Source organism: Octopus sinensis, linkage group LG2, assembly GCF_006345805.1.
Source record: "Octopus sinensis linkage group LG2, ASM634580v1, whole genome shotgun sequence".
NCBI lineage: Eukaryota > Metazoa > Mollusca > Cephalopoda > Octopoda > Octopodidae > Octopus > Octopus sinensis.
In genome coordinates this window covers 79,463,166-79,528,542 of record NC_042998.1, presented here as the reverse complement: position 1 = coordinate 79,528,542, position 65,377 = coordinate 79,463,166, and the positions used below count along the sequence as shown (strand labels likewise).

Below are 65,377 nucleotides of genomic sequence, written 5' to 3'. Positions count from 1 at the left end.
CCTTCCGTCGTTATCCTCATTGACTCGTAATTACTTTCTCTCTCTATCTATCTCTCTATATATACAGATATGTGTGTATATGTATGTGTATGTATATATATATGTGTGTATATATATATGTATGTGATCACCGTGACCGACCAGGCTATCAGATGTTGCTACACATCGCTTCGCATTGTTTTAGCCTTCAAATGACGCCGCCCCGCTTAGCCATTTTCAAAGAGGTATTTATATCTGTAGGGCAGCTGACCTTTATGATGGTACACACGTTTGTCCCTCTGTCCCAAACAACAATATCCGGTCTGTTATGCTTACATTTGACAGAAGTTTTGATGGGAATATTCCACCAGTATTCCTTGAGTTGGCTTTTATGAATGTATTCCATAACAGGGATTTTCTAAATTTATTTCAGGACAGTCTTTTTTGCGGATGGCATTGTAAATTGTTTTAGTAACAACATCGTGCCGCATAGGGAGGTAGTACCATGACGACATTTTAGGACAGCTGCTAATCACATGCGTAATGTCTTCCACAGAAACATGACGTAGCTTACTTGTATGTATGTATGTATGTATGTGTGTATGTGTGTGTGTGTGTGTGCGTGCGTGCGTGCGTGCGTGCGTGCGTGCGTGCGTGCGTGCGAGCGTGCGTGCGTGCGTATGTATGTATGTATGTAGTTGGTATGTATGTATGTACGTACGTACGTACGTACATACATACATACCAACTACCAGCGAGCGACCAACACATTGTCATTGTCAATTATTTATCTGTCTTACTAACCACTGCCGGCAAATAGATCTACGAATATTATTCTTTTCTCTTCGGTGTTGCTCTTATGCTGTTTCACCCCCCTTTCGACTCTCAGCATGTAGCGACTAGATGCGGAACCAGAATCGCCATTTGTACGTCAAGTAACTTCTCATCTGTACGATACGTTTGGTACCTCCGACGTGAGAACCTTACATTCGTACGTTACATAAACAATCGACATTTTCGCTTGCATCTTGGGGTCCATGGGTTTCACTATCTCTTATTTTGTAGCAATCTCCTGCTCTTGGATTGTAAGCACATAGCCTGCAAAGTGTGATGTAGCGGTCATATGTTCAAGAAAGTCTACACTTCATGCCGATATTACTATTATCTTCAAGTCTTCGGGAAACATGTATGTATGTCAGAGAGAGAGCATTCGTATAAAGATTTACAGGTTGAAATCAAAAATCCAAAATCTTTTCTGCAGAACAGAGGTTGGTTCTAATAGAGTAAAGGAGTTATATGGCTTATGTCATAGTTCGGTAGATACAAAGCTTTACAGTCAAATACCAGATATACTCGTGTAAAAGTTGACCTCAAGTAAATATCGACTCTCTAATTCTGACCCTCAAATTAGGAATTTTCCTTATATTTCCTGTGAAATCGACCCTGTTTCGTGACAGGTAAACGATCTGCTAATTGTGATGGCTAGGAAGAAAAGAACATGTGTTAATATTTATAAAAGCTAAGCGTCCTTAACATATTTTGATGCATAAAACTGATATTATTATAGTACTTCATTCTACTCTCTTTTATTTATTATTATTACTAGCAGTATCGCCCGGCGTTGCTCGGGTTTGTAAGGGAAATAACTATATAAGCATTTTTAGAGAGTTATAGCCAAAATATAGCAAAAAAATGCAATAAAAATGGGAAAAAAATGATGGTAAATTTTTTTTTAAATCGTTGACTCATCGTAGACATTTTTAGAGAGTTACTTCCCTTATATAATAGCGAAAAATGGAAAAAAATGATGGTAAATTTTTTTTTTTAATCGTAGACTCATCGTAGACGCGCACTAATACCCAGAAGGGTATGAACACGACTAAGGGTATGAATCGATATGAATCACGACTATAAGATAACCGGTTTTGGTTAAACTGCACCACAAAATGAGGGAGTAGTTAGGAATCTAAATCGTAGGAGACAGACACACAACTTCACTTTTATATATAAAGATTATTATTATTATTATTATTATTATTTTGCCAGAGATCATTTGGGTTTCTGCTCATGATACGGCATTTTGGAGTCTAATGTGAATTTCAGCTCCTGAATAGTAGCATCCATGTAATAGTCGAGCCTCTTACAAAAAAAAAAAAAAAAAAAAAGTAATATTTTGACTTTTACATGAATGCCTACTGTTGGAAAAAAATGTATCCTAGGAAACCCGGCCTACAGTAGAAGGCATTTATGCAAAGTGCTGCGTCAGGGGATTGAACTCTAAACCATGTAGTTGCAAAGTGAACTCTTTAATAACATAGCCGTGCCTGTGTTCAGAAACCTGCTTGAATTTGACGCTGGTCTTTGATTGGCTAAGGAGATTGTTATCTCGCTGTGTTTATGTATTTCATATACTTGGCTGAATGTGCTAAATGATAGAGACTGTAGGTAGGGGCTGGACTTGGTTCGTGTTAAAAAAGGGTATAAGAAAAAGAAATACAAAATCTCGAAGAATATTGTGATGGAAGACTCCATAAGAAGAAATGAGCTGGCTAGTGGATTTTTTTGGGGGTGGGTGGAATCCTATGGCGCGTTCATTATATTGATATTGGATAGTAAAATAGCAAATAGAAAGATGAATGCTGATAAATATCTTGGGAAAATTTACTTGTAGTTCAAGGGGGATAACTCTTCGTGTAATATTTGCGTGAATCCTCTTTCTCATGCACACGCACAAACTAACACACACACGTACACCAGCATACACCTATTCGTGCTCGAGTGCACGCACAGTCACAATATATACTAATAAACCAATAATTTTGTACGTTTCCCTTTCGCACCCATACGCTAATGGGAGATTCACAAACACAAACACACACACACACACCCAAAAAAGGAACATAAAATAAGACTCGCATGCACGTGTGTAATTGCTGTCGATGTAGACACAGGTATAACGCTTTCGTGTGTGCATATATATATATATATATATATATATATATATATATATATATATATATATATATATATATATATATACATACATATATCCATAAATTTATATCCTCCATATTCATACATGGATATGCATACTCGATCAGACTTGCATGCATGTACGTTCGTACTTAAGCAGACTCGTACGTTTTACACGGACACTCGGACACGCTTAAACGTGCCAAGTAGTGCAGGCATGCATTTTAAAGATCGATTCCTATGTATTCTTATTGTTGAGGAAAAGTAAGATAAATCAAGTGAATTAATTAACATTAAACGAATCAAATAATTAATTTCGGATGAGTACTTTATCAATAACTTAGTGAGTGGGATTGCGAATCTGTAACGGTTAGTTCTTCGTTGCAGTGGAGTATCACCAATTTGCAACGGTTGTTGTTAAGGTGTTGGTTACCAGTATGCAAGACAGAAGAAGAAATATGATTGAGGTTGTAAAGGGATATTTATTTACCGTTACTTTGTAATATATCCAAAACCACGACGGGCTGGTATGTATAATTACTAAATGGAAAAGCATGCGAGGAAAAAGGGTTAATTTCGGTCTGTATGTGTGTACACGATCTCATAGTAGTATAGAGAGAGGGATATGTTAATGTTCCAGAGAAAAGAAAGTTAGTAAAAGTGAGAGTGGTGGAATGAGCTTCTATGTTTGCTAATTCCATAGTTGTCACTTTGTTAATCTACCTCAGTCGAGACAGCATTTCGCTTGAGCCGGTCAGCCGCCTCTCTGTCAGTCACTCTCACTAACCAACTTTGGCTTACGGAGTCCTTGTTTTTATAACTATCCAAAACCAGCCTGAAGGATAGACATATTGTTTAAGAGCAATAGATTTCGTTGGAGGTCTGTTGTCTCTATTCTAGCTTTTGGTCGCCTAGAAGAGGTTAGAAGAGTCAAGTTGCAAAGACAGTATTCTGCTTACCGAAGGCATCTGGCAACGCCATGCCTGCATGAAGCCACTACATCACTTCCTCTCCAGAGAGGTTCTGAGAAAAGGAAACGAACGATTGCGCAAGAGAAAGAAATGCATGGCTGAAGAAAAATTTTGCATATCCGGAGAGAGGACCGTTGAAGTGTATACGAGACAGATATTTATTCAAGTGAGTCTGAATAGCGGTGTCGCTTTACATGCCAAAATGTGCAGTCAGTGACTGGGCAGTACGGAAAATGAGCTAGTACATGCGTGCATATGCACGAGTGCAGGTGCACGAATCAAAGTTCACTGTAAGTTAAGCTCAGGTGAGCGAGTGAGTGTATTCTCAATCCATGATATCAAAGATCTTCATGCAGGATTGCAGCGTATGAAATGCCTTGAAGGTTTTTCAGAAGTGAAATGTGTCTGGTATTGTTGTTGGTAATTGATGAGGTTAGCAAGAACGATAGTGTAGCATGCTGGGGTGATGTATGTGACAGGTAATTTTCTCCATTTATTACGCAACCAAACAGGTCTAACAGAGGGAAATTACGTCTAACATGAGCGCAGAGCATGTGAACATCCAGCGTGCATAAGGTTGAGAAAGGGCTGAGTTGGCACAGACGTATTGAAAAACAAGGCAGGAGGGGCACGTGTGTGTGCGTGCGTGCGCAAGGCTGAGGTAGTTAGTTAGTTAGTTAGTTAATTTGGCTCAAAAGCAAATAGCAAGGCCATGCAGGGGGACATGGAGTTAAGTACAGGGTGGTGTTCATGCAAAGAGTTCAGGCCACTTGAGGTCAAGGGAGGCTTTGAACAAAGCGGTCGTCGGCATCTTCACCATCCCGCCTGGCAGCCCGTTCCACGGATCCGCAACCCGGACGGAGAAAGCTCCTCTCCTTCGATTGAGATGAAATCGTCGCAGGTAGAGCTTTTCGGAATGACCCCGCAGCCGACGCTCTGGAGCAGGAGTGAAGAACAGCTCTTTCGAGAGGTTACACCCTCCGCCTATGATGCTGTGGGCGAGAACGAGGTAGTAATGCTAGTGCATTAATTACAAATACAATGTACAGTGTTTAATATGCCAGCTGATGTATGAGGTATTAAATGCCTTGACCGTGCAGGAGTAAAAAGCAAGCTTACGCGTTGTAAGGGACAAACGACTTTCTCTATGTATACGTGACCAACCTAGGATCTTACAGAGGCGAGTTGTGTCTACAAGGGCGCTGGGAGCATGAAAAACAAGCGGGGAAGGCATATGTGGTGCATGAATGTGACCGTGTTAGCATGTATGCGTGTATGAACAATGTGTGCACAAGGCCAGGTGCTGAGGAAAGGAGTATGTGTGTGTGTATATAACAATACAAACATTTTCAAAGTGAACGAAAAAAGTACATGCAAAATATGAATAATAATAAAAAACATTCAAAAGATATGCACAGGAATTTAGTTGTTTTAGTGAAACGAGTTGTCATGGAATTTGTGCATCATAGCAAGTCGAATGAGGGTGCATCAGTAGATAGTGGTTCTCTGTAGAAGGGTTCACCAAATGTATGTGACAACTGTTCATGCAAAGGTGAAGACTGCAATTCTTTAACTCGGGGTCACCAATGTAATGGCAAAGATTTATTGCAACAGTATGTTGTAAGATGTGACACATGAACAGTGATTGAAGTTGTAAAGGGATATTTATTTACTGTTACTTTGTATATATCCAAAACCACGACAGGTTGGTATGCGTAATTAGTAAATGGAAAAGCATGCGAGGAAAAAAGAGTTAATTTCGGCCTGTATATGTGTGTACACGATCGCATAGTAGTATAGAGAGATCTGGGATAAATGTAGAGAATACCCCTGTTATTGAACACATGCATGAACATCAGCACGAGGAATATTGGTGGGAGCATTCCCATCAAAATTTCTACCAAGTGCAAAGGTAATAGGCTGGATATTGCTCTTTGGGACAAACAAACAAACAATTTGTACTGTCATAGAGGTTAGCTGCTCTTCAAATGTGAATATTTCTTCGACAATCAAAGAGAAAAAGGACAACTACAGATAACTGCTTTGAAACCTGCAGCTTCTATATTCAGATCATAAATTTTCATTTACACCAATAACTAGAGCACTTGGGGTTAGGTTTAGGGTAAGAGTGGGAAGGGGAAGGTGCAAGGAGTAGGGGAGGGGGACTATGTGGTATCTATACAATCTGCTTCTTCCTCCTGTCTTAACTTCCCCCTCCAATAAAACCACATTCTCACTTGATCTGAATGCAATATATAGGTGGGCTGATGAAAATAACATGCAGTTCAATGCCGAGAAGTTTGATGCACTTTACAATTGGCCCACAAACAGATTACAATCTGATTACACAGAACCAGTGGGTAGTGCAATCTCAAAGTCAGAGTTGGTGTGTGACCTGGGAATCTACATGAGTAATAATGCAAGCATTCCATGTTGCATATTATGAAGATGGCATCACTGTGCAGGCAAGTAGCTGGATAGATTCTGAGATAATTTAGATCCAGGAAAAGGATTCCATGTTACTCATATAGAGAACCTTCGTTTTCAGTCGACTGGTTACTACTCCCAGCTGTGGTCACTACAGAATGTCAAATTGATGGCGGAACTTGATGCAATCTAGTGCCCTACACTAAGAAGGTTGATCCGATGCAACAGATGAGCTATTGGAAGAGGCTAAAAGAACTGAAGCTCTACTCGATTGAGAGAATATGTGAAAGATATGCAGTTATATAATTATGGTAGATTCTGGAAGGTCTGTCTTCCACATTTGGAATTGAAATCTATACCAGTCACCAAATTTGGGTTTCAAGAGTCCACAATTATTCAACATTCTGATAATCAACCTGTGTATATGTTGAGGTCTTCAAAGAGAGTCGGGATACATTTTTATCTGAGATGAACCCGCTTCACAGCAGGTAGTACAAAGAAGAGCTCCTTCATCCAGCTCACTACTTCACTAGAGACAACGCAGAAAAACAAAAAACAAAAAAGAAAGAGACAACTATATTGAAAGATAATGCAGCAGTACAGCCTCAACTTCTGGCTGAAACGAGTGAAACAATAAATATATACATGCATGCATATATATGTATGCATATTTATTTATGTGTGTGTTTGTGTGTGTGTGTGTTCTTTTATATACTTCAGCCCTAAGGCTGAAGCTTATAATATTCACACATAATATTCAACCACCAGTGTTGAATATAATGTGTGGGGTACAGTTGAGCGAGAGACCAACAAAACTGCTTGTAATACCAAATATGAACTAAAGGCAAGGATTGTGATAGCATTCACCAACTTAAACAAGGAGACCGCCTAGAAGAGTTGCAGAAGATTCTGAAGTTGTGGAGGCCATGGTTGAAGCTAAAGGTGATTTTATTGAATAAATTTATTCTTCGGTATTTCAAAATATTTGTATGTTAAAATGAGATGTCAGTGTTATTTTCATTTTTGCATAATTTAGATGATGGTTTATTCACCGCACCATCCATCCATCCATCCATAGACAGATAGGTTAGGCACAAAGTTGTGATTGATCTGTTGGCAGATAACTGATGAGGAATTGGTGACCATCCATATCTGATTCCTGTTTGTTTGTGCATTTATTACGTTTTATGTATACACCAATACATACGTACATATGTATGTATGTATGTAGTGTGTATATGTGTCTGTCTCCTCACCACTGCTTGACATCTGGTGTTGGTTTGTTTATGTTCCCCTAACATAGAGGTTCAGGTCTTAAGAGGCTGATAGAATAAGTATCAGGCTTAAAAGACAAGTACTGGGGTTGATTCGTTCAACTAAAAAAAGAAAATTCTTTAAGGCAGTGCCCCAGGATGGCATACAGAAATTTGAAGAATTATGCACAAATGCATGCGTTTTAATAGTTACATATATATATATGTGTGTGTGTGTGTGTGTGTGTGTTTGTAGGTGCAGGCATGGCTGTGTTCACATGGCTCTGAGTTCAGTTCCACTGCGTGGCACCTTGGGCAAGTATTTTCTACTATAGCCTCAAGCTGACCAAAACCTTGTGAATGGATGTGGTAGACAGAAACTGTAAGAAGCTTGTTGTATATATATATATATATATATAGTACACTATACACCAGTATAGTGTACTAAATGCTACACTATAGTGTAACATTTAGTACACTGTATATTACTCTACATTCTTGTTAATCGCCAAAGCAAATTGACTTTTAAAATGTGAATAAAACAAACCTGTTTTTGTAATCCACATTTTCCATCCCATGTAAGCACAGGAATCAAACATTGGATTGAAAGAATGGAATAGTGGTATAAATATCAACACAGTTATTTCTTCTTCCTCTTTTTCTTCTTTCTTCCCTTCTCCAACGACACCCCTTCCAGATTCACAAGCACTCCCCCCCCACACACACAGAGTTCTACACATATGTTCTGGTTTTTGAAAATACAACATTGAACAAATGATACTCTAATATTTGAATGAAACCATTTTACTTTAATTTGTGGAATCACTTGCTTCTGTATGATAAAACTTAATTCTCTTTTTCAAGTATGGACCTTATGAAATTTTGCTCATCATACATTGAAGGACAAATCTTTCAATTTATAATTTAACAAACATAGTGTAGCATTTAGTACACTGTACATTGCACTACATTCTTGTTAATCACCAAAGCAAATTGACTTTTAAAGTGTGAATAAAACAGACCTGTTTTTGTAATCAAACATTGGATTGAAGGAACTGAGTGGTGGTATAAATATCAACACAATTGTTTCTTCTTCCTCTTTTTCTTCTTTCTTCCCTTCTCCAATGACACTCCTGCCAGACTCACAGGCACCCCGCACACACACCCTCACAAAACAATAATAAAAAGAAATCCAGACAATTCTTTTTTGAAATGGCCAATTTCTAAAGACCAAAAACCATTTACAGTTGCAAAAAAATAAAAACAAAAGTGGCACTGATTACTCTTAACAACTTGACCAGTCCTCCTTTGTATCTTTCAGATACTAAGACACAAACACACGCACCACACATAAACACACACATACACACTCTCTCACAAGACAATGATGAAAAGGAATATAATTTATGGTCTTCTTTCTGTCCCTTTTCTTCCTTCCCTTCCTTTTCTCTAACACTACTTTCAGATACAAAATAACACACACACACACACACACATGCTCTCTCTCACTTTCTCCCCATTCTTCACCCTCTTGTACTATCTTATATCCCTCCCAACCACTACACACTCAATGACACTATAAAATGGTCAAACTTTTTCCCCAAGATCTTAGACCCCTCTTGGAGTAACCATCCTTACCAACGACAAAAGAAACCAGCAAAACAATTTTTTCTTCTTCCTCTCTCCCTTTTCTTCCTTCCCTTCTTTTTCTCTAACACTATTTTCAGATATAAAATAACACACACACACACACACATGCTCTCTCTCACTTTCTCCCCATTCATCACCCTCTTGTTCTATCTTATATCCCTCCCAACCACTACACACTCAATGACACTATAAAATGGTCAAACTTTTTCCACAGGAACTTGGTTCCATTTCAAAAATCCACCAGAATGGACGAAAGCGCTAATATATGATGTATAAAAACATATAATATATAAATAAATATCTGTAAATATGAACCATCCGAATTTCTGAGTACCTCATTTCTTCTAATATAAAATACCTGTGCATCATCTCCAAAGTTTCTAATATATATATATATATTTGTGTGTGTTTGTGTGTATATATATGTATAAGTGTATATATATTATATATATATATATGTACATACATATTATATATATGTAAATATTTATATAAGTATATGTGTGTATATATATATATATATATATATATTATATATATATACACATATATATATTATATATATGTAAATATTTATAATAATAATAATTGTGTACAGTGCTCAGGTGCACTACAACTCATCTAAAGTGTATATATAATCAGGTGTAGTTTCGGCGGATTTCGGAAAGCATGAGGGCCTTAAAGGATGCAGTGTCATGGCAGTCAACAACTGACGCAGGCAGTTTATTCCATGCTTCAGCAACTCTGAGCGTGAAAAAATGTTTCCGAAAGTCATGGGAGCTGTGTTGTTATATATGTATATATGTATGTATATGTATGTTGGCATCCTTTTTGTCTTGGGAGACAATGGAGTTGCGCATAAAGTAGTCTAGTTCGGCTTTTACATTTCATGTCCTGATACATTTCCTATATATTTATATATATATGTATATATATATATTATATATAAATGTAAATATTTATATATGTATATATCTATATTATATATGTATATATTTATATATATATACATTTATATATATTTATATATATGTAAATATTCATATATATATATATATAAATATATATATGTATATATTTATATAAATATACATTTATATATATTTATATATATGTAAATATTCATATATATATATATAAATATATATATGTATATATTTATATAAATATATATGTATACATATAGGCACAGGAGTGGCTGTGTGGTAAGTAGCTTGTTTACCAACCACATGGTTCCGGGTTCAGTCCCACTGCGTGGCATCTTGGGCAAGTGTCTTCTACTATAGCCTCGGGCCGACCAAAGCCTTGTGAGTGGATTTGGTAGATGGAAACTGAAAGAAGCCTGTCGTATATATGTATATATATATGTATGTGTATGTGTGTTTGTGTGTCTGTGTTTGTCCCCCTAGTATTGCTTGACAACCGATGCTGGTGTGTTTATGTCCCCGTCACCTAGCGGTTCGGCAAAAGAGACCGATAGAATAAGTACTGGGCTTACAAAGAATAAGTCCCGGGGTCGAGTTGCTCGATTAAAGGCGGTGCTCCAGCATGGCCGCAGTCAAATAACTGAAACAACTAAAGGAGTACAGGAGTATATAATATATATTATATATTATTTATATATATATATATGTATACATATAGGCACAGGAGTGGCTGTGTGGTAAGTAGCTTGTTTACCAACCACATGGTTCCGGGTTCAGTCCCACTGCGTGGCATCTTGGGCAAGTGTCTTCTACTATAGCCTCGGGCCGACCAAAGCCTTGTGAGTGGATTTGGTAGATGGAAACTGAAAGAAGCCTGTCGTATATATGTATATATATATATATGTATGTGTATGTGTGTTTGTGTGTCTGTGTTTGTCCCCCTAGCATTGCTTGACAACCGATGCTGGTGTGTTTATGTCCCCGTCACCTAGCGGTTCGGCAAAAGAGACCGATAGAATAAGTACTGGGCTTACAAAGAATAAGTCCCGGGGTCGAGTTGCTCGATTAAAGGCGGTGCTCCAGCATGGCCGCAGTCAAATAACTGAAACAACTAAAGGAGTACAGGAGTATATAATATATATTATATATTATTTATATATAATATATATTATACATTAATTTATATATTATATACATGTAAATATTTATATATGTATATAAATATATATATATATGTATATATTTATATATACCGGAGTAAACACATAAATGTGAAACAAGGTGGAAAAAAGAGTTCTCAAATACCAGTGGTAGAGTAATATGCTTTATTTTAAGCAGCAGAAAATTCAACAAAATCTGTTACTCTGAGTTCTCGTTGCCGTTCATCAGACAGTTTTCTAGCAAAAACTGTCTGATGAACAGCAATGAGAAACTCAGAGTAACAGATTTTGTTGAATTTTCTGCTGCTTAAAATAAAGTATATTTATATATATATATTTTATAATATATGTGTATAAATATATATTATATGTAAGTATTTTATATATATGTGTGTATATATATTATATGTAAATATTATATATATATATATAATATATATATGTATATATTTATATAAATATACATTTATATATATTTATATATATGTAAATATTCATATATATATATATAAATATATATATGTATATATTTATATAAATATATATGTATACATATAGGCACAGGAGTGGCTGTGTGGTAAGTAGCTTGTTTACCAACCACATGGTTCCGGGTTCAGTCCCACTGCGTGGCATCTTGGGCAAGTGTCTTCTACTATAGCCTCGGGCCGACCAAAGCCTTGTGAGTGGATTTGGTAGATGGAAACTGAAAGAAGCCTGTCGTATATATGTATATATATATGTATGTGTATGTGTGTTTGTGTGTCTGTGTTTGTCCCCCTAGTATTGCTTGACAACCGATGCTGGTGTGTTTATGTCCCCGTCACCTAGCGGTTCGGCAAAAGAGACCGATAGAATAAGTACTGGGCTTACAAAGAATAAGTCCCGGGGTCGAGTTGCTCGATTAAAGGCGGTGCTCCAGCATGGCCGCAGTCAAATAACTGAAACAACTAAAGGAGTACAGGAGTATATAATATATATTATATATTATTTATATATATATATATTATACATTAATTTATATATTATATACATGTAAATATTTATATATGTATATAAATATATATTATATCTGTATATATTTATATATACCGGAGTAAACACATAAATGTGAAACAAGGTGGAAAAAAGAGTTCTCAAATACCAGTGGTAGAGTAATATGCTTTATTTTAAGCAGCAGAAAATTCAACAAAATCTGTTACTCTGAGTTTCTCGTTGCCGTTCATCAGACAGTTTTCTAGCAAAAACTGTCTGATGAACAGCAATGAGAAACTCAGAGTAACAGATTTTGTTGAATTTTCTGCTGCTTAAAATAAAGTATATTTATATATATATATTTTATAATATATGTGTATAAATATATATATATGTAAGTATTTTATATATATGTGTGTATATATATTATATATTATTTATATATATATATATATATATATATCATATGTGTATATATACATTATATATATCATATGTGTATATATATTATATATATGCATATATATTAAATATATATATATATGTATATAGTACAAAGTAAGATAGGGGTTATGAATGTAACCCACTATAGGATATCAATTATCCAATATACTGTTGATTATATATATATATGTATATGTAAATATGTATATATATATATATGTATATATTTATATAAATATACATTTATATATATTTATATATATATATATATAAATATATATATATAATATATATATATATATATGTATATATATATATATATATATGTATACATATAGGCACAGGAGTGGCTGTGTGGTAAGTAGCTTGTTTACCAACCACATGGTTCCGGGTTCAGTCCCACTGCGTGGCATCTTGGGCAAGTGTCTTCTACTATAGCCTCGGGCCGACCAAAGCCTTGTGAGTGGATTTGGTAGATGGAAACTGAAAGAAGCCTGTCGTATATATGTATATATATATGTATGTGTATGTGTGTTTGTGTGTCTGTGTTTGTCCCCCTAGTATTGCTTGACAACCGATGCTGGTGTGTTTATGTCCCCGTCACCTAGCGGTTCGGCAAAAGAGACCGATAGAATAAGTACTGGGCTTACAAAGAATAAGTCCCGGGGTCGAGTTGCTCGATTAAAGGCGGTGCTCCAGCATGGCCGCAGTCAAATAACTGAAACAACTAAAGGAGTACAGGAGTATATAATATATATTATATATTATTTATATATAATATATATTATACATTAATTTATATATTATATACATGTAAATATTTATATATGTATATAAATATATATTATATCTGTATATATTTATATATACCGGAGTAAACACATAAATGTGAAACAAGGTGGAAAAAAGAGTTCTCAAATACCAGTGGTAGAGTAATATGCTTTATTTTAAGCAGCAGAAAATTCAACAAAATCTGTTACTCTGAGTTTCTCGTTGCCGTTCATCAGACAGTTTTCTAGCAAAAACTGTCTGATGAACAGCAATGAGAAACTCAGAGTAACAGATTTTGTTGAATTTTCTGCTGCTTAAAATAAAGTATATTTATATATATATATTTTATAATATATGTGTATAAATATATATTATATGTAAGTATTTTATATATATGTGTGTATATATATTATATGTAAATATTATATATATATATATATATATATATATCATATGTGTATATATACATTATATATATCATATGTGTATATATATTATATATATATATGCATATATATTAAATATATATATATATGTATATAGTACAAAGTAAGATAGGGGTTATGAATGTAACCCACTATAGGATATCAATTATCCAATATACTGTTGATTATATATATATATTATATGTAAATATTATATATATATATGTATATAATATATATATGTATATATATATGTGTGTGTATATATATATGTCTATATATGTGTATATATATATATATACATATATATATATATGTATGTATATATGTGTGTATGTATATATTCATATATGTCTGTGCATATATCTATATATATATATACATACATAAACATACAAATATATATATATAAACTATCCGACGAACGGGAACGCGAAACTGAGTAACAGTTTCTGCGATATTTCTGCTGCTTTTAAATAAAGTATATATATACACACACGTATATACGCATATATGTATTGTGTCGCTCTAGTGTGTGAGTACCAATAAAGAGAAGGTAATAGAGATCGAGGTAACAGTGAGGGAAAGGGAGAGAATGAAAGAGCGTACTATGAGGTGAACTGGCAAACTGTAAAATATACGCACATTCACAGAGAGAGAAAGAGAGCGAGAGAGGGAAAGAAAGAGCGAGCAGAGTCTCTTCGATGGCCATGTCGCTTCTACGGGGATGTATTCGCGGTAAGTCTGGACTATTAACAACACCAATTATATAAAAGAAAAAATCTTTACCTAAGTTGTTATTAAATGTGTATTAACTCCTAGAAAGAAAAGTATCATCATTTACTGCACTACAAGTTTTATAATAACCGTTGTTGCTTTTGTATTTTATCTCTTTCACTACCAAATGTCTACTGTTCGTCTTCTGAGTTCTCAAGTACCCTGTAATCACATTTCACTGAACAGGTATTTGTTGAAGGAGTAATATAATTTATGTAATTATTAGTCTCAAGGGTAAATAGTGAAGATCACGAAAGCCAGTTCATAAAATGTTAGTAAGCAAAACAATTATAAACATTGAAATATATTGGTATATTTAGTACTTGGTCCCTAGAAGAAGCAGGGGGAAGTAATAGAACCTGAATATATATATAATATATATATATATTTATATAAGTGTGTGTGTATATGTAAGGAATGAAGGTGTGTGTTATCTAAACCAATTGAATGAAGGTCGATATGCAAATTGTAAAAGGTAAACGACTGTAAAGTTAAATACCCTGTTAAGGATATGACCGGTTTTATGCTAGCTTCCTTTCCATCTCCCTTCAAATAAATTTACCCCTACATATTTGGGACGGTACCATAGGGCGACGATGTATTATGTAGACAGAACTGAACGCATTAATAAGGTCGGTCGGAAAGACGGGTTTGTGTGTGTTGTATATATATTTGTTCCTTTTAAATTATGTGCCAAATCCCATATGTGTTTCTTGTTTTCGTTTCTAAATATCGTATACATTTGTTGTAATTGCGCATACATACGCACACAAAATAAATGTTTGTGTGTGGTTGGTATTGATATGTGGCGGGCGAATTATTGAAATTAGAATAGGCCAAGCCAAAACCACTGTTTAAGATATTTTTACACTTTTCATTAATACTCGAGGAAAAGGTGTAAAAGTCATGATTTTAATTAGCTATATTCTTGGCTTGTGTTGGCTGTAGTTTAATGCTAGAAGGTCGCCCGATTACTTGTCAGTAAAATTCACGAAATTGAGCTTGTGGGCAGGTATACTTTATTATTAAACTAATTATTACCGACGTAAACCATTCATAAAACTAAACCTGGTTTCAAATGATCTCCAGCGTTCATTTAAAATCAGTAGAAACGTTAAAATGATGGGGGAAAAAAATTTGTTCTTTACATTCCGAGTTCAAATCCCTTCGAGGTCAACGTCGCCTTTAATGATTTCAGAGTCGATTAAATAAGGCACAAGTACTGAGGTCGATTTGATGTTCCTCAAAGGCATCCTAAATGTGAATGGAATTAAATTCAACTAGCTTAAACAAATAGGCTTATACATGTAGGTAATCTTAGAGGATAGCGGTGTCAGTTGAAATACACCCAACAATAAATCAATGTATTTGGCTGGCTCTTATGTAAGGTCCCATAAAAATGTTCAAATAACCTTTAAATGTTATTTTTTGGTATATGTCAAGTAGGTTTTTTTGTTTTGTAAATAATTCAAATTCATGTCTTGAATTTAGTTGTCTCTATTTGTAGACTACAAACAGAACGCAATAACCTCTACACGCTTAGAAGAAATAGCAGCCAAATCCCTTAAATCACTCCCCATCATTTTAAAACAGAAAGAATATATTATACAATGTAGTCTTAGAATATGTCTGTGTAATGTGTTTAGCTATGTTGGCTCTGGGTTAATTAGGGACTATACAACTCATTACTTCTTTTTTCTTTCTTTCTGTCACCGTAATTTTCGAAATGCTTGTATACGAGTACGCTTTAAAGAAATATGAGAAGTTGAAGATATCTCTTTCATTCCCTCCACCCATTGTTGCTGCTATTCCATCCTCGGAGATCGAGCTCATATGTTTTAAGTCCAATCATAACTATCTCATTTGTTCATTCAGACATTGTGCATCCAGGAACATTCTGTAAAATGCGTGCTATCTCCTTTAAGATGATAGTCTAGTGTATGATTTGAGGGATATTTGGCTGCTATTTGTAAAAGGTCATGTATGGCGACTCGTTTAATGAGTGTATCCGCTAAAATTTTGTCATGAATGTCATTTTTGGCCAGGGCATGTTTCTGTGTGTATAGTTTACTATATCGTGTCCTGCCACGTGGAGTTACTATAAATTTTGTTACTAATGTAATTTTCCCCCTCCAAAGTCAAGTTTCATACATTTTCGATATGTTTGTAAATTAGTTGTATCGATGTTACGATAATGTACTTAAGAAAGAGAGAGAGTTGGAAAAAATACAACGAAGAAATAATTGATAGATAACTTTGAATGAAGGATATTTTACGTTTATTATTTGTTTTTTTTTTCTTTCATCATCGCCAGTGACAAATTCCGAAGGATCTCAGCTGGAACGATAGATGTTAATTTTGTATGATCATATAAATGATTAAAAATAAATTTTTTTGTCTCTTTAGTTCTTTAGTTATCTTTTGTCTCTTTAGCACTGGTCTGATACACCAGTACTTACATAAGCATTAACATCTGCTCTGTAGTCGCTAAACTTCCTAGTAACAGCAGTCATATCTCCTTTAGATTACTGAATAATTCGTTCCTGGATAAACTACAAATGAAAACTAGTCAGGATGTTCATTACTGGAACGTCTCTGACCAAAAGTCTATTCGATCAATGTTGACTAACAGCTATGCAACATAAGTGGGATGAGAATTGAGAATGTATAAAATATGTGTATATACATGCTTTTTCAAGGACATTAGTGATGTCGAGTGAAATATCAATAACTAGTAATCGATAATATCGATGTTTCTTCTCACGTTAATTGCTAAAGTCATTAAGAAAGGTATAAATAAATTTCAGTTCCTCTTTCCTTATATCTATGTAAATAAAATCATCTTGTATATTTGTATTAGAGCCACCAGTCTACGACCTCCAAAACAAACATTAAGGTTGCTTGCAGCTGTATTTCATTTGCTGTTTAGGAAAATAAACTATTCCGCATTTTTAGAATTTGTCGATTTAGAAGGTTTTTATTTTTAGGTGAGGAAATAAGAAGTTGTGATGTAAATGTTTTTCTCTAGAATTCTTAATGATGTGAGTTTAGACTCAACCGAAATATCAAAATGATTTCTCTCTGCAAATCTTGATGATGGTGAAATTATGAGGCAGTAACAAGTATTAATAATTCGTTAACCTTGTTTAATAATAATAATAATAATAAATGCTAACCGTGTCATTGCACGAATAGCTGCAACAAAATGTTAGCATAACATTTATCGATAATCGGTTATATTAAGGCGTTGAGCTGGTAGAATCGTTAGCACACCGGGTAAAATGCATAGCGGTATTTCGCCAGTCTTTTACGCTTAGTTCAAATTCTGCTGAGGTCGACTTTGCCTTGGTTGATAAAATAATTACCAGTTGAATACTGAGGTCGATATGATCAACTCACCCCTCCCTCCACATACACACTCACCCAAATTGCTAACTACATGGAAATAAGCTGAGTGGAAACAGTAGAATAAAAAAATTATTTCTAAAAGTCGACTCGATAAAGTGTTGTGTAATTCGAACAGCTGTCTATTCCAGTGTCACATTTTATCCCCTAATTTTTATCTCTTGTATGCTTCTGTATCTTTTCACATGATGTACATACACATGATTTATATACATAACGTGTCGTCTTCTCCCATTCATCATCATTATTATCATCATCGTTTAACTTCCGCTTTCCATGCTAGCATGGGTTGGACGATTTGACTGAGGACTGGCGAACCAGATAGCTGCACCAAGCCCCAATCTGATCTGGCAGTTTCTACAGCTGGATGCCCTTCACATTACCTTTCATAATTGTGTTTATCGTCTTTTTTTCTCTATTAGCTTGTATTTAATGCTATATGTTTCGGTTGCTTGTCATTGTTTCTGTTAGTCTCAGTATTCTGAAGTTTTATCTCAACACTTATTCCCAAGTGACAAGTCTTTTTCTTCCTACTGGTATCAGACCAATTAGGAAACTTCTGTATGGTCACTTGACCTACTAGAAATAACAGCCCCAAATCCAGGGCCAGTCATGACCAATTGATGCTCTAAGCTTGGACCTAGACTGATGCATCCTTGATCCTTTTCATTGACTGATTGACGAAGAATTTTCCAGGTCAGATCAAACCCCATAACAATATTAAATGTGATCTGTTTTTTATTCTTTTTACACTAAATAACAGTAAGCAACTTATATCTTTCTTAAGACACTGAGCCTTATGAAGGAGATGACTAAGGACTAAGATATTTGGTACACTGCTGTACTCAAGAAGACCCATCTGTCACAATAGAATTGTTACTGGTGCTGGTGCTACATAAAAAGTACTGGTGCTACATAAAAAGTACTGGTGCTACATAAAAAGTGCTGGTGCTACATAAAAAGTACTTGTGTTGGTGCTACATTAAAAGTACTGGCACTGGTGCCACATATAAAGCTCCCAGTATACTCAGTGGAGTGGTTGGCGTTAGGAAGGGCATCCAGCTGTAGAAACCATGCCAATACAGGCAATGGAGCCTGGTGTGGCTGCTGGCCTTAACAGCTCTGGTCAACTGTTCGACCCATGCCAGCATGGAAAACAGACATTAAATGATAATGAATTAGATTAATAGAGAAAATGAAAACTTTCGACTCACTTTATTCATTAAAAGACCTCTAATTAGTAAACCTTGCACTGGCAAAAATTCCATTGGTGCCTTTGTTTAGGCTTATATTAACAGTCAATCTGGCGCTGAAAGTATTCTTCAATTGAAACCTTACTCTCTTAAAATACCAAGGAAAATTATACAGTGTAGTCAGATTATACTCCTCCCTCCCCTGCCACATAAAGGATAAATTGTAATGCCTGAAAATACATTTGATTATGGCTTGTTCTATTAGAGCTGATTTAGGGCTAAATAACTATGTGGAGGTGTGTGTGTCTTAGTGGTTAGGTTGTTGGACTCATGATCATAAGATTGTGGTTTCGATTCCTGGACTGGGCAGTGTGTTGTGTCCTTGAGCAAAACACTTTCCACATAGCTCAGTCCACTCAGCTGGCAAAAATGAGTAATCCTACGACAGACCGGCGTCCCGTCCAGGTGGGGAATTTAGAAGTCATGGAAACTGGAAAACTTACCCTTATGAGTCAGTGTGAACAGAGAAGGTAACTTTACCTTTTTTTTTTATTTTTAAAATAATAACTATCAGTAATACCTTGTACTTTTTCACTCAGAACTTCTGCCCATTTCATATTGTCTTGTACCATTGCAGTTATTTCTTCTGTGCACTTTGGGCTTGTTTAAATGCCCATTTACCATCTTACCTCACGTGTGCTTTGATTTTCATGCTAGTTAACATTTCTGCCTACTAATTATCATTTTTCATGGCTGAATTGGAGCCCACATTTCTCCCCACTCTCTGAAAATTATCCATATTCAGTATCCCTACCATATGACATACCAGCATGAGTGTCATAAGATTTGTCACATAGACAGAAAGAAACTCTCTTACTACAACCAGAATAACTGCTCCTTGAACTCCTGTCACCTCTTATTTACATATATACAAATACATGAACTGAATTTCATATGACCAGCTAATAAATTATTTAATATTGGTTATCCCTATGAGGATTGGCTGAAAAGTTCATAGGATGACCAAGATACTCTCATGGAATGTGACCAGACGAGGTTTATTTTTCAACCTAGCCCTCCTTGCCGTCCACACATATCTTATTGGTGTTGCAGTGCTTCGATCCCATTGGTAGGGAAGCTTTCATCCTGTTGGTGAAAAAGTCATCGACAGCAGATATGACATGGTCACTGCAATACTGGTTTCCAATAGTTTTTTTCATATTGGGGATCAGATGATAGTCAGATGGGTGGAAATCAGGAGAATACGAAGGATGATCAAAGCTATAATCATGCACATTGAAAGTAAGGACTTGTTAGCTGGAGCCTTGTCCTGATGAAACAAGACCCCTTTCGTCAGTTTACGTGGGCTTTTGGTCTTGATAGCCTTTCGTAATTGCCTCAATAAATTGGCATAGTTCTCTCCATTGATGTAGCCCTTTTGAAGATAATCAATAAACAATGCCTTTTGCATCCCAAAAACTGAGGCAATTATCTTCTTTATCTTCCCTGCAGATAAAATGATCTTGGCAGGTGAAGAGGGGGTTTTCCCCTGTCACTTTGTCTCTGGCTCAAAGTGATGAACTCAATACTCATTGTGAGTTAGGAAACATTCAAGGATACCAACTGGATGTGCTTGAAACAATATCAAATTTTCCTGTGATGCTATCTAATTAATGCACTTTTGATGAAGTGTCAGAAGACATGGCATCCACCAAACAGAAACCTTCGTTGTGTTGAGTTCATTGTGCACAATATTCTCAAATCCCTCATGGGATATGCTAATAGCATCGGCTGTATGATTTATAGTTAATTGCTTGTCATCCATCATCATGTGGTGAACATGATCAGTATTCTCCTCAGTAGTGGTAGTTGCAGGACATCCTGACCGTGGGTCCTCAAGATTCTCCCTTCCCCTCCCAAATTCAGCTGCCCACTTTTGCACTATTGATAAAGCTGGATTGTTGTCCCTTAATGTACCAGTCATGTCAGCATGAATGTCTTTGGGGGCTAAAACCTTTTTCTGCTGATAATTAATAACACCGCAATGCCAAATTCTGTCTATTTTCAAGACAAGTCACTACTAGTTACATTTGAAGTCTTTGAACAGAGATTATCTGGAAAGAAGCAATGCAGTTATTTATTAATAAGTTGAAACTAATGCATGCAAGATTTCGCAGCTCTACCACTACTCCTTCATTTGTTAGCCTATGGACTTTTCAGCCTTGTTCCACATTTCTAGCAATAATGTTTAATTCCTTTGTTGCCCCAGCCCTTTTCCAACTGTATTTATGCACTGTAAATGAAGGATTTTTTTTTTCATGCTGGAATATGAAAAATACGTTGCAAGTGGGTGTTGACCATCTTCATTGAACAAAGTTGTCAAAGCATTTGTTAACTGCACAGAGTTGCAATTGTAAAGAGCTGCTGTTTGTTTTTACACAGGTTCATAATTATGGCTAGATGGACTAGGCCATTCCTACAATTAATCTTTATTGTTTATATTGTCCAAAATTTTGAACTGGTCTTATTGGAGTTATCTACCTTCTTTTTTAATATATTTAAATTCTACCAGAGGGAATTTTTGTCTAATAAATATTTAGATAATCTTAGTTCATTGAAATTTTTGAATTCATTGTATTATGTATGCGAGACCCTTCTGTTTTTGTATTTAGTACACAGAACACTCCACTGAGGTATTTTTGTTCTTGTGCTGGTGGCACATAAAAAGCACGCACTACACTCTTGGAGTGGTTGGTGTTAGGAAGGGCATCCAGCTATCGAAACATTGCTAGATCAGATTGGAGCCATCAAACCATCCAACCCATACCAGCATGGAAAACGGACGTTAAATGATGATGATGATGATGACATTGTTGACATTCAAGAGTTATGTGTCTTTGTTGCTGGCCTCTTTGCTGGTTGTCTGTTACCATGTCCAACTCATGCCAGCAAGGAAGGGAGACATTAAATGATGATGATCCACATATACAATGTATAATTCACATGTACATAACTAACATACTTCTATTCACAAAATGCACTCCTTTTCAACCTCACCCTCCCGTTTAAATATGCATGTCTTTACCTATCTTATCTGAAAATAGACATTCATAAACTGATAAACATAAATGTACTAATGAGTTGAATGTGAGTGCCTAATGTTCTGTTGAATTATCTACAGTATATATTTTGAAATGATAGATTAGAGTAGTTTTCTACAGATTTCCTAAATCTTACACCTATTTCCTTGTTGCTAAATGGAGTGGGACATTGCAGCAAAACAATGAAAGGTTCAGTAAGTTTGAACTAATCATACATAACATGAAGCTGGCTGTATATAATTTTGCTGCTATATATAATTACAAAGAGAAATAGTTTGTACATTTGGACAGATATTTGTCCTCATCTTGTTTGTTGTTAAAAATGTTTTGGCTGATATACCCTCCAGCCTTCATCAGGTGTCTTGATGATAATAGTATCAATTTTTTGATATTATAAAGGTCACTGCCTGGAATCGAACTCAGAATCTTGGGGTTAGTAGCCCGTGCTCTTAACCACCACTCCATATCCCCATGGGCAATTACAGAGTGAATTTTAGGGTTTATAAATTTCATATTTTCCTATCCATCCTTGATACTGGTTCCCATATCTGCACTTGGTCTGCTTAGGGGGCTATTGTGTCCTAGCATATGTGCTGCTTCTTTTAGTTTTCGTATTTTCCAGTGGTGTTCTCTGTCTATTATTTTAACTTCATCCCACTGGGGGAGGTGGTCTCAATTTTTCCATACATGATCAGCTATACCCAATTTATCAATATCTCCTCCTGTCACAGCTTTGCGATGTTCCTCTACCCTTATTTTGAGGGGGTGGCATGTTTTGCCTTTGTATAACCTACCACAGCTGCATGGGATGGAGTACACGCAGTTCTTTCTCTTCTACTGGTGGTTTTACTCGAAGGAGATATTTGCAAAGTGTTTGGTTCTTCTTGGGAACTATAGCAATTTCTATTCATTAAAATTGCTTATTTATACCTGTGTGTGTATGTGTGCATGCATGTGTGTGTGAGGTAAAGCTGTTGTGTTAGCCGTTAATGGAACAGTTGTAGGATTATATTTAGAACATTAAATTTAACTTTAACCCTTTAAGTTGTAAGCAATTTGCTAAAAGAGACAGATTGTCAATAATTGGTTCTGATTAAATATACCATTCTTAATAAATATAAAAATCTAATTCCAAAATATTGACTTTCATATTTTGTGGCCAGGTGACATACATAACCATCAAATTATGAAAAATTCAGTTTCTTGCTAATAAATGTTTATTTTCTGCTGTATTAATACCTAATTTTGTAAAAGGCTTGTTTGATTTGATTGTTGACCAGATGACTTTTAAGGTGAAGCTAAATACCAGTTTACTTATTAATGCTGTGTGTGCTACTAATCATAATACAGTTTCATATAGTTCTTTTGTTGTAGATGTTACTTTAGAGATTGTGTATACAAAGTAATCTGTTTTGTTGTTCCTCTGTGTATGATTGCGGTGGAGTAGCATTAAGGTAACGACATTCCATGTGCTTGTATTTCATTTGAATATCTTGCTACTCAACTGTTTGATTCTACTGCTAACTTTTCGTTTCTTCAATATAATCTTTCTATCCAGTTGTTATTGTCTTGTCCCAAGGCTGCCTGGCTTGAGTGTTTGCATAGCATATAGGTATTCTGCAGATACAGTGAAAATTGCATAGTTAAATTCTACCTCTGCATAGCTGAGAAACATACTGCACACCCAGACATGCAGTGTATCAACCTGAACAGTCTCTGCAGTATTTTATTTGTCTGGGATGCAGTATGGCAGCAAGCATATCACATTCATTCTATTATCTGGAAATTGTTACTGTTGAGAAGGTAAACAAAGTGAACTTGGTGTGTTTTTGATAAGCAACAGGCGGCTGTAAATGTCAGTTCATGTTGACTTATTGTCAGGTGAAAAGAAGGATAATGATTACTGTTATTTGTCTTAAGTATGTAGTCAAGTGCTCATATTATCAACAAACTCATTACAATATAGATAAAAATACCTACTTGAAATTGATAATGATCAAACTAGGAACCATAATGTCTCAAATTTAGTCATGCTTCAGAGGAAAGTATCACGGGAGTTTAGATTAGAGTTGAACAAATTTAGGTCCTGTTCAAAAACGTAAAGGACAATTTTTTTTTGTTATTGCTTATCTGTCTTTGATCTGTTTTTATATATTATTAGTTTCACAATAAGTTATACATCTATATTAACCCTTTCATTACCAACCCGGCCAAAACTGGCTCTGGCTCTGTAGTATTAATGTCTTGTTTTCATAGGTTATTCATTAAAATCTTCCACCAAACCTTAATCACAATTTATGTTCCTAACACTAACTTCATGATAACTAAGTTATTTTACTAAATTCCTTATTATATTTAAAATAATTGAAAGAAACACAGATCATCTCAAAATAAATACAGTAACGAAAGGGTTAAAGCCCTCCATCAGTCAGGATGCAAGCCTGAGTAAGGTTTTTTTTGTTTTTTTTTTATGGAAAACCAGTTATTGTCTGGGGAGCAAGATTCCATTCACTATGCTGCTGTTGTTGTGCAAGGGAAGGGCATGGGACATGATAGTTAGGTGCCAGTGTTGTTGCAGGTAAACTTAATGAGCTTGAACAAAACCACAGCACATTTTGTCCAGTGCTTTGAGTTTCCTCATCCAATATTCAGGACTGGTGCTTTTTATAGACCCCACAAAAGTGCGAAAGGCAAAGTTGAATTCGAGCTTAAAACCTCAAATGTTTGAACAAATACCACAAGGCATTTTATTTGTTCCAACAATTCTGCCTGTTCAGTCAGTCATGTGCACACACACACACATACAACCAGTTAGGTTGTACAGAAAAGTGTCCTCTCTAGTGACTAGTTTAGCTATATCATCATCAACAATTGGTTTTAGAGATGGAAATGATGTAGCTATTTGTATTTTTTTGTGAAGAAAATCAAATGCTTTGCTTCGGTTTCTGTAACATCATGCAAACGAAATGAACTTTCCTCTGTGTTATTTGAACCAAGAAAGTCTTTATGTGGTTGCTAGAACTGCTTGAAATAACAGCCAAAGGGCCCTTAAATTACACCAATCATTGTAAATAAGAATCATCACATTGTATAATGTAATCCTAAGTAGATTTTTCTGAAAAACAAAAAGATGGCCATAGTTGGAATAATTCTTCACTATGGGCCTTCTTAACTTGGTTGACTTATGAATAAACATGGACAGCAACTACAGCCATCATTATACTTTCAGACTAAGCATGTGACTGCTGCTGGCATCTATTTGCAAGCATATTGCAAAACTGCATCTTGACAACATATTCCATAACTGCAACTTGTATTTTATTGATGAAAGCTAGAAAAGTATCCAAGCATGGAAAAATCAATGATCCAGTGATAATATTGCTCCAACAAAAATATTTTATCCATTGTTAGCATTGAAAAATATGTATGTATATGTGTGTATGTAGAATGTTTATACTATATCTGCGTGACATAAGAGTTAAAAGGTTTGACATCAAAAAGGGCATCCAGTTGTAAAACATTGCCTGCACTTTCCATGCTAGCCCTGCTAGCGTGGAAAAGTGGATATAAAAACAATGATCATGAAATCTGGTCTATTGTCTTCTTGGACACTTTGTTAAAGGTCTGCTAGATAACTTCAGCGATGGTATGTTTTAATGTTCTTTGGTTGTAGTTTACTGAGTTACATCTGAGCCAGGGGATTTTATTTAAAGACCAGGCTGTATTCAGGAATACCTTGATTCTGTGATTCATTTCAAATCCCCAATCATTAAGTGAGAAGCTTATTCACATAGAAATGTTATAAATAGTGGTTATGATTGTTATCACTGATGAAATTTGTTGTGAAAAATATTTTTGTATATTAAATAAAAAACTATAGAATGACAATTTAAGCATAACCAATGATTTGATTAATTAACCCATTCGTTACTGTATTTATTTTGGGATGCTCTATGTTTCTCTCAATTATTTTAGATATAACAAAGAATTTTGTAAAATAACTTCGTTATCATTAAGCTGGTGTTAGGAACATAAAGTGTGACTAAGGTTTGGTGGAAGATTTCAATTCAAAACTTACGAAAACAAGACATTTGTACTCGGGGCCAGAGGCGGTTTCAGCCGGGTTGGTAACGAAAGGGTTAAATATTTACAAATAATAATCAATAAAATGTGTTTAGAAACTTGATGTTTCGTTGCATGTTTTGATTTTATCAGTTGATGTAGCTTTGTTGTTAGTATTTGGTTCACTTGATGTAGAAAAAATCTCTTTTGTCAAGAGTTCCTTGTTTCCATTGGTTGGCAAGAAAGTAATTTCATTTTTTGCAAATAACGACTGCACTGATATGGTCATATGATGTGCATGTACAAGGACAGCTGTGTAAAGACGTGGGACAAGGTGGTGAAGCATGATCTTCAAACTTTGAGCCTCACAGAGGCAATGACTAGTGGCAGAGACCTTTTGGTGATGTGATGTGCTTGAGAGGACTTGTCAAGCCAAATGAAATCCTAGTTGTGGTAACTGGCACCCATATTGGTGGGAAGTAAAGAACACCTTTTGAGTGTTGGGCCTCACGGAGGCAAAGTTGCTAACTTCCTTTTGAGTCTCCTCATGGAGGCAATGACTGAGACCTTTGGCATTATGTCATGCTTGAGAAAAAGACTCATCAAGCCAAGCAAAATCACAGTCGTGGCAGATACCAGTGTCATGTAAATGGCACCTGTGCTGGTGGCACGTAAAAGTACCCAATACACTCTTGGAGTGGTTGGCATTAGGAAGGGCATCCACCTGTAGAAAACCATGCCAAATTAGACTGGAGTCTGGTGCCAGCCCAGTCAAACTGTTCAACCCATGCCAGCATGAACAATGGATGTTAAATGATGATGATGATAATATACATACATGCATACACTCATGCAACTGAGTAGACAAACATTCTCTCTCTCTCTCTCACACACACTGATTTTTATTGTGTTTTGTGTAAAGGTTGAAATCTTGACCTTTATATTCAGCTCTCTTTCTTGGCTTGTCTTCCTGGGATAATAGCTGCTAAGGATAACTGTAACTGGTGTTTATTTTTATACAAAAAAATGTGTATAATATTTGTGTTGTTGGCTGTAATGATGTCTTTTGTATAGTGAAACTGTTGAACTAATTTTCTTTAAAAAAACAGTCAAGCTATATAATCAGTGGTATGACATAAGTTGCCAGCACTTGGGGCCAGGCAGTTATTGCAGGGAGGATACACAATTTTTTTTTTATTTATTTACTATTTTTTCGCCTTTGAAGTATTCTGCCTGGGATAATTGTGACAGTGGTCTTGTTTGTACTATGCAATTGTATATAGTATCAGAAAACATACTTGTTATACATTTTCTGTGTCAATCAATAGCACAGATGTGGCCAATACATTGTAAAGTATATAGAAGTAGGATTAGAAATGGGTTAACACAAGCTGAATATAGGCAATATGCATTGTGTGTGTGATGTACAGTGGGCATTGAAACAAGATCATGATTGTACGATAAATTTCAATGTTGATTCTTGAAATAGTGTGAAATAGGAAATGCAGAAGTGCATTAAATGTTTGTAGACATTTTTATGACACATTGGTGGTTGGAACCATGTACAGGACGTTGGTAAATGGTTTATTGTGACTAAAATTCATAAATTAAAATGCTAAGTGTCTAGTGACAATGTATTGTGTGTATTGTAACAATGTGAAACTGATTGTATAAGTCTGTAAATATGGTAATAGCCCACTCTAAATGTGGGGAATTGTTACAATCCTGATTGAAGAAATCTATGATCAAAAATATTCAGTAAGATGGTAGGGCGGTGTGATTTGCAGGAGTTTTAATTGCAGCAGCTTGAATGATTATGTAGAGCAGGGTTTTAACCACGGTTTCTATATGCTGAGGGTATAGATCTCAGAACTTTCTTCAAATATGACAAAATCTTGATTTCTTTCTTTTTTTTCTCATGTTCCTATTCTTGGTGATTCTTATCTATCTCTCTCTCTCTCTCTATATATATATATCAAAATAAGCAACAAGGATATCCAGAGGTAATGCAGTACAATCTAAATTTTTGGTGAACTTATCTATCTAGATATATATATATAATCATCATCATCGTTTAACGTCTGTTTTCCATGCTAGCATGGGTTGGATGGTTCGACCGGGGTCTTGGAAGCCAGGAGGATGCACCAGGCTCCAGTCTGATCTGGCAGTGTTTCTACAGCTGGATGTTCTTCCTAATGTCAACCACTTCGTGAGTGTAGTGGGTGCTTTTTACATGCCACCGGCACAGGTGCCAGGGGAAACTGGCAATGACCACGATTGGTTGGTGCTTTTTACGTGCCACCGGCACGGAAGCCAGTCAAGGCGGTGCTGGTGGCGGCCACGTTCGGATGATGCTTTTTACATGCCACCAGCACAGGTATCACATATAATGTGAAATAAAAGCAAGGGGTATTGTCATATTTTGAAATTCTGATAAATCTGGTAATGATGATGATTTTGATGGGTGAGGGTAGTGTAGAGATGTTGGGCAATCTTTTAGGGGATCAAAATTGTTAAAAGTTTAAAAAACCCTTGACATTTAAGAGCCCTGTGTGTGTGTGCACGTGTGATTTTTGGTACATGGAAGCATCATTTTTAATACTATATTCATCAATATATTTAGAGTGAAGTTTTAAATTCGCTTTAGAATCTCTTCACACATCTCAATGTTTTGAGATTCTCCTGCTAAAAAAAAAAATCACAAAAGTACCAAAAAGCATAAAATAATTTTTCAATATAACTAAGTATTTCTAACCCTGCTCCTAAATGGTTATAGAACTATAATAACTAGGGACCATGTATATCTACCAACCAAAGGATTACTTCTTTTTTTAACTCTTTAACTGCAAAATTTAGCTTTATGGCTATTCCAGTTATACTCAAGATCATGCATGAGTAGCATTACATTTAATAGAATAATCTGGATGCTAAGGGTTCAATATTTACCAAAAAATGGAATTGCTATTTTCTGCAAATCGTATTGCCTCAATAAACTTGATATATCTTGGCAAAAAAATAACTTCACATGTGAAATACTTCAACAAAAAATAGATTAGTATATAAAACTGCTTTCTACATTTAAGAATAATGAAATTTTGAGTGGCTGTATCAGATTTCTATTGTAAAGAGGGTTAAGTTAGATCTCACCATTTTAATTATGGCTGTAGCGCTACACATACTCTCTTAGATTTGTTCCAAGCATTAAATGTCTTTGGATTATTTAATTTCTAAACCATTTTACTTTCTTACACTGTGATTCATTCATCATAACTTGGGTAAATACAGTAATGAAGGCTGGGGTTTATTGTTGAACTCAGAAATTAAAAATGGTCTGGAGTTGCCTTTCATATTTAACCAAAATAATTCAAATAATGATAGTCATTCAGTTTTTTCCTCATCACGTTTATTTCTAATTAGCTTTTTAATCCTAGGCATGGTGTTTGGTTAATACATTGACGTTGCAATCATGTGGTTCCAAGTTCAGTCCCACTGTGACACCTTGGGCAAGTGTCTTCTACTATAACTCCAGGATGACCAATGCCTTGTGAGTGAATTTGGTAGACAGAAACCACGTGGAAGCCCATGTGTGTGTTTGTCTCCTGTCTCTCTATTTAACAACCAGTGTTAGTTTATTTACATCCCTATAACTTAGTGGTTTGGTGAAGAATAGAATTAAGTACCAGACTTTAAAAAGTAAGTACTGGGGTCAATTTATTTGATTGAAACACTTCAAAGTGGTTCCCCAGCATGGCTACAGTCCAGTGACTAAAATGTAAAAGATTAAAGATTGTTAGTCACAACTATTGTTTATGTTAGTATCCAAAATATATCTGGGTGTATAGAATTGACAGTGTTACTGGAAAATTCTGTAGCATACCACAAAACATACAAGTCAATGTCATCATCATTTTCTTTTTAGCTGTTTTCCCATGCTGACACAAGTTGGCTTGGTTTGCTCCAGCATGGCATCTCACTAGTTGTTGCAGCCCTTTGTCATCTCTTTCATGGGATTCAACACCTTGTGATAAGTTTTTATCATTTCTTCTCTTATTTTCCATAAGCTTCCTCCACATTGGCTGCTTGTCCCCTTTTTATAAGAAAGTATTGCTAGCTTTATTGTGAAACAATTTTGTTCTTTATTACATAATTCTGCTCGTTGATTATCTTCTCATAAATTGTGATTTCATTTTGAAAAATCATTTCCATTTACAATATTTCATTTACACTTGTCCAGTTTTTATCTCTTGTCTACTTATAGTTTTTGGTCTCCTCTATTACTACTACTACTACACGCACAAAACCAGTGTTACTACTAATAGTATAGTACTACAGTTATAGTCTTGACTATTACTACCACTACTAATGTTATCTTCTCCACTATCACTGCTACTCTTTTTGCCATTTCATTATTACGTCATCCATCACACTTCGTTGCAATATATTTCTGTTTTGATTCCAAGTTCTGACTTGAAAATTATTTATAGCCTTTGCACTGAATTTAATTTGTTCTTTGTTTGTTTAGTAGCGTTTTATTTTAGTTATGGTTGGTTGAGCAAGTGACTTTTTTTAAACTCGTTTTCCAAGAGAGTTTGTGTATGCTTTATGTGCTTGGTGGTATTGTATGGGTTAACATGGTTTGAAGGAGACTGCTATTTCATTTGACATAGTTATTGGATCATGGCGTCTTTTGATACAACTGAAAAGTGGGCGAGAGGGAGTGAATGTTTGCCTGCCGCCCTCATCTATGGCTTTGTTCAGGACTCCTAGTTCTATTTATATTCGCATACTTCCATCTCTTTTATTTTCTTAAACTGTAAAAAGTATTTAAATTATTGAGAATTACTTGATTTTTGTTGGTAGTTCCCAGAATCACAAATAGAAAAATTTCACTTCTGTTTTTTCCTCATTCACCAAAATAAGTTTTGATTCACAACCAGTTACTCTCAGTTGTGCACTTTTTGGATTTTTGTATTAAAAGTAATGTAGAAACAGGACATTATGTGGACTATTCATTGATATGGGAAAAGCTTTTGACACTATAAACTGCCAAACTCTATAGCAAACTTGTAAAATATGGTATCAAGATGTACCTAGAGGTGCAGCAATATCAAAGGAAGGCTAACTGGGAAGATAGTTTTTGTATGTGGCAAATGCTCAGGTGCTATAAACACTGAAAATGTGCAGAGAGCAGCTTCTGTTATATTTCAAGGAGAAAAATTACAAGTAGTTGATAACTTCTGTTACCTAGGGGACCATGTCAGTAGCAGAGGTGGATGCGCTGAAAGTGTAGCTGCTAGAATAAGAATAGCCTGGGCAAAGTTCAGAGAGCTCCTACAACTGCTGGTGACAAAGGGCCTCTCGCTCAGAGTAAAAGGTAGACTGTATGACGCATGTGTATGAACAGCCATGCTGCATGGCAGTGAAACATGGGCTGTGACTGCTGGGACATGCGTAAGCTTGTAAGGAATGAAGCCAGTATCCTCCGCTGGATGAGTAATGTCTGTGTGCATACACGACAAAGTGGAAGCACCCTGAGAGAAAAGTTGGATTTACGAAGCATCAGATGTGGTGTGCAAGGGAGACGACTGCGCTGGTATGGTCATGTGTTGTGAATGAATGAGGACAGCTATGTGCAAAAGTGTCACACCCTAGCTGCTGAGAGAACCTATGGAAGAGGTAGACCCAGGAAGATCTGGGATGAGTGGTGAAGCATGACCTTTGAACATTGGGCCTTATCGAGGCAATGACTAGTGACTGAGTCTTTTGGAGATATGCTGTGCTTGAGAAGACCCGACAAGCCAAGTGAGACCACAGCCCATGGCCTATGCCAATGGATGTAACCAGCCCACCTATACCCCTCATTCATTGGACAATAAAATTTGCTTGCGAAGACCTATTGAGGCAAGTGAAATCAAAATTGCTGACATGGCCGATGACAGTACCGCCTGACTTGCACTTGTCCCAGTGGAACGTTAAGAGGACATCCAAGCGTGATTGTTGCCAGGGCCTCAAATTGGCTCCTGTACCTGTGGCACATAAAAAGCACCATTTGAGCATGATCTTTGCCAGTGTCGCCTTAACAGCATGTGAAAAATAACATTCGAGTGTAGTTATTGCTAGTGCCACCGGATTGGCTCGTGTGCAGATAGCATGTAAAAAACATCTTTTGAGCATGGTCATTGCCAGAATCGCCTGACTGGCTCTCATGCCGGTGGCATGTAAAAGCACCCACTACACTCTTGGAGTGGTTGGCGTTAGGAAGGGCATCCAGCTGTAGAAACTTTGCCAGATCAGACTGGAGCCTGGTGCAGCCTTCTGGCTCGCCAGTCCTCGGTCATTGTCCAACTCATGTCAGTATGGAAAGCGGACGTTAAACGACAACGATGATGATGATAAAACAATGTGTTATATAGACTGATTTGGACTTTTCCCTTGGAACTTCCCTTAATTTACTGATGTTAAGCAGGTTTTTATTTTGTCAAATTTAATCTCTTCTAGTTTCACAATTGTCACTAAGAATATATCTCACCCAGGTATTACTGTATTTTGTGTTTTTTTTTTTTCAATGCATATCTGACCACCAACTTTAAGGCTGATGGTCTTTCAAATATCTTTTGAATCTGCGAGTGTTCATCCCTGGTATCAGATTCTAGTCTATTCAGACTATCTTTCATAAATATATTTTCCTATTATTAGGTTTCTTTTATCTATATAGATACTCTATAGAGAGCAGGCCTGTTTCCTAATAACAATGAAATAAATAAAAATGTATTTCCTCAACATATTGTCCAGTAGCAAATAATTTATTGAATACTGACAGTTTGAGCTATTGTTAGTTTATTTTTAGAAAAAGCTGTTTTGTAATGAATTTCCTCTCTGAAATTGAATAGCCAGAAACTCTAACTGAATGCATTCATACCTGTCTTTGCAACCACATAGTTTCAGGTTCAGTCTCGTATTCACCCTGGGCAAGTATTTTCTATAATAGCCCTAGCTTGACCAATGCTTTTCAAGTAGATTTGGGAGATGGAAACTGAAACAAGTCTATTGTATTTGTTTGTGTGTGTATGTTTTTGACTTCTTGTCATGACATCATGTAATTGTTGTAAATTAAATCTCATTCATTTTTCAATAATCTGTGGAAACATGTCTGGCTGTGGGTAAATATTACCTTGCTTGGAAACAGGTGAAAGTTGGTGAGAGGAATGGTATCCAGCCATAGAAAATCTGTCTCAGTAATATCTGTGTGATCCATGCAAATGTGGAAAAGTGGACATTAAAACGATTGCTAAATGTGAATGGAACCTGTGGAAGAGGAAGACCTGGGATGAAGTAGTGAAGACCAACCTCAGATCGTCTCATGGGAGAAATGACAATGGGTTGAAATAATTGGTGATTCTGTGCAGTGGTTGACATTTGGAAGGGCATCCAGCTGTAAAAACTGTGTCAAAAGTTCCAACCAACCATAGGTTGATTGAAGGATGATGGTGATGCCAAAAGTGACCTCACCTGTGCTGGTGCCATGTAAAAAGCACTCAGTCCACTCTATGAAGTGATTGGTGTTAGGAAGGGCATCTGGCCATAAAAACCATGCCAAATAGACACAGTAGCCTGGTGTAGTCTCCTACCTGGCTGGTTCCTGTCAAACCATCCAACCCATGCCAGTATGGAAGACAGGTGTTAAATAATGATGGTGGTGATAATTCTCTCTGCTTATGATCTATTTATCTTAGCAAAAATAAATGAAGTCCTAAAAGCATATTTATGTCTGTATCCTTGCATCCAATCTGTACTTGCCGATCCTTTCCCACAGCTCATTTTCCTAACACCCAGCCCTCCATCACTTATCTATCTACGGTGCCATTTACTGAGCAGCTTTAATTATGAGAGCAGACTAAATATTTCACCCCCACCTTCCTTTGTACTACCATTTATCTTTCTCTCTTTGGAATCTCTTTGTCACCCACCTGCATTCTCAATATCCTCCCTTATCACTTTATTTTCCACTGAATGCTCCTTTCCTCTGAACACCCTCTTAGATCTGCCATGATATCTCTCCCATCTTTTTGTCAGTCACTATATCCACTACTACGTACCCTGACCTCTGTCACTTTGCAACCCTCTCTCTCTTCCACTCACTCTACATCTCCCTATTTCTCGTTTATCTACGGATTTATTGTTTTACTATGCTTTATGTGTTGTGGCTTATGACCTGATCCACTCTTTTATACCTTTATCTGTGGTAGCTATATACTTTTAACTGTTTGGAATATTCTAAGACTTGCTTTTTTCCTGCTTTTTTTTAATGTTATTTATTTTTATCTTGTTCTTCTGCATAAAAATTTTAATGTATATTAATTACCTTATATGAAATCTAAAATATTTGTAAACTCATGTTTTGGTAGTGAGAGAGAAATATAGAGCCGTAAATGATGTGAACAGCAGGAGCAGATGGAATTGGAAATTCAAGCACCTAGGAGCTTGTTTTCTATGTTTAGAACAGAATCATTTCTTTCCACCCATCTCTCTCTCTGTTTTATATACATTGTATAGAGAAAACACCCGAAACCTATACAAAAACACTGAATATGTGTTTATTATTCATCCAAAGTAAACAGTACGTGTGTGCTGTTTACGTCACAGTAACAATATGTTTAGACGGAGCAAATAATTTCAAATGAATACAGAGAATACGATTGGTTAAAACTCGCAGATTTAAACTACGTATAAACTTATAAAATACATTTTTGTCAAAAAAACTAGTTGAAATTATTGTTTTCTTTTGACACATTCTACCAGTATACGAAGTTTCAAATTATTTAGTTAACTAGAAAAATCTGAAAAATCTGGCTTTCAAAAAGAAAAGATCCAGCTAATTTTCCCCCATGGCCAATTTCCAGAGAATATTGGAAATGAATGGCCTTCACTTACAACCTCCATGAGATGTCAGGACACGCACCCACGCACGCGGCTTCTTTCAATTTCTGTTTTCTAAATCCACTTTCAAGGCATTAGTCTGTCTGAGGCTATAGTAGAAGACACTTGCCCAAGATGTCATGCAGTGGGACTGAACCTGAAACCATGATTGGGAAGCAGACTTCTCAACCACACACCCACGATTTTTGTGTAATGTTTATTAGTTGTGAGGTCTTGGTAGCTTTGTATTGACTGTTTTGCTGAGGACGAAACTAAAGCATATCCAAAATTGTCACACCAGTTAAAAACAAAGCAACAAAAAAAAAATCGGCTCTCCGTCGGTTATGACGAAGAATGTTCCAGTTGATGCAATCAGTGGAACTGCCTACTCGTGAAATTAACGTGCGAAAGACTTGAGCATTCCACAGACACACATACGCTACCAAAAGTTCAGACGTATCCAATTCTGTTTAACTACGTATTTCAGTTTTGTGTCAGATGAAATTTCTCGAGTTCTCTCCCTTGCCACTTTGAAACGAAAACGATATTAATGACTTGTTAGAGTTATTTCAGTTCAAAATTATTTTTGGCTCACTACATCAAGTATGGTAGCCTGCCTCTCTATCTCTGTACATACTCATTACACGCTCAAAACTATACTGAAATAGTTTGAGGACAGGCATAACTTTCTTGTTGCCGTGGTGTTAGATAAACACACAGTAGTCAGTGCCACCCATGATACGACCTAATGGTCAGCGTTTCCTCTCCTTGCTTTTTTGTTCAGTTCAGCTTTTAAACTGCTATTGTTGATGTCGTTGAGAATCCTTTCTATCAACGTTTCTTCCTTATTCTCCCCATAATTAGCTTCATGTCCTATTTTCTTCAGTCTTTTCAGTACAGGTTCATTTCATTTTACACTCTATTCTTTTCTGAATATATCTGCTATTACTCATATTGTCTGTCTGTTTCTACTCTCTTACACATATTTTTAATTTGCCTTTTCAAGAGCAATAAAAAGGGTAAGAACATCCCAGTATGCTCTCCACCCCTCCTCGTACCCCTATTTCTCCCTCCTTCACCTCCCCTCTTTCCCCCTCTCTCTCACGACATTAAAATACACAAAATGCCCCTAAATATGTCTTGAATTACAACATAATGCATCCCAGGAATGTGGAAGTACTGTTATAAAATTCTTAATGAAGTCCTCAGCTTCAATAATGATCTTGCCATATATAATACAATTAAAACAAAACTCAAGCACATCACACAAACTTTAACAGTAAAAGTAACCAATGTTAACTGCATAATCATAGCTCAAAAATGCTATATTTACTTATACCACAACGTAAACAGCATAAAATAACACCATAGTGCAATTAAAAACCCTCATCAAGCAGTCACCTAGCAATGATCAAGAAACAAAGTTGCATCCCCAACACAACATACCACTGCAAACACTTTATGTCATGCAACCGATACAAAGATAAACTTGAAGACCAATAGATCTCTAGAACATTGAAAATGTTTGTATTCAAGATAAAAACCAGCAGCATGAAACGTACATACTTCACTACCAACCTCATGACCCTCCCTGATTATATATATATATATATATATATATATATATATATATCTTGCTTATAACATGCCTTAACACACTTTCAAACATGTTAAGAAAAACTTCATTGTAGGTGACCCATTCTGGTACAAAAACAATAACAAACACCATATCACAGCTAAATGTCCTTTGTGGTAAACAGCACAAATAAAAATGAATACACATGCCTTATGAAAAACTATTCAACTTCTGCACACTTTGCTACTACAACAGTATTGCTAACATTGCTCCAAATCCCTTGGACTACAACAACAACAACACACACATACCCACACAATCAGTGGGTAAACAGACACTTTCTTGAACTTGAAAAGTTTGGTTGAACTACTTTTGTCATAAGACAAAATTACAGTTAACATGGTCTCAAATGTAGATACTGCAATACATACAGTTCAACTAAATAATTGTAGAAGCATGCAAAAAGACGCATATCTCATGGCAATATAAAAATGTACAATCCTTACAGTATAACTGAAATTACCAGCCTGATTAACACTAAAGATATCAAAACACTACACTCTAATGCATCATACAGCTTACATCATCATCATTGTTTTCTGTGCTGGTACAAGTTGGAAAGGTCTGTTCCAACACAGCATCCTGCCATGCATATAGTATTCAGCATCAAGAAACTAGATAAAATATGAAAACTCACAAATTATATATGTATGTGTGTGTATGTATACATATACACAACAAAAACGTGTGTGTTACGTATGGATGAGGACAGCTGTGTGTTCCACACTCTAATTGTGGAAGGAACCTGTGGAAGAGGTAGACCCAGGAAGTCATGGGATGAGCTGGTGAAGCATGACTTTCAAATGTTGGGCTTCACAGAAGCAATGACAGGAGACTGATACCTATGGAGATATGCTGTGATTGAGAAGACCTGGCAACTAAAGTGAGATTGCAACCATGGCAGATGCCAGTGTTGCATGTCTGGCTCATTTAAAAGTACCCTTGGTGCATCAGGCGATATGATATGCTTGAAAAAACCTGTTGAGACAAGTAAAACCAAAATGTAGCTGTGGCCAATGTCCTCTGACTGGCTCCCGTGCCCGTGGCACATAAAAATCATCATCCGAACATGGCTGATGCTAATGCCCCCTGACTAGGCTCATGCTGGCGGCATGTAAAAAGCACTATCTGAGCGTGATCGATGCCAGGGCTGCCTGACATGCTCCTGTGCTGATGGCATGTAAAAAGCACCTATTACACTCTCGGAATGGTTGGCATTAGGAAGGGCATCCAGCTGTAGAAACATTCGCAGGTCAGGTTGGAGCCTGGTGCAGCTACTGGCTTTCCAGACCTCAGTCAAACCATCCAACCCATGCCAGCATGGAAAATGGACGTTAAATGATGATGATAATAAACCATAAAATAAATAAAAACACTTTCCTAAAATTAGTTGCAAAATGCATATGCACAAACACTAAAGAAACAAACTGTTTATCAAAGTAGAGGTACAACATTACTCCAGTATGAGATCTGTGAATCCAACCTCTTAAGTGATTCGCATTTAATTTTTCTTTAAAATTCTGTTCTTTGTGAAATAAGAAGGAAGCTTTCATTTTTTCACCCACTTCTTTCTGTCTTCTGCCCAGACTGATTTTTATGTAGTCTGTCCTAATTTATTCAGATGCTGTCGTTTTTGTGTTTCCTGTTGGGGCACTTTGTGTAATTAGGCAATACAAGTTTCAAAAGTGTGTTTCCCCACATTTACTCACATGGTTTACTACTAGTCTTTTTCTTTTTTCTTTCAATGGATCAGTCAAAGGAGAAAAGGAAAACTTATGACCTTCTTCAAAGTTTGTGAGGCTGTGAGTGAAAGTTATCAGACAAGAGTGTATGTAATAGAGTGAACCCTACTAAAGTTATCTAAGGAGGTGTTAAAGCTATTTACACTTCTGCCAGCAGCTGTAAACAGTGAAAATGCTAATCTATTGATAACGAGGTTTACAATAAAACTATTCAGATGTAATAGCAATTTCTTAATATTCTTTGCTACTCTAGGCACAAGCCCGAAATTTTTGGGGAGGGGGCCAGTTGATTAGATTGACCCAAGTATGCAACTGGTACTTAATTTATCGACCTCAAAAGGATGAAAGGCAAAGTCAACCTTGGCAGAACTTGAAGCCAGATTGTAAAGACAGACGAAATACCGCTAAGCATTTTGCCCAGCGTGCTAACGTTTCTGGCAGCTTGCTGCCTTAGCAATTTCTTAATATTATTATATGCAATTCAGTGATAGTTATGATTTTTTTAAAAATATCATATTTAAGGGGCAGACAACATTGGTTAAAAGCAATAGAGATTATATAAGTGGACTGTAGTCAGCCATTTCTTAAAAGCAAATTGTAATAAATGTTGTTGGGTGTATTATTGAAAAATTTTAGTTCTTCAATTAAAATTTCTATTTTTTATCTGAATATATCATTTGTCGGGAGCCACAAGTAGAGTGCTGCAAGATTCTTAACATTAAATAACGATGGTTTCCAAACATAGGCATAAGATTATAGACATATTTGGTAGGTATGTAGTCAGTTAAAATAACCCTCATTACATGGCTGGTATATTTTTCATCAACTTTAGAATGATGAAAGCCTAAGTCTATCTTACCAAATTTGAACCTTGACTGTAGTTGGATATGAGTTAAAATTGTGAAGCATCTTGTTTACAACTTGGCTGGTCCTACTCACGCATGCATGGAAGATGGGCATTAAATGATGATGATAGTGATCTTAATAAACCTAAAATAATGAATATTAATTTTTCTTTTTATTCAACATTATTTTTCTTTTTCTCTCACTTTTACAAAAACATAAGATTGCTGTATTATTAAGATGTATAATTAAGGAATGCCACCAGTGAAAAATATCTGACAACCATTGTGTTCTGCTGTATATATTGTAACATACACTGGCAACATGTGTCACAGTTAAAATAATTTTATGTCAAGAGTAATCTTTGGAGACCAAATGAGTATAAATGTATTGCTAATGCAGGTCTGGTTATCATTTATAAACAATGCTTGCATGTTTATTAATTGTGCCCATTGCCATGTTTGCTATATGTCTAAAAGGCAATTTCAATATAGGTTACTTATTTTGGACATTAAGAAATAGTTATTCTTCAAAGGCTGTCTTGGTATCAAATCCTAATTATTGCACAAATATTACAGAAGGCTTTTGTTGTTACTTCTACAGTTGAAGAACATTCTGTCATATACTTACTTTCTGATAATTTATCTGCTTTTTCTTTTCAAATTTGTAAACCAGTTTCTCAGTGACTACTCTGATGATTTTAATTTTAATCTTTTCCATTTGTACCATAAATAATTTGTACCATTAATAAGGACATTGGTGTTTTTTATTTTCACAAAGGATTTCTTATTGTAGGAATATTATTAATCCTCGATAAAGCATTGATAAGGTATTGGAATGGCAAATTTGAAAGTGCTCAGGCTATATAAATACTTAAAATTATTGTCTGTTTTTTGCAGTAAATGAATACTAATTTACTGGGCTTATTTCATTCAACTACATCCACTCCTTAAATTTGTAGTCTAATCAATGTGAAAAACCCTTATAAATCAGTGGTAATATTTTTCTTTTTTTGCATATTGGGCTTGGTATAGTTGAACAGCTCACCTTAGACTACTGTGATTCATTGTACTTTCCCCCTTGCTAACTTTAAATTCTGAATCCTTTTTCCTTCAGAGACTTTATTTTGTTTATTAATCTCACCTGTTCAACATTTAGTAAAAATTAATAATCATTTAAATGCGCGATACCAACCTGTCTGACACTGGTTCTGTTATGAATGAAATAACTCATATTTTAATTTAAACTTTCCATCATAATTTTAGTCCTTTTTGTTATGTTCCAAACGTATTTAATCTTACTATAATGGGCATTACGTCTGTCTGTTTGTGCTTTCTTCATAGTCAAACAGCTGGACCAATGGTCATGATGTTTTTTTGGATTATGAAGGAGGTAATCGGGAAGGTATTTAGCAAAAAAAAAAAAAAAAAAAAATTATTATTTAGTGGATATTGAAGGTAACTGGTCAGTTTCCAGGTGTAAAAAAGTAAATAAAAATTAAGGGGGAGATAACTTAGTAAAAGAAATGATGGGAAGTCAACTTCTCACTATAATGGGCATTATGTCTGTTCTTTTTTCACGGCCAAATGGCTGGTCATGATGTTTTTTCAGGATTACTAAGGAGGTAATCAGGAAAAAATGCGAAAAAGTATGATTTTTAGTGGACATTGGGTTTTGGGTTAATAAATTGCCTTTGATTTTTTTTTTTTTGTTAAAATTCCGGTGACAAGGATTAACTTTGGATTCCCTGCCCCTATAGTTTGTGAATTTAGAGGGTTTGGATTTGCAATACTATCCCTTTATTTCTCATCGTAGATGGGCAGATTACTAAAGATTCTGCTTGCGCATTCACAGCAGACAAGGCACAGGGCCAGACTTCAGACCGTATAGGTGTACTTTTACCCATTCTGATGTTTACACACAGCCGGTTATACGTTGCTATGAGTAGGGCAACAGACTCCAGTAATTTGAAAATTAGTGTTGACCAAACAGAAAATATCGTCTACAAAAAAGTTTTGTAATCATATTGATATTATCAAAAGGAATGATTCACAATTTAAATAAGGACATTTGTGAACTTTGAATGTATAAAACAAGTGTAAAATAGTGTAAACAACTAAAATAAAAGTATATCTAAATAACATTTTTTTCTTAATACTCTTTATGTAGTGGTCGAAGGACGTTGTGGCTTTCGTTAGGTGTGGTCCCCATAACCATTCAGGATACAGAGGCTAGGAGCTTATTTCAGTTTGGGAGTGAATCATCATCACATGTCACTTAGTCGCAAACACATGTCATATAGCTGCAATAGAATGCTGTATCACCAACAATAATGGGATTTCTGTAAGATATCACCTAGTAATCTACCAAGTCTATTTACACATTTTTCAATACATACTGCTGTTATGATTTCCCTCCCTCATTTTATGCCACCATCATAGATGGGTAGATTGGCTACTAAAGGTAATTAAAGGTTATTTTATTAAATCCTTCAAAATTCTGGATTATTTTCAAAATAAATTGAAAAACATGGATATTATATGGTCATGAAATGGTTAAAAAGACTAATAATGCTAGTGCTTAGCTCCAGTTTAATAACATTAAGCAGGTGTGTGTGTGTGTGAGAGAGAGAGAGAGAGAGAGCTAATCCTCCCTCTGGATAGGTGCTAGTCTACAGTAGTTAAGCTTCCTAGATCTGATCCTGTAGAACTAAGAACTAAATCACTAAATGGATGCACAACAAAATTCTTGCTCTAGATTTACACTCTGTTCAAATACTGGAAATTTTCTGAACCGTTTACATTTCTATTCTCTGAGACAACTAGTAATACTAAATACTAGTTTTTCTTCATAGGTCGTATTTGTATTTTTAACCTAGTCTCATTTGAGTTTACTCAACAAGCTTCTGTTTACCAGTCATTCGTTTTTAACTTGTTTCCAGAGTGTCAGAATTCTGTTAGACAAACATTGGCACAGATTCCTTCTTTTAATAGTTGTCTCTGAAAATTTTCAGTACTTGAACAGCATATAAATTTAGGACAAAAATTTTGTTGTGTATCCTGTTGATGCATTTTATTCAATATGCTTCAGCTTATTGTCAGGAACCAGGACCAGATGTGGGAAAGTTATTTCCAATGGACTTTTATGATTGTTGCTACAGCTGTAAATTTTTTTTTTTTTGCTGGCCACATGTAGTGTTACAATATGTTATGTACAGATACATGTACACAAATGCCTGTATATAATATTTCAAGTGTTGTTTATTTCCATATCGGAAATGTATATAGATGCACCTGTTCATATCCAATTGGATGTGAAAGTGTCATGGAAACTACATAACTATGACACTTCATAACACCGCAGGCCAGTATGAGCCAAGGAGGCCTTTGGCTATTTGACCTGCTTGAAACCGCAAACAAATCATCCTCAATCACACACGCACGCATGCATACATGGATGCACGCGTGTGAGAGAGACATCTTTAATATTGCATATTCTGGATCACATATCAAACTTCAAAAAAATAAAAATAAAAAATAAATTGGTTGGAATGCATTTAATTATAGGTCTGCTTAATCCAGGCTGATTTTGGGCTAAATAACAAGAACCAGGCCAGTATTAGTAGAGTGGTGTCTAGTTGTTTTTCTAGTTAACATTAATGTAACTATTTCAGTTTGGGTTGATTATCATCACATGAGTCACATTCTTCGTAAAGAAGCTCAAAGCAAATTACCATAGCTGGCTTTTCTTCTACACTTATGATCTCTCACTACTACTAATTTAACCTAAATAATATTTCTAACATAGGCACAAGGACAGAAATTTGGAGGAAGGAGAACAGTTGAGTATATCAACCCTAGTGCTTGACTGCTACTTTTTTTTATTGACCCTGGAAGGGATAAAAAGCAAAGTTGATTTTGGATTTCAACTGAGAATGTAAAGGACTGGGAAGAAATACTGGAAGGCAGTCTGTTGTTTCTAATGATTCTGCTAATCCTCCAGTCTAAATGTAACCGAAATGATAAAAATAGTTATCATCTTGCCATTATAAAAGTGTTACAAGAAACTTGAGTTGATAGCATGTCAACCTTTTGGGAACAGCTGTGAGTTTATATTCCATCAGTGCAAGTTGCACAATGCTGCACCACAAGTAAAACATAAGACAGATTCTTATATTACTGAATTGACTCTGAAGCAGAACAAGTAAGAAAAGAGAAAAAAAACATTTTATACATCCTGTAGCTCAGTACCTTCATTGTGATTACTTGAAGCACAGATAAGATTAGTTGACAGAAAGGACATCAAGGCATACAATACCACATCAGTAAGCCACGTTCTCTTCATGGTTGTGTGTGGAAGGAGAAAGACGGGAAGCAAAAAACAAAATGATGGTCATATATAACCTTGTCATTTTAACATTCACTTTTCTTGGGATGCATAAGAGGTACAGCAGCATCAAAGGAAGGTTAACTGGGAAGATAGCTTTTGTGTGCAGCAGATGCACAGGGGCAATAAACACCACAGATGCTCAGAAAACTGATTCCATCATATGCCAGGGGGAGAAACTAGATGTAGTTGATAGCTTCCTCTACCTGCTTGACCAAGTCTGTAATGAGGGTGGATGCTTGGAGAGCATTGCCTCTAGAATAAGAATAGGCTGGGCAAAGTTCAGAAAGCTCCAACCTTTACTGATGACAAAGGGCCTCTCACTCAGAGTGAAAGGTAGATTGTATGATGCATGTATGCAAACTGCCATACTACACGGCAGTGAAACATGGGCTGTGACTGCAGAGGACATACATAGGCTTAAAAGAAATGAAGCTAGCATTATCTGCTGGATGTATAATGTCAGTGTGCACACATGACAGAGTGTAAGTGCCTTGAGAAAAATGCTGGACATAAGAAGCATCAGATGTGGTGTGCAAGAGATGACTGTGCTGGTGTGGTCATGTGCTGCATATGGATGAGGAGAGCTATGTGAAGAAGTGTCACTCCCTAACAGTGGAAGGAACTCATGGTAGAGGGAGACCCAGGAAGACATGGGATGAGGTGATGAAGCATGACCTTCGAACATTGGGCTTCACAGAAGCAGTGACGAAAGACAGAGGCCGCTGGAGATATGCTGTAATTGAGAAGAGCTGGCAAGTAAAGTGAAATCACAGCCGTCACATAACCAGCCTATTTAAAAAGTACTTTTGAATCGCTGGATGACATTCCGTGCTTGAGGAGACCTATTGAGTCAAGTAAAATCTAATCAGATCACAATCAAACGGAAATTGTAAATGTGGATGATGCCAGTGCTGCTTCGGATCACTGGTCTTTGTTCTTTGGTGCACCTTGCTTATGGAGTGGCTATGCTTTACACTGTAAAGCCAGTAAGAAAAATGGTGCAATCAGGCTCAAACTTCAATCATGTGACCACAATAGTACCAACTATAAGCATGCATGCGCAGAAGGCAGTGTGATCATAGTAAAGATATGTTATGGTGAAAGTGCGGATAATTTTTGACTTCCCCTCGTATATACAAATAAAATTTTATGTCTGGAGATGGGGATTTTCATGTGAGGTAGGTGAGTTTTCAGTGTTCCACCCACTTTTTGCTATAGTTGTTTGTCATCTGGCACTCACAGCAACAAAGAAAACGAGCCATCTTTGTTACCCTTGAAAGGTCATCTCCTGGCAAGACTTAAGAGGCTCCTCTTACTCTATGACATCTGTCTCTGTTATAAATTATAAAGTGGCTGATCTAATTCCTGTTGAAGTTGTTTTTTATTTGTTCACTGTAAAACTAATTTCAGCTTTATGAAGTTATGAAGCATGTGCTTTCCTGTATAATCACTTGATTTGCTCAAATTAACAGCCAAATATTCAACTAATACTTAGATTGATTACACACCAGCTCTTATAATCTGTCTTCTTTTTTGCACTGCATGCATACACATGTAGACCCAGACACACTTTATAATTTAGATGATGGCCAAGTTTTATGCAAAGTAACATGTGGGGAGCAAGAGAAAGGATTATTGTGATGGTAATGCAGTGGTAGTTGACCATAAGTAGATTAATATAGTTTAAGCTATAAAGCAGCAAGCTGGCAGGAACATTTGTATGCTGGATGAAATGCTTAGCGGTATTTCATCTGTCTTTACATTCTGAGTTCAAATTCTGCTGAGGTTGACTTTGCCTTTCATCCTTTCAAGGTTGATAAATTAAGTACCAGTTGCATACTGGTGTCGATCTAATCAACTGGCCCTCTCCCCGCAAATTTCGGACCTTGTCCCTAGAGTAGAAAAGAATAGTTTAAGCCATGTCTTGTAATTGTTTTTGTTATTTGTTTTAGATGGTATTTAAGAGTGATCAAAAATAGCTCTGAGTACTTATTTGAATTTTCTGTACTTATTTTATCTCGGTCCACTGAAGCTAGTTAATTAAGTTAGCAGTGTAACTGATAGTGAAAGTTAGTCTTTCTACATTCTACAACTACTAGTTTTATCTTTTCTCGGCTTCCTCTCCCCCTACATACGAGGGGAGAGATTGAAAAGTTCCTGGCTTTAAGAGTATCACAAAAAGCCTGGTTGGAGGCCCAACCTTCCAATTTTTTTTGCAGGGCTTTTGCAGGACTGCTGCATTAAGTGTGTGAATCTAAGAGAGTAATATGTTGAATAAAATAATTAACTGATTAACTGTATTTTCTTTTACCTACCAAAGCCAGGAACTTTTCTGTGTCCCCTTGTATAAACCTAAATATAATTGCCTAAAAGCCTCCGTAGTGCTTACCATTTGTTTCATGACAATAAGTGGATGAGAGATAATTGTCCTTCTGAACAAGATGGGTCAGCCTATGACAGGTAATAACATCATATGGTCTGGTATCTATTTTTGATAGCTATACAATGTAGAGTAAAATCTTCTGCCTTGACACAACAAAACCTGTAAGCATATGTGAATCTGTGTTCTCTTAGCAGATAGTGTAGTGCCTTTTTTCATCCAAACTTCTCATCTTACAAGGAACAGATATAGTTTTGGAGTAACAGATATTTCATTGTATTTTGGTAGTACAGTTCTCATTGCTCAGTCTATCTAATTCTTTTGGTTAATAAATATCAAGATTATCTATGATTGTTACATGACATTGATACAGCACATATGCTAAAATTTCACTACACACACACAACACACACACACACACACATTATAAACATTCATAAGTTGATGTGCCAACCCTATGAAGGAGCCTCTAATTGGTTGCTTGACTTATTAAAATTAGTTGTTAAATCTCTTTCATATCATACTCTACTATCTTAAAAAAAAAGGAAGGAAGGAACGATATATTAGTTAAGGTAGTCCTAGATACGTTTATATCTAAGAAAGACTGGATGGTCATTATTAGAATTCTTTCAATCAGAAATCTGTTCAAACTAGGCTGTCATGTGGTCACAAAAAAAGTGGCATCTGTACTGGAGATTCACCCCATCAGGTGGACATAAGACTGTGACTATATAAATCTATTGGGATTTTTTTCGGTTTGATTGGCAGTTTTTTCTAGCGGTGTCATATGAAATTGTCACCCATAATTATGACCCTAGTATCGATCTATTGCATTTCAATCTGTTTTAGGGTTGGTTAGGACTGGGGGGAAGGGTACCTTTCTTTCTTCACAAATGTAAATAAACCCAATCTGTTTCTTAAACGAGGGACATATTCATATGGCACAGAATGTTTTTTTTACCTCAATGGACATCATTGATTGGTTGAAATTGCAGAAATTGAAGAAAAAAAACAACAAATATCTTACAAACTATAGAATTTTCTCAATAAAGCCAAGAGAAAAAGATGTTTTATAAACACATTCTACCAGTATACAAAGTTAAAATTTTTTTAGTTACCTAGAAATTATGTTAAAAACTGCTGTTCAAACCGAAAAGATCCACCTATTGTGTACTGACACATTAATATAGATCTTTGTCTTGCTTTAGGTCTCTGACCTTCTTGACTAGTCATAAAATCAGTTTTGTAAAGATTATAGTGCTGAAATAAGGTGAATCAACTCCAAATATATGAGTGGAATTTCATTCATTCTTGAAAGATTAAAGAGAAATCAGCCTCAGCTAGGTTTCAGCTAAGCAATAGAATATACATTCCTATAAAACTATAAAGCCTCTTGTTACTATATTTTTGTTGAAATACACTGCCTTTGTTTCCTTTAAATTTTGAAAATAACAAAAAATTTAATAAAATAACTTTCTCATTATTAAAGTGGGTATATGGAATATAAATTGACGCAAAATTTTGATGGAAGATTTTACTTTAGATCACTTTAAAACATTAAGTTTGTACCTTAGAATTGGGTGGTCTCAAGCAGGTTGGTATCAAATGGATTAAGCTGAGGAATGTACCAGAAGTACCAACACCACTTATCCTAATGAAATGTAATAAATATTTTCTATTATGATTGGACATACTATTTGAGTAGTGAGAATTATTTAGCGTCATGGGCACAAAAAAATTTCTATAGTTCTAGTGTCATTATAAAATGTACCTAGAATACTTCAGTTAAGTGGTTGATGAATGGGTGGGGACAAGGGGTTGAAAAAACCCTCATGTTTTGATGAGAAAGTGACAACCTCTCTAGTGTTGATGCCATGATAAAATGCACCTAATATACTCAGTGAAGTGGTTTGTTTTAGGAGATCCAGCTGTAGAAACCAAGGCAAAAGGGAATGTACAAGTGAGATGTAGTTCTCTGACAACTCTAGGAGGCCAGTAAATCCAAATGAGAATTGACTTGGACAATGGTGATCTAACCCATGTGGAAAAAAAAAGAAAGAAGCAGATCTATGATGATGACAAGGATGGTATTATCACTGGCAGAAACGTTAGCACACCGGGTGAGATGCTTAGCGGTATTTTGTCTGTTGTTACGTTGTGAGTTCAAATTCTGCCGAGGTTGACTTTGCCTTTTATCCTTTCGGGGTCGATAAATTAAGTACCAGTTACGCACTGGGGTCGATGTAATTGACTTAATCTGTTTGTCTGTCCTTGTTTATCCCCTCTATGTTTAGCCCATTGTGGGTAATAAAGAAATAGGTATTATCAATTAATAATAAAAAAAAGAATAAATGGAAAGTCAAATTGTTATTCAACTCTTAGTTCAGCTCTGGTTGAGCAGACTGTGGACATATCAATGTCTTGTCAAATGTTTAGATATGATCCTCAGCACATTGGTTCTGAATTGATTTTTTTTTCTCATTTAACTGTTTTATACTCAATATGTACAGGACTGCATTATCTAATGTACTTTTTTTTTGTTTTAGAGATAGGGCAGTTTGATTTGAGGGAGATTTGGCTGCTATTTCTTGAAATTTGATGACCATGTAAAGGCTTTCTCATTGGCTCATTGAAATATTTGTATAGCAATCTATTTATAAAGTAATAAACAGTTTGCCTTGTGAAAAATTCTATATAGGTGTGCAGACAAGAGGTCAATGACTTTACACTGCATTGCTTATTGTTTATGTTGTAGAGGAAAGTTGAGTGGGTTTATTAACTGCTGTAAACATACTGGCAATGTGAAAAGAACAAACCAAGTGGAAATTAATAATAATAATAACACTAACAACTATAACGATAGTTTAAATTAAATTTTTTTTTTTTTTACTCTAGACACAAGGACTGAAATTTTTGGGGAGGAGACCAGTCGATTAGATCAACCCCCAAAATGCAACTGGTACTTAATTTATCGACCCTGAAAGGGTGAAAGGCAAAGTCGATCTTGGCAGAATTTGAACTGAGAATGTAAAGGCAGACGAAATTCCACTAAGCATGTCGCCCTGCGTGCAAACGATTCCGCCAGCTTGCCGTCTTAATAGTATAAAATTTTGGCACAAGACCAGCAATGTTTTTTTGGGGTGGGGTGTTGCATCATTCTGAATTTGGATTCAGAATGTAAGCAGCCGGAAGTAAATGCCACTGAGCATTTTGTCTGATGCAGTTATGATTCTGCTAGCTTGCCGCCTTATTAATGATAATAATAATAGTTGCAATATCTTCATAAAGGTGGTAGATAGCAAATTTAGTAGAATGAGTTCAAATCTTGTTGGGGCTAACTTTTACCTTTCTGGCATTGGTATATTAGTATCACTCAAGAATTGGAGTTAATTTAATCTTTTTTGCTCTTTTTCTCTGTAGGTTTGTGACTACCTGGTAGAAACATAATTGTCAGACAAAATACTTAGTGTATTTTTTCTGGTACTTTACATTCTGAGTTCAAATCCAACTGAAATCGACTTTACCTTTCATCCCTCTGAGGTTGATAAATAAAGTATCAGTCAAGTTCTGGGGATCAATGTAATTGACTACCCCCCCCCCCCAAAAAAAAATCCTGCTAATTTGTGCTAAAATTAGAAAATTGAGTGAGAGAGCAGTGCATGCCATCACTGTGTCACTGGGAAGCCCAATATACTCATCATGACTACTCCATCTGGTAAGGGTACATCAGGCACATGCATCATAACCATATGTACTCAGCATGGTGATCTCATGTCAAGATAAAAAGCGCATGACCTTACAGGTGGGGGCCCAGTTAGAATTTTCTTCAAGTAGCCCATCCTGCTCAAAAGGTCCTTGAATAATGGTTGTTTAAGGATGTTGGACAAAACCCCCATGTTTCCAGAGGTGAATTATTCAAACCCCAAAGAATTCCTCTCAACACATAGCTATGATGCTCCCCCACTACTTTTGCTCTTGATCAGAGATGCACATATCACGAGCTACCAAAGGACATGTTCAACTGGTTAAGGCAAACAACTGACAAGCAAATCTGTGGTATTGAGCAGAATATTTACTGTAGCCCATCTTTTACACCAAGACAAAACATGTACATAACACTTCCAATCAGTTAAGATCAGAAGCTATGAGAGCCAGTGCCTGGTACTGCACCAGGGCCTTTATTATTATTATTATAATAATATTAATAATAATAATAATAATAATAAATATTATTTTTATTATTATTATTATTATGGTGGATTATCAGAATTGTTAGAGCAATGAACAAAATACCTTGTAACATTTGTTCTGGTTCTTTACATTCTAAGTTCAAATTCTCTTAAGGTCAGCTTTGCCTTTCATCCATCTGGAGTCAATAAAATAAAGTAGCAGTCAAGTACTGGGGTTGATAATATTAACTAAATCCCTTTTCTCTAAAATTTCAGGCATTGTACCTAATTTAGATATTATTATTATTATTAAGGCTGCAAGCTGTTAGAATCTTTATTACGCTGGATGTAATGCTTAGTGGTATTTTGCCCGTCACTACTTTCTGAGTTCAAGTTCTGTTGAGGCTGACTTTGCCTCCATCCTTTCTGGGTTGATAAATTAAGTAGCAGTGAAATACTGGGGTTGATGCAATCAACTATCTCCATCTTCCAAATTTCAGGCCTTGTACCTTTAGTAGAAAGGATTATTATTATTAAGGTAGTGAGCTGGTGGAAATGTTAGCATTCTGGACAAAATGCTTACTGGCATTTTGTCTGTATTTACATTGTGAGTTCAAATGCCAGGATCAACTTTGCCTTTCATCCTTTTGGGGTCAGTGAAATTGACTAGCCCTATCCCCAACAAAATTACAAGCCTTGTGCTCATTGTTAAATCATTGTTATGTAAATGAAATCATTGTTATTCTTTTCATTTATTCATTTCATTGTTGTTCTGGTATTGAATTGCAGAATTGCATTCTGCAGCTTTAGGATCTAGCCCTTTTCTTACATTTCTCAGTTCCAAGCAAACAAGCTTTCTGTAGAGTCAAGAAATACACCTAGGCATTCAACATCTTCAACCAACCACCTAAACTTATTTGTATCTGCTTCTATGATAACTATTACAATTGGGATAATGACAATTTTACTGTAATTCCAAATTCTCTGACGTTTATATTTCAGGTCGTTATTTTTCTATTATGATGGTGGATTTGTAGAATGGTTAGAGTGTCAGACAAAAATACCTTTTGTTATTTCTTTCATTGTTCAGTGACATTTTGTCTCTTTATTCTGAGTTCAAATTCCATCGAGGTTGACTTTGCCTTTCATCCTGTCAGGGTTGATAAAATGAAATAAGCACTAGTTGAACACTGGGGTTGATGTAATCAACTTATACTGCCTCTAAAATTGCTGGCCTTGTACCAAAATTTGTAACCGTTATTTCTCAGCTCTTCACATTCTGAGTTCAAATCTCACTGAGGTCAGTTAAACTGATCAAAATCCTTATGAATTGTAGCTTTGGGCTAATATGATAAATTGCCATTGAAGGCAATATGACTAGATCAGAGTTTAATGAATTATACTGCATGTTTTTTGTGGCATGATATCCTGTGGTTGAGTTGAAACCCTACATGAATAACCATTGCTTACCAGTAATATACTGGGGTCAGATATATGGACTATTACTATTAAAACAAATGTTATTAGTGGGGCCTATGGTGTGACATTAAAATCTTGATTTAAGATAATACTTATTTACATTGCTTATGCACTTTGGGAAAAACCTGAATGTCAGCACTTGACATATATTATCTCTGGTGGCTCTTACAATACTCAGTGTGGCAAGTATTGTGGAGTAGTGGGTGTTAAATTCAGGAATTGTAGCAAGTGTAACTTCATTATTATTTATAACACTTGACATGTTTTGTGATACCTTTAGGAAAAGTATGCACATCATGACTTCTATTACTTTTGTTACTTGCAGGAATGAGGTAGGAATCACTACAGTAACGAAGATTCTTTCTAAGATCATGCTATGATACTGTGGCATCATAACATGTCTTTATGAGCATTTTATTTATTTTATTTGTGCTGAGTATTTTTCTCCTGATTTTTAAATAATATTTGTTGCCAAGTTGTCTTCATAGGAGGCTATGGAGTTCTTATCCTCCGAAGAGTGACCAGCTTGCCATGAAAGTTTCAGGGCAATCTCCTCAATTTTCTATGTATAAAGAAAATAACAAGATGTATTCATATTTACTTACTTTCTCCAGTAGGTGTTACAAACCAGTCTATCTTCATTAATCTTAATTTTTATATCTGCTACTTGTGCATACAGATGAAAGCTATATATATATATATTTGACATACCTGTATCTTTTGAATGAGTTTGAATTCACAGCAATTTTAACAGAGATGCATTAATCTTTTTTCATTTATGCTAAATCATAAAATCTTTTATTTTTGTTTTAATATTTTTCAGCTGGGTTGACATGTAACAATAGAGCTTTGTATCCTAAAACCCTGCAGCCACACTTGCTGGCAGCTAAACAGATTGGTTTTCCATCTCTCTCTCAGAAAACACTTATGTTAACCTCCACTAATTCAGCATGGTGGGACTACTTTCGACCACGTTTAGGGCCATTTACTCCCGGTAAGTCATGTGTTTTTTTATTTGTGTCTGTAATTTGTATTGTCTACTTTCCCTAGCAAAGTTAAATGAGGAAAATTAAAGTATCTGTACAGCTGTTTTTTTGCTTGAGGGGATAGTTCGTTATTAACTTTTAGCTTAGCAGTCAAGCATTTTAAAAATAATCTGTGACCCAATTCTGATCAGTGCAACTTGAAAATACAAAATTTGAACCCACTGCTACCAGTTCAGGTGGGTCCATATGAAGTAGGTGTTGGCCTATTAACTTGAAACTCAACAATTTGTTATCCAATCACTCTCAACTTTGTTGTATCCTAACAAAGACAACCTAATCCACAAATATGTGTAAATAGGTACTGCATAGTATAAGCAGAAGTCAGACATACAGTGCAAAGTTTGTATACTTCGGTGAAGGTAGTAGCTTCACTAACTCCTATAAACAAGATGCTGCTGTGTTGCAAATTATCTTTGAACCTTTACCATAAATTCACCCTCATTCAAATCCTGCAAAGCTGCTATTTCATCACAAGAGTCACTGCAGATCAATTATGACCTTTCTTTCCAAGTTTTCATTTCCTTCCACTCTTTCCTAAATATAAAAGTGGAACATAATAATATTCCTGGTCACTAGACAGGCTAATCCTATGAGGATAGGTACTTAATATCTGTTCACCTACCAAAGTAGAACAAGGAAAAGTCATGGTTTCATGTATCCTTGTGTTATTGGAACTCTTCTGTTTGACTTTGTTTCATTATGTACTGAGCAACCATGTAGGTCACATTACATACTACTTTAAGAAATTAGTATTTGTAGTTTCCTCCTCATCATCATTGTTATTATTAAGGTGGTGAGCTGGCAGAAACGTTAGTACGCTGGGTAAAATTTGTAGCGGTATTTCGTCTGTCTTTACATTCTGAGTTCAAATTCCGCCGAGGTTGACTTTGCCTTTCATCTTTCAGGGTCAATAAATTAAGTACCAGTTGCATACTGGAGATCGATCTAATCGACTGGGCCCCATCCCCCAAAATTTCGGGCCTTGTGCCTAAAAGATTATTATTAAGGTGGTGAGCTGGCAGAATCGTTAGCATGTCGGTCTTCACATTCCGAGTTCAAATTCTGCTACGGTCAACTTTACCTTTCATCTTTTCTGCATCAATAAGTACCAGTTGAGTACTGGAGGTGATGCAATCGACCCCCCCCCAAATTACTGGCCTTGTGCCAAAATTTGAAATTATCATTATTAAAGCAACAAACTAGCAGAATCGTTAGCATGCCAGGCAAAATGCTTAACGACATTTCATCCATCCCTTCATTCAGAGTTCAAATTCTGCTGAGGTTGACTTTGCCTTTCATCCATTAGGAGTCGATAAAATAAGTATCAGTTGAGCACTGGGGTTGATGTAATTGACTTATCCCCTACCCCTAAAACTGTTGGCCTGGTGCCAAAATTTGAAATCATTATTGTTATTATACTGTCAGTATTGTCTGTGGAGCTTCAACCGTTGCTTTCTATAGAGGTTTAATTTGAATGTGAGTGATGATAATACTTGGGACCAATTCTCTGTGTTGACATTAGGATTACGAGCAATTTTCAAAAGTCGTGGGTCTGTTAGTTCTACAGAAGTCATTCTTTCTTAGGATAAACTCTACAGATTTGGTTGTGGTGAAGCCAATAGCAACTGAGTCTGTTGGAACTCTCCACACTCAACAAAATAACTAGTACAACTGTCAATTTATTGCCCTGTTCCAAAGTTAAAAATCATCAGCCTTATTATTATTATTATTATTATTATTATTTTAGCAAGTACTGCAGTGTAGGTGTTTGAAGCCACAATTTCTTCTCTCCCTGATAATTCCCTTAAGAAAAAAGCATGAAGCTTATTATGTCACATCACTCCTGCCTTTGAACAAGGTCTTGTGTCGTGAAAAGTAATAATTTATTATATTTTGAATTTTAACATTTTCATTTACCTGTAGCTGAGAAGAAAGGAAAACATATGATGCTGGCCTCTACTCATTGGAAACTCGAACGGATTGTTGCTATCAGCCTTCTGGGAACACTACCAGCTGCTATAATTAGCCCAAATTCTGTGACAGATTTTCTTTTAGTGACTTCATTTCTATTACATAGTCATTGGTAAGGAACGAGTTCTTTCTATTTTGTTTGTTTAAATATATTTTTTTTAATCTGTGTAATAAACATTCAAAATTTTGATGACTACGGGATTCTTATCTTCTGTTGTTAATGATTCTTGGAGAAAACCATGAACATTACAAAATGAGACAATCTTATGTAGTTCCTGCTGTAGCCAGTTATCTACAGAAAGATGGTCTTTACTAGGCTAACCTGCTGTTCTGAGTCATTTGGTGGTATACAAACCAATTAGAGCATTACTTCGCTTTTCCATTGTACACTATATGTGAAAGGATAAAAAATCATACCGCAGCCATTTTTTTTTTTTGGAACAAGGTACATAACTCTGCTTGACACGTATTAGCTGACTGATAAAAATATTAAAGTGGTTGCACCAAAAGTAGTTGAACAGAAGAAAGAGGCTCCAAGTCTTAAAACAATAAAAAATTATCTTACACATGAAAATTCAAGGAAATGGATGAGAGTAACATATATTTGAGTAACAGGTTTTAAGCTTCTGGTTTCATTCCTACACATCAGTAAAATCCTGGTATGGTTGGTAATGAATAGTACTTATTTAAGTAGCATTCAATATATCAGATTAATTCAGTGAACTATAATTTTTTCTTGTGAACATTGGTTTTGTGCTACTTTGCAAAATCAATGCTTGTGTGTGACATGCAGCAAGATTGTAAGCTTCTGCAGCACAATTTCAGTCAAGATGAAGTCAGCCACTTTGCTTATTTTACAAATACCTCTCCCCATAGCGTCATCATAAATATTATGATAGCTGAGTTACCATAGCGTTCAGTTTTGTAACCTTGCCAGAAGAAACTGATATTTCCATTTAATTCTTTCATGTCACAGTGATATGTAAATCTGTGAATTGTTTGACCTTTTTTAATCAAAGATTACTACCAGTGAGTGGTCAACTATTTCTAGTATATCTGTTCTTGACTGATAGGTGAATAGAGGCAATATAGGATAAATTGCTCAGTACAGAAATTTTAAAACATCTGCAGTGGAATTGAATTTATATCTTGGAAATCTTTGAGTCAGATTACTTATCCACTGCCATTTTTTTCAAAACAATGGAATGTAATATGTATGAAATGTAATGACATTTTAATGTTAGGTTAGATCAATCATCTTAGTGCAAAAGTCTTATTGGGTAAAGGCACTGACTTCACAGAGGTCCAGAGTGCTTTACCTCTCTCATACATTACAATATTGGCTTTTTTTTTATGGTTCGCTGCTCTTCCTATCACCAGGTATTTTACAGAATGTACTGAGTGCATTATATCATGATACCAGTTATAAAGAGATTATGTCCTCAGTAAGACAAGACTAAAAGATCTTAACATTATGCTTTCTCTGCTTATTCACTAACCACTTTATATAGTGCACTGGATGTATTTTATCAATGCATTAGTATGAAGAGTTGCTGTGTACATCATCATCATTGTTTAATGTCCATATTCCATGCTGGCATGGGTTGGACTGAGGTCTGGAAAGCCAGTAGCTGCACCAGGCTCCAATCTGATCTGGCAGTGTTTGTACTGCTGGATGCCCTTCCTAATGCCTTATGAATAAAGAGTACTCACTATGCTAAGTTGTGTACTTTCCCTAAAGTGAATAGAATAGAAGAGAAAGAAAGAAGTGTCAGAATGGTTGGTTGAAGAGAGGAAAAGTATGATGGTAAAAGAACTGAATGATTGAGGTGGAGGGAGAGTGATGGGTGACAATAAGAAGGGGTTAGGTGAGTGAGTGATGACTGGCTATACAGAAAGGGGTAATGATAGAATGTATTGGGTACAAACAGGTCAGTGCAGTTTCTTATACATAGAGCTTGTGATGGGTATGTGAAGTAGAATGATGAGGTTGGTGGTAGTTGTTTTTGTGGTTGAATGTATGTAGTTTCTGCATTGTCTATCTTTCATGAAATGAGTGACAAAAGTGACTGGGTGATGATGGGAGTTAAAATGTGGGTGAGTGGGGAAATGAAATATAATGACAATAAAATATAAATATATAACTATGAAACTTATGAACAAACCTAATGTCATTTAATTTTGTTTCTTCTTTCCAGGGGTATTGATTCAATTTTGCAAGATTACGTAGCAAAGTATATTCCTTGGATCCAGAAGGTTTGGCTGCTTGTCAGCATTCTTGCAATGGCTGGATTACTGCATTTCAACTACAATGATATTGGCGCCTCTCGTGCTTTGCTCTTACTATGGAGTATTCATTAGTCCTGAAATTGTACTCCTCCTACTCTGCCGCCCACACCACCCTCTCAGTACTACTCATTCAGCACATGCACACACATAAATTTATGCAAACACACACACACACACACACACACACACACACACACACATACAGTGGAAATCCTGTTACTTACACATAACTAATATATAGGAAATAGAAATCAGCTTCCATTGGAAACCTCACTGCAGAATTTTTCACTTATTTTAGCTTGTGTATGTATCTGTGTTTATTATTATTATTGTTATTATTATTATTGAAGGTGGCAAGCTGGCAGAATTGTTAGCATGCCGGGCAAACTGCTTAGCAGTATTTTGTCTGTCTTTATGTTCTGAGTTCAAATTCCGCCGAGGTTGACTTTGCCTTTCATCCTTTTGGGGTCGATAAAATAGGTACCAGTTGAATACTGGGGTCGATGTAATTGACTATCCCCCCATCCCCTAAATTTCAGGCCTTGTGCCTGTAGTAGAAAGGATTATTATTATTATAAAAACTAAGATAGTGGAATAGCAGAAACAATAGTAGCACACTGGATTGAATGCTTTACAATAGTTAATTCCACCTCCTCAATTGTCTGAGTTTTAATTTCATTGAGGTATACTTTGTCCTCCATTCTATCAGGCTTGATTCAATAAATGTCAGCCTTGTACTGGGATCAGTTCACTTAACTGTACCACTATACTATCTGTTGCTTTGCATTAACCTAAGAGATTATTATTTTTGGCAGAGAGCACTTGTGGTTCCTTTCTTTCTTACACAAACACATAGCCTTAAATTCTTACTCTTTTGGTTATAAGTTCTCTAGAACTTGCCCACTCATTATAATTTACATTCTACACACAAATAACAAGCAAATTGTAGATACTTTAACACTAATTGATTAAAACCCTGTCAATTTGTGTATGTATATTATGGAGCTGCCTTACAGTTGTATTTAAAGTGTTTATATGAGTCATGTCAGAGACCCTTTAAAGTTAGATTCCTTTAAAGGTCAAAGGTTATACTAAGGTTTGTTGCTGGAAATGAACTGTGTGAGAAATCTTGCCATGGTATTTTTATTGGTGCATTTTTGTACTCTAATGCAAGGCTCTTATAAAGTTGGTTCGTCTAGATATTATTTTGTGAGAAACTCTGACAGTGTTTTGGTCTGAATGTTGTTCTTTGAAAGTTCAGATAAAGGTTTATGAGATGCAAATGCACTCTGTTGAAGATTTGCTAAAAGGTTTGTTAGTGCTAATGGACCATGTTGCAGGCTGCTCATTCAAGAATTTGTTGAGGGTAGTGTACTTTGCTGCAGATTTCTGCTAAGGTTTATGGGCACCAACGTTTTCCATAGAGTTAATGAGGCCACTGGATTCTTGCAGAGATTTCTTTTGAGCATTTACCTAATATATATATACATATATACATACATATATATATATATATATATATATATATATATCCTAGCTGGTGGTTTATGTTTATCATTTCTGTTTTTAATTTTTTCTCCTTAAAGTGAGATGTAGATATAGGTATCTTTATGAAGGAGATAGTTTATACTATGCATGTGGCTTTTATAACATCCCTTTAGTTAATTGTTTTTGGTTGAGAAGAGGAATTTAGTTAAGCTTTTTCTTAGGATATTTATTGTTGGTGTGAATGTGTTCTGCATTAATAGAAGGGGATCTTTCAGATAAATTAATGAATAAGAGAACGTGATCTTATTTGGCTTAAGGATACATGTTAACCAGTATTTTGCTGGCTACTTTGTTAGTTTTCTTTGTCAAAAAGTAAAGTTATATATTTTCCAGAGGACTTATTCCAAGGACTTATATTTACCAAAATTAACAAAACCTAGCGGAGATTGTCATCCATGTTGTGCTAATCTGGTAGAATATTCCAGTAAAGCATTATTCTGAACTACAAATTTCTGTTCTTTGTACCACCAATGTACTGCAGAAATTTATTTACTTTTTTTTTTAATAAATCAGTCTTAAAGAGATTAAACTGAAGATAGTTCTAAATAATTGCTGTTTTGTTTTGTTTATTTTGATATGATACAGTAATGGTTACCTGGATTAGCTGGCACACCAATTACAGACATAACTCAGATGGACCAGTCTGATGGAGACAGGAAGTATCTTCAATGTGCATTTCATTAGCATTCAATGGTACTTGTATGGTAAATGTTGGTTGGGAGTTTCCCTGCTTTGTTCTTATTGAAACAATGAAAATTAACACGGGAAAGGAAACATTACCACATTTAATTAATTCTCTATTAAATGAAGCAGCCTCATAGCTATCAGTCTTGCATACATCTCCTTTCTGCTACTTCAATTTTTCTTCTTGTATATATACCCATTTTCCATATTTGTTCTCTTGTTGTTTAATGGTATTCAGAAGATTATAATCTGGATGCATAAGCATGTGATACATGATTCAGAAAATATCTTCATAGTTCCAGTTTCAGTCCCACTGCATGGCACCTTGGGTAAGTATCTTCTACTATAACCTTGGGCTGATCAAAGTCTTGTGAGAGGATTTGGTTGACAGAAACTAAAAGAAGCCCAAAGTAAACTTTCTATGAAGCAATGGATGTATATTTGAAGATACACCACCACCTCCACAAAAAAACCCCCAAAACCTCAAATATTTGGCAGAAGACAACTTATTTTTCTCTTATATTAAAAATGTTACAAAATAAAACTTGAAAAATTATTAATAACCCTCCATGTAGTGTTTCTGGGTAATTTGGAATGAAATATAAGGTTTATTTATTTTGATAAGACCACAATTTTACCTTTGCTACAAAAAGTAAACTATCGCACATTTTAATATTAATATGGACATCAATTTAACTAGTTTCAAGTCTTTTTTTTTTATCAGGGATTTTCAATCTCTTTGTCACTTGGTACTCCTTAGTTATATATGACAAGTTCCTGTGTATCCATAAAATTATATTGATTTTAATAAGAACTCTAATCAATTGTGAAGAATTAAACAAAGTGGTCACATCACAGGTTTCTATCTCTGTGGACTGAACAAGTGGGATTTCATTTGTGTCTACTACTCTTAGACCTTCAGAAAAAGAGTACGTCTTCTCTCAAAGCAGAGGTCAGTAACTAATTGTGTATACAGCTTGGACGCAAACTTGTCTACATCAGTTTTAAAAAATCAATACTTGTTAATTCAAAATAGGAAAGTCCATGCAGTGGCTGTGTTACCACCATATAGCAGTTAATTTAACATGCCAGATTTCTTATATCTGAATGGCATATTGCTGTTATTGGTGGGTAAAGCAAGTTATATTTTATATTTTTAAGGAAATTTTAAAAATAACCCAGCTGACTCCAGGATCCAAGGTAATAACACTGGAGTAAGTTTTCCTGTTGCTTATCTCAAGTCAAAAGGAAGATTTGGAAGTCAGTACTACACACCAATGAAACCTTTCTTAGCTATAGAGCTTGGTACAGTACAGATTGATAGACTGAACTAGCAAGTATCTTCATTATAGATGGTGTGTATTGCTGGCAGTGGAGTATAAATTATTGATCTTTCAGATGAATCTGATGTAATTTTAGCTACTAACAAACTTTGTTGATAGAAAAATGGTATACTTGATGGATTTTATTCTAGTAAGCAAATACTAATTGTCTTAACTTTATAGAAGTGGGGTTAACATTTGTATTAAAAAATATCATTGGGATTGCTTCATCAAGATTCAGTTAGATTTTAGGAGAAATTGTGTAAATGAAGATCTAAAAAGAAAATATGGGCAGTGTGACTTTTATGTAAGTAGATATGGTAATTAAAATTTTTCTCATTTGGGGAAAAAGAAAAAGAACCAGAAGCAGTTGTCAGATTTTCAAATAAAAGGGAAAGTAATATCAATAAATTAAGAAGGAATCTATTAACCCTTCCGGCCATATCCAGCTCAGAGTCAATCTGTTTTATGTTCAAACTGGACAGTGGCCTCTCACACCTACACTAAGATGATCATTTTAAAAATAAACAATTACATCACTAAAATCTTATGAGATAATGCAGGATAAATTCAGGATGATGTGAATAGATAAATATTACTTTTGACAATAATCTGAATACTAAAGGGTTAAACTTAATTTGTGTGCTGAAGGGGAAAGTTATTTGCAGGTAAGGGACAACTATGGGCAAGTTATGGTCTTATTGGACCATATCACCTTGGTATAAAGTACTTATGATTGCTTCATTAGCCGACAAATACTTATATATAGAAAGTTACAACTTTTTGGTCAGTATCATGTATATACTGTTACTAGTATATTTCCCACTATATTGAATTGTGCTCCTTCTACGTTTTTGGTGAGAGATATGAATTCTATTTTATTGGTCTTTAAAGGATTGAGATACTTGGTGCCTTGGTGTATTCAACACCAGAATTGATATTAGTGCTGGTGCCACTATGGAGCGATTGGTGTTTTGAAGGGCATCCAGCTGTGGAAACCATGATAGCTCTGGTCAACCCATACCAATATGGAAAATGGGTGTTAAATGATGATATTGTACAAGATTTTACTGGAGTTTGTTTGTCAGCATACATGTTAATAATGAAGTACAGTGTTAATTAATACTTCATTCATCTTTTAGTTTATTTCTGATCATCAGTCTTTTGTGAATCTTGGACTGTGACTTGTCCAATGGTCTTAACTGCTGTAATAATTAACTCAAATTACCAAACGGTGGGTAATTTATTGATTTGTAAGCTAATAAAACAATGATGTCAGTTCAGGAATAAGAAAAATTGTTGTGGTTGGTGCTGCGTAACTGGCACCTGTGCCAATGTCGCATAAAAAGCCCCCACTACTCTCTTGGAGTGGTTGGCGTTAGGAAGGGCATCCAGTCGTAGAAACCATGCCAAATCAGATTGGAATCTGATGCAGCTCCTCAGTTTTCAGTCAAACCGTCCAACCCATGCCAGTATGGAAAATGGATGTTAAATGATGAAAGTATTGCAGTTTTTACTCTTTCCACCAGAGCTGAAACTCCGTGTTAATGTCACCTGAGATATTGGGCCTTTATAAGGGATCAAATCTCTATGTAGCACGTAGTTCAATAGTTGAATAAGATTTTGTCGTGTTATTTGGCAGGTACTTAAATTTGTAAAATTAGTTAAGTTTGGGGCTTAGGGAGCGATGATTTTGCTTTTTTAGGGCATTTGTTCAATTTATTCAGAGTTACCTCCCTGTTACTACCTCTAAATTCACTAGATTTCTCCAATCGTACGAGCGTGTGCACACACACCATATATGCGAAATAGTGAGGACTTTTGGTTGGTAACTGCGGAAGAATGAGCATATCCACATTTTGTGTGTGTATGTTTTTTCCCTGTGTTCTTTCGTCATCCAGCGCAATATTTTACTCCACATACACTATATATATAATCATGCTGCCGTTAAGAACATTTTGGAAAGTTTTATTTTTTTGATATATTACCGGAGATTATATGAGCATTCAGGAGAATTGTCTATGAATACCACGCTCACAAATTTTGTGAGGTCAGACGTATAATCTAAAATATAGTTTATTTAGCGAAGTCATCGAGATGAATATAATTGATCTGAAGACAAGTTGCAAATTTTGGCACAAGATCAGCAATTTTGGGGGAGGGATAGTCGACCTCGGCGGAATTTGAACTTAGCGGCATTTTGTCCGTCTTGCCGTTCTAAGTATTTTACCCGGCTTGCTAATGATTCTGCCTGCTCGCCACCTTCTCTGCGCAAAACTTTGATATCAAATTTTGGCACGAGGTCAGAAATTTCGGAGGAGAAGCGAAGTCGAATACATCGATCCCAGTGTTCAGCTGATCAACCTCGGTGCAATTTGAACTCTGAACGTAAAGATAGGTGAAATGCTGAGCATTTTGCCCGGTGTGCTAACGATTATTGCCAGCTCGCCACCTTATTTCTGAACCAAACACTGAAAACATCTTTTATGTACTCATGTTATGACTTCTGAGTTACTTCCCTTGGTCTTAAATCCTGAAGTTGCGAAAGCGTTCAGCAAACCATTGACATCTCACTAGAAGCTAATTATGTTTATTTAAACACTTATGTTTCTGAGGTTGATTTCCTCGGTATAAACATGAGATAACACTGAACAGAAGATAACTTAGGAATGCTATCGGTTTGATATTCACCAGCCAACATCCATCTGCTGCTGTTCGTTGAACAGAAAAATGTATAAGTAGGTTTAACATGAGGTGTTCGGATTACATTTACTACTTAATGCAGTTTTTACAATCCTTGTTTTACAATCAACTCATTTGATCTTAATTCTCCGCTTGGTAATCACAGTTAATGAGGGAGAGTTCTATACGATTGTTCGACCAGCTAGAAGTAGCAGTTCAATTCTTTTCATATCACACAATTCTTTTTATCTTTTTGAAACTTTGGATCTCGAAGCAAATGATATTGTAAATAGATAATAGAGTGCTACTATAGCGATATTTGCTTCGAGATCCAACGTTCCAAATAATTATTCTTTCGAAGTTTATAAAAATTCTTATGACGTCAGCGCGCGCATGCGCCACACACATTATTTTCTACTCTAGGCACAAGGCCCGAAATTTTTGGGGAGGGGCCAGTCGATTAGATCGACTCAATACGCAACTGGTACTTAATTTATCGACCCCGAAAGGATGAAAGGCAAAGTCGACCTCGGCGGAATTTGAACTCAGAACGTAAAGACACGAAATACCTATTTCTTTACTATCCACAAGGGACCAAACACTGAGAGGACAAGCAAGGACAGACAAACGGACCAAGTCGATTACATCGACTCCAGTGCGTAACTGGTACTTAATCTATCGACCCCGAAAGGATGAAAGGCAAAGTCGACCTCGGCGGAATTTGAACTCAGAACGTAACGGCAGACGAAATACCGCTAAGCACTTCGCCTGGCGTGCTAACGATTCTACCAGCTCGCCGCCTTACACACACATATATTGACTGGAGGTTTTTTTCTCCACTTTAGTTCTATAGCTGAGAGTGCTAGTAAAGCGGTTAATTTGCACTCAAATCAATTTCTTTAGATTTCCAGTTGGAGCGTAAATTTAGTAATTCAGATGCAGTAGTGCCAGTTACTTGTAAGTCCTCAGAAACTTGTGAGGTTGGAATGGTGATCAGTTTTAAAAAAATTATGTATCAATAGGCGCAGGCGTACTGTGTGGTAAGAAGTTTGCTTCCCAACCACGTGGTTCCAGGTTCAGTCCCTCTACGTAGCGCCTTTGGTAAGTGTCTACTGCTAAACCTTCGGGTCGATCAAAGCCTTGTGAGTGGATTTGGTAGACAGAAACTGAAAGAAGCCCGTCGTATATGTGTGTGTGTGTGTTTGTGTCTGTATTTGGCAATCGGCGTTTGTGTGTTTACATCCGCGTACATTAGTGCTTCAGCAAAAGAGACCGGTAGAATAAGTACTAGGCTTAGAAAATAAGTCCTTAGGTCGATTCATTTAATTACAAAAATTCTCCAAGGCAGTGCCCCAGCATGGCTGCAGTCTTGCTGCGGGGTGAGGGAAGCAAGGAGATAATTTCAGAGGTCTGACACATTGAAGAAAAGATTGAATATAGGAGTTAGTGCCTTGATGCATGTAATACAGTATGAAGTTGAAATGAAGGAGAGACCGGATATCATACAAGCTTAGATGAAGGTAATATGTAAGTAGATGGTTCTGAGGAGTAAAATGTGTTATAGTAATAGAATAGGCCGAGTGAAGAAATTGCACGTCCGGCAGTGATATTGTTTGAGAACGAGGTTTTAGCCAATCGGTCAGATGGTTTTTATTATCGATGCGGTCAATGATGATGTTTGCTAATCTTTGGAATGCAGATATTGTTTTATGTATTTCCTAGGAATAATAATTGAAGATCGGGAAGACTAGTTCAAAGAGAAAGCATACGATTGTACATTGATTTGGAGTAG

The 65,377-nt window shown here is 35.8% G+C and overlaps 1 protein-coding gene and 1 long non-coding RNA gene across 3 annotated transcripts; one reads left to right on the top strand and one right to left on the bottom strand.

Moving 5' to 3' along the window:
• The first annotated feature begins 14,481 nt into the window (after positions 1 to 14,481).
• Positions 14,482 to 57,622, top strand: LOC115231667 (succinate dehydrogenase [ubiquinone] cytochrome b small subunit, mitochondrial). 2 transcript variants are annotated; one of them, XM_036514417.1, is made up of 5 exons: positions 14,482 to 14,689; positions 22,580 to 22,621; positions 52,867 to 53,037; positions 55,013 to 55,172; positions 57,259 to 57,622. In XM_036514417.1, exons 1-5 carry the CDS (start codon positions 14,656 to 14,658, stop codon positions 57,419 to 57,421), a joined length of 570 nt encoding a protein of 189 aa, XP_036370310.1. In that variant the 5' UTR covers positions 14,482 to 14,655; the 3' UTR covers positions 57,422 to 57,622. The 2 variants fall into 2 exon arrangements, with proteins under 2 accessions (XP_036370310.1, XP_029657500.1); XM_029801640.2 differs by lacking the exon at positions 22,580 to 22,621 and having other exon boundaries at positions 14,501 to 14,689.
• Positions 37,002 to 59,903, bottom strand: LOC118768276. Its single transcript, XR_005004105.1, has 2 exons — positions 59,778 to 59,903; positions 37,002 to 37,038 (listed from the first exon to the last, which is right to left on the bottom strand). It is a non-coding gene; the product is annotated as an uncharacterized LOC118768276 (long non-coding RNA).
• Positions 59,904 to 65,377: the final 5,474 nt, after the last annotated feature.

Bases quoted from the DNA above. Each gene is read 5' to 3' on its own strand.
- LOC115231667 (XM_036514417.1), top strand. From the start codon at position 14,656: ATGGCCATGTCGCTTCTACGGGGATGTATTCGCG. The intron at 22,622-52,866 runs GTAAGTTTGAAC...AATATTTTTCAG, and splicing joins GCAAAACAATGAAAGGTTCA to CTGGGTTGACATGTAACAAT. The intron at 55,173-57,258 runs GTAAGGAACGAG...TCTTCTTTCCAG, and splicing joins TTTCTATTACATAGTCATTG to GGGTATTGATTCAATTTTGC.